Below are 71,810 nucleotides of genomic sequence, written 5' to 3' on the forward strand. Positions count from 1 at the left end.
GGTTGCTACAATACAATAGGAGAAGTTATAGATGAATCTAAAGTGTCCATATAAATAAATCTATAGACTATAGAAAAGTAAACAATGATACTTACCAATAGTACCTCTTTAGTAGTGATGCCCGACGTGGAGGCATGATTTATGTTAGTAGTCAATGAGAGTAGCACTGCTCGAGATGCAATTGCTCCTAGATGAACATTCACACAAACGGGACACGTTATAGATGACACCTCGAGTGAGAAGACCATTTAGCGATGATGTTCGGTCATGGCGGCATGATTTATGTAGCCAACCTTAACGGTAGTATGTTTAGAGACATGATTTAGATGGAGAGTGTGTCCAGCCGCGGAAGGATATCCTGATGCAAACGAGTCAGTAAAAAAACAGACTGATATATCACATGCTAGATTCCTGCCGCTCCTTGCTCCTACATATCAATGTCATTACCTTGCTGCACACCACCGCGCACTTCACGTCATCGGTTAGGGATCGAGCAGACACAACCATTGTGTTGCTCCTGCTCGCTAGAGTGATGGAGGTGTTGGAAATATGCCCTAGAGGCAATAATAAATTAGTTATTATTATATTTCTTTGTTCATGATAATTGTTTATTATCCATGCTATAATTGTATTGATTGGAAACACAATACTTGTGTGGATACATAGACAAAACACTGTCCCTAGTAAGCCTCTAGTTGACTAGCTCGCTGATCAAAGATGGTCAAGGTTTCCTGACCATAGGCAAGTGTTGTTACTTGATAACGGGATCACATCATTAGGAGAATCATGTGATGGACTAGACCCAAACTAATGAACGTAGCATGTTGATCGTGTCATTTTGTTGCTACTATTTTTCTACGTGTCAAGTATTTATTCCTATGACCATGAGATCATATAACTCACTGGCACCGGAGGAATGCCTTGTGTGTATCAAACGTCACAACGTAACTGGGTGACTATAAAGATGCTCTACAGGTATCTCCGAAGGTGTCCGTTGAGTTAGTATGGATCAAGACTGGGATTTGTCACTCGGTGTGACGGAGAGGTATCTCGGGGCCCACTCGGTAATACAACATCACACGCAAGCCTTGCAAGAAATGTGACTTAGTGTAAGTCATGGGATCTTGTATTACGGAACGATTAAACAGACTTGCACGTAAACAAGATTGAAATAGGTATGCGGATACTCACGATCGAATCTCGGGCAAGTAACATACCGAAGGACAAAGGGAATGACATACGGGATTATATGAATCCTTGGCACTGAGGTTCAAACGATAAGATCTTCGTAGAATATGTAGGATCCAATATGGGCATCCAGGTCCCTCTATTGTATATTGACCGAGGAGTCCCTCGGGTCATGCTTACATAGTTCTCGAACCCGCAGGGTCTGCACACTTAAGGTTCGGCGATGTTTTATACGTATTTGAGTTATATGGTTGGTTACCGAATGTTGTTCGGAGTCCCGGATGAGATCACGGACGTCACGAGGGTTTCCGGAATGGTCCGTAAACGAAGATTGATATATAGGATGACCTCATTTGATTACCGGAAAGTTTTCGGCATTACCAGGAATGTACCGGGAGTGACGAATGGGTTTCGGATGTTCACCGGGGGGGAAACCCACCCGGGGGAAGCCCATAGGCCTTAGGTGTGCCACACCAGCCCTTAGTGGGCTGGTGGGACAGCCCAAGAGGCCCTATGCGCAGGAATCAAAAGAAAAAGAAAAAAAGGGGAAGTGGGAAAGTGGAGAAGGACTCCTCCTTCCAATCCTAGTTGGACTAGGATTGGAAGGGGAGGACTTCCCCCCTTGCTTCGGCCGACCCCTTGGGGCTCTCTTGAGCCTCAAGGCAGGTCCCTCCCCCTCCCTCCTATATATACTGAGGTATTAGGGCTGATTTGAGACAACTTTGCCATGGCAGCCCGACCACATACCTCCACGGTTTTTCCTCTAGATCGTATTTCTGCGGAGCTCGGGCGGAGCCGTGCTGAGATAGATCACCACCAACCTCCGGAGCGCCATCACGCTGCTGGAGAACTCATCTACCTCTCCGTCTCTCTTGCTGGATCAAGAAGGCCGAGATCATCGTCGAGTTGTACGTGTGCTGAACGCGGATGTGTCGTCTGTTCGGCACTAGATCGGAACGGATCGTGAGATGGATCGCAAGACGGTTCGTGCAACGGATCGCGAGATGGTTCATGGGACGGATTGCGGGACGGATCGTGGGACGGATCGCGGGACGGTTCGTGGGACAATTCGCGGGGCGGATCGAGGGACGCGAGGACGTTCCACTACATCAACCGCGTTTCTTAACGCTTCTGCTGTGCGATCTACAAGGGTACGTAGATCGGAAATCTCCTCTCATAGATGAACATCACCATGATAGGTATTGCGTGTGTGTAGTAATTTTTTTGTTTCCCATGCGACGTTCCCCAACAGTGGCATCATGAGCTAGGTTCGTGCGTAGATGTTATCTCGAGTAGAACACAAAAGTTTGTGTGGGCGGTGATGTGCGATTTGCTGCCCGCCTTAGTATTTTCTTGATTCCTCGATATTGTTGGATCGAAGCGGCTCGGACCGACGTTACTCGTACGCTTACGAGAGACTGGTTTCATCGCTACGAGCAACCCCGTTGCTCAAAGATGACGAGTGTCAGTTTCTCCAACTTTAGTTGAATCGGATTTGACCGAGGAAGTCCTTGGAGAGAGGTTAAATAGCAATTCATACATCTCCGTTGTGGTGTTTGCGTAAGTAAGATGCGATCCTACTAGATACCCATGGCAACCATGTAAAACATGCAACAACAATTAGAGGACGTCTAACTTGTTTTTGCAGGGTATGCTTGTGATGTGATATGGCCAACGACGTGATGTGATATATTGGATGTATGAGATGATCATGTTGCAATAGTTAATATCGACTTGCACGTCGATGGTATGGCAACCGGCAGGAGCCATAGGGTTGTCTTTAAACTAACGTTTGTGCTTGCAGATGTGTTTACTATATTGCTAGGACGTAGCTTTAGTAGTAATAGCATGAGTAGCACGACAACCCCGATGGCGACACGTTGATGGAGATCATGGTGTGACGCCGGTGACAAGAAGGTCGTGTCGGTGCTTTGGTGATGGAGATCTAGAAGCACATGATAATGGCCATATCATGTCACTTATGAATTGCATGTGATGTTAATCCTTTATGCACCTTATCTTGCTTAGAACGACGGTAGAATTATGAGGTGATCTCTCACTAAAATTTCAAGACGAAATTGTGTTCTCCCCGACTGTGCACCCTTGCGATAGTTCGTCGTTTCGAGACACCACGTGATGATCGGGTGTGATAGACTCAACGTTCACATACAATGGGTGCAAAACAGTTGCACACGCGAAACACTCGGGTTAAACTTGACGAGCCTAACATGTACAGACATGGCCTTGGAACACAAGAGACCGAAAGGTCGAGCATGAATCGTATAGTTGATATGATTAGCATAGAGATGCTTACCACTGAAACTATTCTCGACTCACGTGATGATCGGACTTGAGATAGTGGATTTGGATCATGTACCACTCAAATGACTAGAGAGATGTACTTTTTGAGTGGGAGTTCTTAAGTAATATGATTAATTGAACTCATTATCATGAACATAGTCTAATGGTCTTTGCGAATTACGATGTAGCTTGCGCTATAGCTGTACAGTTTTTATGTGTTCCTAGAGAAAATTTAGTTGAAAGTTGATAGTAGCAACTTTGCGGACTGAGTCTGTAAAACTGAGGATTGTCCTCGTTGCTGCACAGAAGGCTTATGTCCTTAATGCACCACTCGGTGTGCTGCACCTCGAGCATCGTCTGTGGATGTTGTTAAACATCCGACATACACGTTTATGATGACTACGCGATAGTTCAGTGCAAAATACTTAATGGCTTAGAAGCAAGGCGCATAAGACATTTTGAAACGTCACGAAACATAAGAGATGTTCTAAAGAGATGAAATTGAGATTTCATGCTCGTGCCCTTGTTGAGAGGTATGAGACCTCCGACAAGATTCTTTGTCCACGAAGTGAAGGAGAAAAACTCAATTGTTGAGTGTGTGCTCAAATTGTCTGAGTACGACAATCGCTTGAATCAAGTGGGAGTTAATCTTCCAGATGAGATGGCGATGGTTCTCCAAAGTCACTGCCACCCAGCTGTGAGAGCTTCGTGATGAACTATAACATATCAAGGATAGATACAATGATCCTTGAGCGATTCGCGATGTTTAACACTGCAAAAGTAGAAATCAATAAGGAGCATCAATAGTTGATGGTTAGTAAAACCACTAAGTTTCAAGAAAGGCAAGGGCTAGAAGGGATACTTCGTGAAACGGCAAAACAATTGTTGCACTAATGAAGAGACCCAAGATTAAACCCAAACCCGAGACTAAGTGCTTCTGTTTTGAGGGGAACGGTCACTGAGGCGGAGCTACCCTAGATGCTTGGTAGATAAGAAGGCTGGCAAAGTCGAAAGAAGTATATTTGATATACATGATGTTGATGTGTACTTTACTAGTACTCCTAGTAGTGCGAGGGTATTGGATACCGGTTCGGTTGCTAAGTGATTAGTAACACGAAATGAAAGCTACGGAATAAACGGAGACTAGCTAAAGGCGAGGTGACGATACGTGTTGGAAGTGTTTCCAAGGTTGATATGATCAAACGTCGCACGCTCCCTCTACCATCGGGATTGTTGTTGAACCTAAATAATTGTTATTTGGTGCTTGCGTTAAGCATGAACATGATTGGATCATGTTTATTGCAATACGGTTATTCATTTAAAGAGAATAATGGTTACTCTATTTGCTTGAATAATCACCTTCAATGGTTTATTGAATCTCGATCGTAGTGTTACACATGTTCATGATATTGGTGCCAAAAGATACAAGGTAATGATGATAGTACCACTTACTTGTGGCACTGCCGCTTGAGTCATGTTGGTATAAATTGCATGAAGAGGCTCCATGCTGATGGATCTTTATACTCACTTGATTTTGAATCACTGGTAACATGCAAATCATACCACATGAGCAAGGCCTTGTTTTCATTGAGATGAAACAAGATAGTAACTTGTTGGAAGTAATACATTTTGATGTATGCAGTCCAATGGGTGCTGAGACATGTAGTGGATATCATTATGTTCTTAATTCAATAACGATTTGAGTAGATACATGAGTATTTACTTAATGAATCACAAGTCTGAAATATTGAAAAAGTTCAATTCTGTTTCAGAGTAAAGTTCGTCGTAGCAAGAGGATAAACTGTCTACGATGTGATCATAGAGATGAATATCTGAGTTGCGAGTTTTGGTACACAGTTAAGACAATGTGGAAGTTGTTTCGCAATTCATGCCACCAAGAACACCATGGTGTGATGGTGTCATAGCACCGACCTATTTGATATGGTGCATACTATGATGTCTCTTATCGAATTACCACTATCATTTATGGGTTATGCATTAAAGACAACCGCATTCACTTTAAATAGGGCACCGCGTAATTCCGTTGAGATGACACAGTATAGACTGAGGTTTAGAGAAATCTAAGTTGTCATTTCTTGAAAGTTTGGGGCTGCGACACTTATGTGAAAAAGTTTCAGTATGATAAGCTCAAACCCAAAGCAGATAACTGCATCTTCATAGGATATCCAAAACAGTTGGGTGCATCTCCTATCTCAGATCCGGAAGCAAAGTATTTATTTCTAGAAACGGGTCCTTTCTCGAGGAAAGGTTTCTCTCAAAAAAATTGAGTGGGAGGGTGATAGAACTTGATGAGGTTGTTGAACCATCACTTCAACTAGTGTGTAGCAGGGCGCAGGAAGTTCTTCGTGTGGTGCCTACACCAATTGAAGTGGAAGCCGATGATAGTGATCATTAAGCATCAGATCAAGTTACTACAGACCTTGTAGGTCGACAAGGTCGCGTATTACTACAGAGTGGTACGATAACCCTGTCTTGGAGGTCATGTTGTTGGACAACACTGAACCTACGAGTTATGGAGAAGCAATGGTGGGCCCGGATTTCGACAAATGGCTGGAGGCCATAAAATCCGAGAGAGGATCCATGTATAAAACAAAGTGTATACTTTGGAAGAACTACTTGATGGTAGTAAGACTATTAAGTAAAGATGGATCTTTAAAAGGAAGACAGACGATGATGGTGATAAGTCACTATTAAGAAAAGCTTGACTTGTCGCAAAGATGTTTTCGACAAGATCAAAGAGTTGACTATGAGGTGACTTTCTCACTCGTAGCGATGCTAAAAGTCTGTTAGAATTATGTTAGTAGTTGCTACATTATTTGTGAAATATTGCACGTAGGGAGTCAAAACATTGTTTCCTCGACAGTTTCCTTGAGGAAAGATTGTATGTGATACAATCAGAATGTGTTTGTCGATCCTAAGGATACTAACAAGTATGCAAGCTCCAGCGATCCTTTTATGGACTGGTGCAAGCATCTCGGAGTTGGAATATACACTTTGATGAGATGATCAAAGATTTTGGGTTTGTGCAAGGTTTATGAGAAATTTGTATTTCCAAAGAAGTGAGTGGGAGCACTATAGAATTTCTGATAAGCATATGTGGTTGACATATTGTGGATCAGAAGTAATGTAGAATTTCTGTAAACCATAAAAGGTTGTTTGAAAGGAGTTTTTCAAAGGAATACCTGGATTGCGCTACTTGAACGTTGAGCATCAAGATCTATGGAGATAGATCGAAACGCTTAATAGAGGTTTCAACAAGATGCATGCCTTGACAAGTTTTTGAAGGAGTTCAAAATAGATCAGCAAAGAAGGAGTTCTTGGTTGTGTTTTAAGGTGTGAATTTGAGTAAGACTGAAAACCCGACCCTGGCAGATTAAAGAGAATAGGCGAAGGTCGTCTTCTATGCCTTAGCTATAGACTCTAAAGTATGACATCCTGTGTACCGCACCTAATGTGTGCCTTGCTACAAGTTTGTTAAGAGGTACAGAGAGTGATCCAGGATTGAATCACCGAACAGCGGTCAAAACTTATCCTTAGTAACTAATGGACTAAGAAATTTTTCTCGATTATGGAGGTGGTTAAAGAGTTCGTCGTAAAGGGTTATGTCGATGCAAGCTTTGACATTAATCCGAATAACTATGAGTAGTGAAACGGATTCGTATAGTAGAGTAGATATTTGGAGTATTTTCGAATAGCACGTAGTAGAAGCATCTATAAGATGACATAAATATTTGTAAAGAACACACGGATCTGAAAGTTTCAGAACCGTTGACTGAAACCTCTCTCACGAGCAAGACGTGATCAGACCCCAGAACTATATGGGTGTTGGATTCGTTAGAATCACATGGTGATGTGAACTAGATTATTGACTCTAGTGCAAGTGGGAGACTGTTGGAAATATGCCCTAGAGGCAATGATAAATTAGTTATTATTATATTTCTTTGTTCATGATAATCGTTTATTATCCATGCTATAATTATATTGATTGGAAACACAATACTTGTGTGGATACATAGACAAAACACTGTCCCTAGTAAGCCTCTAGTTGACTAGCTCGCTGATCAAAGATGGTCAAGGTTTCCTGACCATAGGCAAGTGTTGTTACTTGATAACGGGATCACATCATTAGGAGAATCATGTGATGGACTAGACCCAAACTAATGAACGTAGCATGTTGATCGTGTCATTTTGTTGCTACTGTTTTTCTGCGTGTCAAGTATTTATTCCTATGACCATGAGATCATATAACTCACTGGCACCGGAGGAATGCCTTGTGTGTATCAAACGTCACAACGTAACTGGGTGACTATAAAGATGCTCTACATGTATCTCCGAAGGTGTTCGTTGAGTTAGTATGGATCAAGACTGGGATTTGTCACTCCGTGTGACGGAGAGGTATCTCGGGGCCCACTCGATAATACAACATCACACACAAGCCTTGCAAGCAATGTGACTTAGTGTAAGTCACGGGATCTTGTATTACGGAACGAGTAAAGAGACTTGCCGGTAAACGAGATTGAAATAGGTATGCGGATACTGACGATCGAATCTCGGGCAAGTAACATATCGAAGGACAAAGGGAATGACATACGGGATTATATGAATCCTTGGCACCGAGGTTCAAACGATAAGGTCTTCGTAGAATATGTAGGATCCAATATGGGCATCCAGGTCCCGCTATTGGATATTGACCGAGGAGTCCCTCGGGTCATGTCTACATAGTTCTCGAACCCGCAGGGTCTGCACACTTAAGGTTCGGCGATGTTTTATGCGTGTTTGAGTTATATGGTTTGTTACCGAATGTTGTTCGGAGTCCCGGATGAGATCACTCACGTCACGAGGGTTTCCGAAATGGTCTGGAAACGAAGATTGATATATAGGATGACCTCATTTGATTACCGGAAAGTTTTCGGCATTACCGGGAATGTACCGGGAGTGACGAATGGGTTCCAGATGTTCACCGGGGGGGGGGGGGGGGGCAGCCCACCCGGAGGAAGCCCATAGGCCTTAGGTGTGCCACACCAGCCCTTATTGAGCTGGTGGGACAGCCCAAGAGGCCCTATGTGCAGGAATAAAAAAAGGGGAAGTGGGAAAGTGGAGAAGGACTCCACCTTCCAATCCTAGTTGGGCTAGGATTGGAAGGGGAGGACTTCCCCCCTTGCTTCGGCCGACCCCTTGGGGCTCTCTTGAGCCTCAAGGCAGGTCCCTCCCCCTCCCTCCTATATATACTGAGGTATTAGGGCTGATTTGAGACAACTTTGCCACGGCAACCCGACCACATACCTCCACGGTTTTTCCTCTAGATCGTATTTCTGCGGAGCTTGGGCGGAGCCCTGCTGAGATAGATCATCACCAACCTCCGGAGCGCCGTCACGCTGCCGGAGAACTCATCTACCTCTCCGTCTCTCTTGCTGGATCAAGAAGGCCGAGATCATCGTCGAGCTGTACGTGTGCTGAACGCGGAGGTGCCGTCTGTTCGGCACTAGATCGGAACGGATCGTGAGATGGATCGCAGCAACGGATCGCGAGATGGTTCGTGGGACGGATCGTGGGACAGATCGCGGGACGGTTCGTGGGACGGTTCGTGGGGCGGATCGAGGGACGTGAGGACGTTTCACTACATCAACCGCGTTTCTTAACGCTTCTGCTGTGCGATCTACAAGGGTACGTAGATCGGAAATCTCCTCTCGTAGATGAACATCAACATGTTAGGTATTGCGTGTGGGTAGGAATTTTTTTGTTTCCCATGCGATGTTCCCCAACAGGAGGCCGGATCACAGTGGGAACGGGGATACAAGATCAACAGCGGGCGGATCTCGAGTGAAGGTCGCGACCATCATGCCGCCAGTGAAGACTGTGGTTAGGCGGCATCAGAGGCGGTGATGCGTGCAAAGTAATTAGGAGGTTGCGGTCGCCATGTCGTTCGTGGGGAGCGGGGGCGACGTCGCAAGCGAGAGGGAAAGGGTAGGCATGCAACTGTGCGAGCGTGGGAAGGATTAGGTTTCCGCACACAATTTTTCTGTATTTTTTCCACCGGCTCCTGTATCTACGGGAAAAAATACCGATGAGAGGTTTGGTGGGAGGGGGGATCGATGGAAGTCCTAACGAAATGATGTACGGACTCCCGAATTAGGAGTAGAGATTATGTAGCAATCTATTTTGAATCATGACTTTCTAACACATTGATTGTCATTTAATAATAAAGATTTGATTTTTAGAAAGGATCCATGTGTTGGGAAAGTTAGAATTCGAAATTGTTTGTAACATAATTCGATTTTATTGTTTGGTAACGTATTATTGGTTCATGCCATCTCTAACATGGCTAGTTAGGATAATTTAAAAAGATTACGAAAGTTTTTATTGAAAGTTGAAAAACCAATGTGAAGGGATGGTGGTGGGAGGTGAGACAAAAATAAATCGGACTAAAAAACCATGGATACTACTATTCACCAACTGAGCAATTAGGAACAGAGATTTCTTAAAAGAAAAAAACAACAACAAAAAGTCAATCTTGCAAAAAAAATAAATATCAACACAGCCGAACAGGATAAGCATCTCTCTCGCGCTCTCAGAAAGTAGTAAAGGCTGAACAGGATAACGAGAAATCAGCGCCCGGCCCGCTACGCCTTCTTTTTTTTTTCTCCCGAAGCCACCACCGTCCTCTATTAAAACCTAAAACCACCGGCCGCCAAGTCCACTTCCAATCACCACCACCGCCGCCGCTTCCACCCGCTCCTCCGCCTGAACCCTAGCCATGGCGTGGCGCGGCGCTGCGTCCCGCACCGTCCTTGCCGCGGTCCGCCGCCCGGCACCCTCCGCCGCGGTCGGCGGCCTCCGCGCCCCTCCCCCCTTCGCCGCCCCGCGCCGCCGCATCCCTTCCCCCTTCGCCCCCTCCCATTCCACCTCCCCGCTCGGGGCCGCCCGGTAAGTCAACCCCGTGCAGAATTAGGTACTCACACTGCGCTGAGATGGCGATCTGATGTCTTCATGTTGTTGTTGTGTGCGTGTGTGTGTGTGTGTGTGTGTGTGTGTGTGCAGGCCCCTGGCGGCCATGATGGGGTCGCCGCTGACGGCGGCGGTGGTGCTAGGGCGGATGACGGCGCACCCGTCGGCCAGCGCCCGGGCCTGCTGCGAGCTCTCCCAGGGTACCCTCTTTTTCCGCCGTGCTTGTCAGGATCGCTAATCTAATCTAAGTTAGTGTCGTGATCTCATTTTCAAGATTTTAATGTATCTTGGTAGATGGTGAATTCCGTATTTTGTTTCCAGTGTCAGACTTCCGCGTTAGTTTTTGTGGAGAAAATTGGATATTTGCCATTTTTAATATGTGGCTTCTCAAAATTGCCACTTTCAAGATTGGATTCGCAAAATTGCCACTCAGCTCGCTGGCCCTTTGATTATCATGCCACTTCCTTTCTTTTATTGATTTTGTTTTTCCTTTTCCATTTATAAGCACTGGAAAGGACTAAACTACCCCTGATGCTTACACCAACTATCCAAATTCCAATCGATACTAGAACGAGCGCATCGGCAGCCGAGAATACCGTGCGTATTGCATCACCAATCTCCTCGACGCCGTAGCAGATCGCCTACATATCGCGTGCCCCCATCTTCTCGGCGTCGTGTGCTGTCGATCTGGTTGACCCGCGTGCATGGATTCTGGAAATTATTATGTTGAGCCTAAACCTTGCTTTGTTCAAAAATTATAGCTATTGATCTCTCGCTGCACAACTTGTCAACGAAGCTCTGCATTATTTGACGTATGGAGTATGTGCAAACTACAATCATGATCCCTAACCTGCTCCCCTGGTAGCTGAAACGATAAAATTGAATCCGGAAGCCATGCTTTGGTCTGAAGTGTGCCAGCAGACAGAGGAACTCCTCCTGGCGGATAACAGCTCCTCGGCGGCTATATGCTGATTTCCCTGGGCCTCCTCTCGTCCTGATGGGACGCTCCCTTCCTTCTCGTCATCCCATGCAAGCGGCCGGGTGGTTTAAGCGACGATGACGACTTGGTGGGCTGCGTGAGCAGGTGCTCTTACGAACGACGAGAATCTCTTCTGTTGTACCAGAATATCAGATGCATAAATAAATACGGGTACTCAGTACATCTGTATGTATACATACCCTCAGGGGCAGTTTGGTCTTGGCCGGCGCCTAAAACTAAGAAAAGAAAAAGGGTAAACAATAAAAGAGAGAAATGGCATGGTAATCAAGGAGCCAACGACCTGAATGGCAATTTTGCAAACCCAATCTTGAAAGTGGCAATTTTAAGAAGCCACATATTAAAAATGGCAAATATCCAATTTTCTCGTTTTTGTGTGAGTTTCCTAGCAATATGTTGATTTTGATCATTTCTCTTGGGGTTGTAGATCAGAACTTGTTTTCTGCCCGGAAATGGATAGGCGTGTTTTGAGCGAGCCTAAGTTAATTGGTACTGAAACTCTGGTAGGATTATAAAATGGTCAATACTCGAAAGAGCATGGACAAAAACTCCTGCATTTTGTGTAGAATGGGATAATGTTGCAATGGTGAAAATCGAAGTTAATAAAAGGGGGTTATATGCAATGCATGCTTTTTTTCCTACTTCTGTAATTAAGTTTAGTCAAATATCATCAAAACTGATATAAGGAGATTAAAATTGGGATTTGATAGGGAATGGGGACGATGGTTGATGTTGGAGGCTGGCCAGCATGACGGGGACTTTATCTCCTAGAATGATGTAGGTCTCCTCCTCTTCCCAGTGTTGTATTTCTTTTGCGACGAGTAATTTTGACAAACTTCCACGATAATAATAGCATTGAAAAAGTAAAAAAGCAAGAGCATAGGTAACTGTTGAGTGTTGGCTTTGTATGAGCGTATTACACTGTGTCTCAATGTTCAAAATGTCTTCTCACTTTTATCCCATTTATTTATCTCTTCCCGGTTAACCCTTTGTTACTACACCCTCTCTTCCCAATGCTAAAAACATACATGCTTCACTGTTAGTTAATTTTTACAAATTTGAATAGCTACATTGTGCACTTCAATATTCAAACTTCAATTGATTGAGGATATGTATGGTTGGGCTTTGTTAGGTAATGGAAAAGATGGGTGATGCGGGAGAGGCAAGGGTAGAGCATAGCTAAGGTGCTGATTTTGAACATGCACTCTTTTGGCGATATTGTTTTTTAATCATCATCATTTGAATGAAAGCTTGATGAGGTCTTAATGTATGGGTGGTAAAACAATTAAAGTTGTGTGGTTAATTCTCATAGTCGCAGATTTTAGGAATTCAAATTTGACACGTCGAACACATATTATTGATAAACTACAGATCATACGGTACTGCCAGTCTTTACAAGAAATGAACTATGTAACCAAGGATGCTGTGTATGTGATGTGTGCGGATTATCCAGTTTGACCCTTTTTCTACCACAAATGTCTAGAATTGAATTATGTTAAGACTGAAATAATGTTTAATCTTTGAATTCCATAGCAGCAGGCAGTAGCATACATTTTCCATAATTGCTCTTTATCGGGTCTGGTACCTTTCTTGCAAATTATGCCTTGAAGTTTCCATTGCACTTGAGCAAACTATTGAAGCTTGCTGACCATGTAGTGTTGTCATTTTGCAGGTACTTGAATTTGCCATGTTGATTCACCATCCTTTTTAAAGAGGATACAAATCTTGGATTCGTCTTTTGGAAAGCTATTCTGGTGCCTCCCTTTTAACCATTCGAGTTAGAAGAATGTCTCCAACAAAATAGCTTCTCTCCAAATTACTAGCCTAGACTGAAAATAATCTTCCTGTCATATGACATGGTTTATGTCATGGATTTAGCTTCCTACTTTTGTAGCGAGATATCTTTGTGTTGCCTGCTAAGAGGATTTGGTGGCACATTTTAAATGATTTCTTAGATTTAAATGTCTCTCCTTTCCACGAGCAACAACTGTGGTTACATTGTCACTTCAGTTTCCAGTTCAGCAGCAATGCTTGAGATATGTGTGTCTGGTTTCCAATCCTTTCTGTCTTCTGAAATGCTATGTTTCTATCTCTAAAATGTCCACTTCTTTAATCTTAGTAATGTCGAAATTGCTCGTTGATGGTCTCGCGGGGGTAGGCGGGCACCAGCCCTGACGAACTGCACCCAGCCAGCCAACCTGAGGCTCAGGCTCCTATAATCAACTTATCATGTTATTTTGTTAGCAAGTTAATCACCCAAAGTAGGTAAGATTACTGCTGTAAAAAATAATAAGTCGGACTAAGTTGTTATCTACAGATTCGGTTCGGTAGTGGCTTGTTTCCCAATTGTTAACTTGCTATAAAGATTGAGTTTGTTAGTGATGTGCTCCCCAAGTGATTCAGTTTGCTGGTGCCTGTAATGAGAGTATCATATAGTAGTATCATGCACGCCAACTAGATAATTTTGATGAGGTGGTATAGAATTAAATAAAGAAAGAGAGGGTTGAGTATCATATTATGATACCATATCATATTAAATGATGTGCTATTATATGTCTTGCATGGCAATAAATGAACTACTATGATACTAACATATGATACTATGCATTAGGAATGTGGTATCATAGACTAATATCATATGCATGATACTAGTATATGATACTACCCATTACAACCAGTGTATGATACTACACCTATAATGCATAGTATCAGTAGGATATACTCCCTCCGTTCCTAAATATAAGTCTTTTAAGCGATTTCATTAAGGGACTACATACAAAGCAAAATGAATGAATCTACCCTCTAAAATATGTCTATATACATCCGTATGTAGTCCTCTACTGAAATCTCTACAAAGACTTATATTATGGAACGGAGGGAGTATTATTTATTGCCATGCATGACACATAGTAGCACAACATTTAATATGATACGGTATCATAATATGATACTGAATTTTCTCTTTTTTCATTTAATTCTATGCCACCTCATCAAAATTGCATAGTTGACATGCATGTGATACTACCATTACGACCAGCCTTATAGTACTCCCTCCATCACAAAAATATAAGATTAGTTTTTTTATAAGAAGGGAGTATTTCCCAAGTGCCAGCTGTCCGCAAAAATTCAGTTTGTTAGTGGCTTGTTTCCCAAGTGTTAGCCAGCCATAATGGTTGAGTTAGTGCTTTGTTTCCAAGTATTAGCCGGCTATAAAGATTCAGCCATACCACACTAAGAAGTGCTTTAGGTTACAAAAGTTGTGCGCTTGCATCATACGGCTACATGCCACCGCAAGCCACTTCAGTTCTTGCTGATACATTTGACATTTACACATACTCAACCTCAGGCACAGGGTAAGGCGCAGGGACTCAGCCTAGTAGAACAAACTTGCCATCCACCTTCCGAAGGACATGGACAGTCATCGTCGCCTTCCCCGCACCTTTCATCAGCTCGAAGACGCACACATAGCCCTCGCGCAGCCTGTTGTCATGAACAAACTTGCTCCAGCGCCGGCAGTTGAAGCCTCGGGTGACGCTCCCATGGTAGTATTTGAGATGCCATCTCTCTTTTCTGTTTGGCCTGAGAAGCAGCATCTCATGTGATCTCCCCTCCAGATGATCAGCTGCAAATTTGCTGGGGACGATCTGCAGGCAGAGCATCAACTTGTTCAATATTGGTTAGATACCACAGTTCAGCAGCATCATGGAATTGGACTAGTAGCGTTGCTACTGAAGGGGTCAAGGCACATCTACTCTTTAGATAGTCTTGACTGCATTTCTTGCTTATATCAGTAAGAAAATCACCATCTTCAGGTATTTCTTAGATTACATATTCAGGAACCTAGAACACAGGAAAGACATCATCTAAAAAAGGGAAACATAAAGATGGAGTACATGAAGTTTTTGCCCAGGATCCCAAATCTAACAGCGAGAAGTTATATGCTGTTTCCCCATTCAAGGCAAACATTTTGTTCTGGGTTCCTTCCATTATCAGCGATAATGTAACAAGTATCCAGCGGTTTTCAGCAAAAACAAAACAAAAGCAGAAGTTCTATATATCTGTACTTTTTCATCCTGATAGCAGAAAAAATAAACTCACCAGGAAGTTGTTCGTGCGGCGAACATGAGTCTTCTGCAGGACAGCCACATACACAGGATTGCCTAATTGAATTGATGCCAGCCCGAATATTTCCTCCCGTTCATCTTCAGTCAGGCAATTTGCAAACCTTGAGTAGTAGAAGTAGTCGGATTCAGTGTGGCCGTCATCACTTTCCTCTGGTTCCTCTACCGCCTCGTTCTTAATATAATAGTTGCTGTTGTTTGGAGGTTCGTTCTCTTTCCCTGTGGGAAATACACATTATGTTCACCAAAGCATTTTATCAAAACGATCAAGCACAACACGGTCACTCTTGATTATACATGGTTTCAGGCTTATGCGGTAGCTGACCGCATCAGTTGTACAAAAGCGGAAGTTGCGGGGACATGCTGCAAACAGTTTGGCTAAAACTAATACGAATTCATAGTATATTTGATTACCCAACTTCAAATGGACTACACAAGATTACAGTTCTGGCACCTGGCACCGCCACTGGCTGCAAACTTGTACTATTATTTTTACTTACTTGATTTCTTTGAAGTGGAGGCCTTGTGAGTAGACCGAACCAGCTGCGACAAAGGCATGCTAGCATCGTCAGAATCGCTCAAAATGCAGCGCTCTTCACCGTGTTGACACACAATGCTATCAAACTGTTTGCGCATGTTGGGACCCTTTTTATCGGCGAAGAAACACGAAACCTTCTCGCAGCCGCTGGCATCAAAGACGAGTACATCAAAGGAGCCATTGCCAGTGCATTTGAAGAGCAGGAGGTCATTCTCCTGCAGTTCGTGAGCCCTGGCAAATTCATCCCATCCTGGCATGAAGAAGAGCTCATCGGCAATCTTTTCGACACCAACGCGCCATTCCTGGCCGCTTGGTGCTTTGAGAGTGAATCCTCCATTGGCGATCTTCCCGATGACATTGTTGGCAATCTTCTCTGGTATGCTCTGAGATGAACACAGTAAACAGGCATCTCATACAGTTTGCCTCAGTGGATGATAATGCAACAAAAACTCCATTCAGATAACAGGAGAGGAAACTAACTAATGCAACAAACCAATCGATGACTGTCTGTCATCCAGAAAGGGAAAAGATGTTCTTGAAAAAAGAAGCCATAGTGGACACTACTTCATACTTACAATGCGCTGCTGAAAGTCTCCTGTCATGAGCTTGAAGAACCTGATCTTGCTCACATCCTCCATGTGCTCCCAGTAGTAGTGATCCTGCCACTCCCTGCACCTCCCACACCTCCCCTTCTCATCCACCATCACCTCACCTGCCACCACCATTGCAGACATGCATGAAGCTTTCGTCAGTTGCCAAAGCCCCAAATCCATGGATGCAATGCAAGGAAAGCAGAGTATGGACGTACGTACATGCAGGATGCAGCTGACCTGAGGAAGGAGAGGAGGAGATGAGTTCTTGGCTTCTCCGATGAGGCTGGAACTCTTCTCCTTGATGTTAACTCTGCTTCAATGAGGGTGGGAGGCTGGGAGGGGTGGTTACTAGTGAGTAAAGTTTGACAGGTGTTATCACCGAGAGAGGGTAAATAGGAAGACCTTGACACTGACATGTGGGGTCAGGGTTGGACACGTGTTGATATGGCGAGCTAAAGTTGATGCTCGGTGGAGAGAACAGTGATGCGCAAATAAGAAAAGGAAGGAACTGAAGTGGGTGAGCTGACCAAGATGTGCGAACTGTGAACAGGCAGGCGGGTTCAGACCAACATTTTAGCGACTAGAGACAATAATAAGTTGCAAAGAGGTAAGCATGAAACAATTCACACTACTTCTAAAAAAATAATCCATGTACTAATTCAGTACACAGCTCACTACTTCTAGTAGCCACATTCACCCCTAAAGCTGCAGCTGGAGAAGCGAACCCCTCCCTCCCCCTCCGCGCCGCGGGCCGCTCCGGCCGCTCCGGCCACCCACCAACCCCTCCCTCCCCCTCCGCGCCGCGGGCCGCTCCGGCCGCGGCGGCCACCCACCAGTCATCATGGCCCCGAGCTGCGCGCCAAGACCCGCCGGTCCCTCGCCCGCCCGCGCGGTAGTCAAGCAGGGGGCAGGATCCGCGGGATGGGACGAGTCCCCTCCGGCTTCTCCGGCTTCTCTGTCTCCGCGCAATCCCCCCGCGCCGCCGCGAATCCTGCTGCGAGGGGAATGCTCCTACGCGGCGCAGGAAGGCTCCCCCCTTTTCCAAGCCGGTCCCGGCGCGGCTCCCTCTTCTGCAGCCCTACAGCCGACGGACCGGCCGAGGCCGCGCTCCCCACGACCCTCCGTTAATGCTCCGCGCCCGGACCCTGCTGCCGCTGTGACGCCCCTGCCGTCCCGTCGCCTCAGGTCCATAGTAGTTGCTCCTCAGCTACCCATTTCGGGACTGGTTGGGGAATGGTCAGAGGTGGCTCGCCGGAGGGGACGCGTTGCCTCGGCACACCCGTTGGTCCCCGGGCAGAGCTGGGCGGATAAGAGGCAGCACCGCCCCTCGGGCAGAGCTGCAGCCCCGCCGGCCTTCTTAAGCCAATTCAGAGGTAGATGTTTTCGGTGCCTCAGTAGCAAACACCGCAGGGCAGAGTGCAGAGACCCCATTCACTGCATACTCTGTAGGAGAGCTGGCCACATCGCCAGGAGCTGCCCTCGCCGCCGTCTCCCTCCGGGGGCGCCGGTCTCGGCTCACAGCCGGCTAGGCCCGCCCGCTCCTGGGCGACCGCTACAAGCGCGCGTCTGCTTCCCTCCGCCCCCGACCGCTCCTCTCATGTCGTTGCCGAAGCCTACAATGCTACACCACACCGACCCCGCGAGGCGGCCCAGGGACAGCCGCTCGGTGGCCGTCCCCTCGCCGGCAGTAGACCAGGCCATCTTCTTCCTCAGAAGCCACGCCGTCACCCTCTCTGCCGCCGACGGCGTCAACGCTTCGTCCCCCATGGCGGTGGGAAGGGCCCTGGAGGCGCAGCTCGCAGTGCCCGAGCACTCGCTGCGCGTCACGGCGCATCACCCGGAGCACTACCTGGTGATCTTCTCCCAGCCTGCTCAGCAGGTCAATGCGCTGCGCCGGGCATCCATCCGGGTCGACGGAGCCGTCTTCAACGTCGCCTCCTGGCACGAGCACGACCACGCCTCGTTCGGCTCACTTCTGCTCCATGTCCGAGTCGTCATCGAGGGCGTCCCCATGCACCTCTGGTCTGTAGAAGGGGCGGAGGAGATCCTCGGGAGGAAGGTCAGAGTGGATCGCCTCGACAGCAGGACGCTCGAGCGAGGCCACACGAAGACGTTTGCGTGCTGGGTCTGGACGGACGACGTCGGCAACATCCCCACCAAACACTGCCTCGGGATCCTTCCGAGGGGAGCCGGCCGCGTCGAGGAGATGGTCGGATTCTCCCCGCCAGACAGAAGAGTAGCTCCTCCTCCGGCGACGGCCGAGTACTCCATGCTCATCCACGTCGACCGCGTGGAAGATTGGACCCCCCGTCCCCCCGTTCCTCCCACTCCGAGCGAAGCGTCTCCCATCCTCTGATTCGGACGGCGACGACGCCCCCTTCCCGGCTGTCGCGCCCGCGTCCTGGACAATGGGGACCGAGGACGGCCAAGATGGGGGAAGAAAGAAGCGACTGGCACGCGCGCCGGTGGCCAGCGTTGGCTGCCGGGGAGTGGCTCGCAGCGGCCGAGAGCAAGACGGCGACGGGGATGGTGACCCGCGGGGGGGAGAACAACGCTCCTGGAAGGACGTTCTTCTCCGCCGTAGCCGCGCTCCGGCAGTCCACGCACAACCTCCTGCTCCTCGACAGCGCAGCCGCTCTCCGGCGTCGAGACGCCGGTCACGGGACTCCTCCGGCCGCCGCCGCTGTGAGAGGAGGGCCTCGGTCGGGAGGCAGCACCATGCACCGCGGGGCAGGTCCAGGCCTCCGCCACCCCACTCTGCCAGACCATCTCAGCCGCGTGAGGCTCGCGCCGAGGCCACGGGAAAAGACCCGGTGGATGAGTTCTTTAAGTCAGCGAGCAAGCAGCCGATCCCTCCCCCCGTAGTCGACGGCACGGCGGCGGACGTTCAGGCCGCAGCGGACGCTGTCCTAGCCGAGCCGCTGGTCTTCGACGAAGGGTCCCTGCTCGAGGCAGCGGGGGAGGCGCTGCAGCTAGACAACTTCAGTCCCACGCTGTCCGACTACGGCCACTTCAACAGGGCGACTCCCTTCTCCGCGCGCACGATGGAGGTCCAGCTGGGAGCCGTGACCAGTCGCGTGAGCCAGCTTGAGCTCGTCGAAGCTAGCGGCAGCAGGGCACCTGGCCTCTTCCGCGAGTGCAGGCCTCCTCTGCTGGCTGCGCCACCCACCAGAAGATCGGTGCCGCCGCCGAGGAGTAGAGTGCAGGCTGCCCCGACCAGGCACAACACGCGCCAGGCAGCAAACACGTCCACCGTCCCGGTAGCGCAGCGTGCCTCCCTCCGTCTCGTCAAGGAGCTAGGGCTGCTAGGACCGAAGGAAAAGATGACTGAGGATGTAGCAAAGGCTCTAATCCGACGATTTGACGAGCCTCTCTCGGACAGCGACATCACCGTCATCGCCAAGCTCACCCGCCTCGACGGAGAGGCCCTTTCAGCCATGGCTCGCATGGCCGGCCCTGACGTAGTGGCCGAGAAGGCCGTAGTCTAGTTATGTTAAGAGTAATTTTCGTTTTTATCCGGTGGCGACCGACGGGCAGCCGGTTAGAGCTAGGTTTCTTTCCATTGTGTAAGGTTAGCGAGGCCGTATCCTATCGCCGTCGTAGCTTGGGGCCTATTGGTGGGCGACGGCGATCCCCGGTTATGTTGGAGGTGTATGTTATGGGCCAAAGGCCAATGAAATATAGTCACCGGAGTCCTTTTAGTTCCCCCCATGAGTGAAAAGCTACCCCCGATCATGTGTTGGAATGTTAGAGGGCTAAACCATCCAGCAAAGAGGGAATCAGTGTGCGCGATGGCAAAATCATTGCGAGCAGCCATTTTGTGCCTACAAGAAACAAAAATAGACGCATGGACACCGCAACTAGTGCAGGAGATAGGAGGAACACAACTCACAGAATGCATCGCGCTTCCGGCGATCGGCACGAGAGGGGGGGGGGCGGCAATCCTATGGAATAAAGAGCTCGCCACAATAGTTTCGCATGCGGTAGGAATCTTTGCGATCACTGCAAAGGTCACCCTGCTAGGACAGACCCAGCCTTTCTGGCTATCCTCGGTCTATGGACCAGTGGACGATGCCAGGAAGGAGGCGTTCCTCCGCAAGCTATCCTTCTCTGCTCCACCGCCTGCGGAGCCGTGGCTGATAAACGGCGATTTCAACCTATTTTACGAGGCCAGGGACAAAAATAACCTTAACCTCAACAGGAGGCTCATGGGCAGGTTCAGGCAGGCCATCGACACTGCCGGGTTGAAGGAAATTAGATGTAAAAACCGCCGCTACACGTGGAGCAACGAGCGACAAAACCCGACGCTAGTTAGCATCGACAAGTTCTTCTGTAACCTTCATTGGGAATGCAAATTCCCCTCTGCGTCACTGCACGCAGCATCCACGGCCACCTCCGACCACTGCCCGTTAGTACTCACCGACACATCAACAACCGCACGCCCTGCCGTGTTCAAATTTGAAAACTTCTGGCCAGGGTTCCCGCGGTTCCACGACACGGTTGAACGGGCCTGGAATAGACCAGTGCAGTCTACCTGCGCTTTCCAACGTCTCCTCACCAAAATGACGCGTACGACACGGGACCTAAAGATATGGAGCAAATCCTTCTTCAGCGATTCAAAATTGCAATTCTACCTGGCGGCGGAATTAGTGCTTAGGTTCGATGTAGCGCAAGAAAGTAGGCGCCTCTCAGATGCAGAGTTTGAGCTTCGAAAAGTCCTCAAGCTGCGTATGCTCGGCCTCGCTGCGGTCGAGCGTGCACGACGGCGACAGGCATCTAGACTTACATGGCTTAGGATGGGTGACGCGGGAACAAAATTCTTCCACATCAAGATGAGAGCAAGGCGGCGAAAAAACTTCATCCACACTTTAAAGGCGGGAGACGACATAGCCACGACTCACCATCACAAAGAGGAAGTCATCTATAGGCATTTTAACGAAGGGTTAGGGAAAACAGCGGCACACACCGTCACAATAGACTGGGCTTCCTTACAACTACCATCAGTTCATAGGAGAGGCTTGGACAACCCTTTCACAGAACGGGAAGTATGGGATGCAGTCAAGGCATCTCCTTCGGAGAAGGCACCGGGTGTTGGGGAACGTCGCATGGGAAACAAAAATTTTCCTACGCGCACGAAGACCTATCATGGTGATGTCCATCTACGAGAGGGGATGAGTGATCTACGTACCCTCGTAGATCGTACAGCAGAAGCGTTAGAGAACGCGGTTGATGTAGTGGAACGTCCTCACGTCCCTCGATCCGCCCCGCGAACAATCCCGCGATCAGTCCCAGATCTAGTACCGAACGGACGGCACCTCCGCGTTCAGCACACGTACAGCTCGACGATGATCTCGGCCTTCTTGATCCAGCAAGAGAGACGGAGAGGTAGAAGAGTTCTCCGGCAGCGTGACGGCGCTCCGGAGGTTGGTGATGATCTTGTTTCAGCAGGGCTCCGCCCGAGCTCCGCAGAAACGCGATCTAGAGGAAAAACTATGGAGGTATGTGGTCGGGCAGCCGTGAGAAAGTCGTCTCAAATCAGCCCTAAAACCTCCGTATATATAGGTGGGAGGGAGGGGAGGAGGCAGCCTCAAAACCTAAAGGTTTGGCCGAAATTGGAGGTGGAGGAGTCCTACTCCAATCCTACTTGGAGTAGGATTCCACCTTCCCACTTGGAAACTCTTTCCACCTTGTGTTTTTTCCTTCTCAAACCTTATGGGCCTTAGTGGGAACTTATTCCAGCCCACTAGGGGCTGGTTTATCTCTTCCCATAGCCCATGAGACCCCTTGGGGCGTGACACCCCTCCCGATGGTCCCCGGCACCCCTCCCGGCACTCCCGGTACACTACCGATGAGCCCGAAACTTTTCCGGTAATGCACGAAAACCTTCCGGTAACCAAATGAGGTCATCCTATATATCAATCTTCGTTTCCGGACCATTCCGGAAACCCTCGTGACGTCCGTGATCTCATCCGGGACTCCGAACAACATTCGGTAACCAACCATATAACTCAAATACGCATAAAACATCGTCGAACCTTAAGTGTGCAGACCCTGCGGGTTCGAGAACTATGTAGACATGACCCGAGTGACTCCTCGGTCAATATCCAATAGCGGGACCTGGATGCCCATATTGGATCCTACATATTCTACGAAGATCTTATCGTTTGAACCTCAGTGCCAAGGATTCATATAATCCCGTATGTCATTCCCTTTGTCCTTCGGTATGTTACTTGCCCGAGATTCGATCGTCAGTATCCGCATACCTATTTCAATCTCGTTTACCGGCAAGTCTCTTTACTCGTTCCGTAATACAAGATCCCGCAACTTACACTAAGTCACATTGCTTGCAAGGCTTGTGTGTGATGTTGTATTACCGAGTGGGCCCCGAGATACCTCTCCGTCACACGGAGTGACAAATCCCAGTCTCGATCTATACTAACTCAACGAACACCTTCGGAGATACCTGTAGAGCATCTTTATAGTCACCCAGTTACGTTGCGACGTTTGATACACACAAAGCATTCCTCCGGTGTCCGTGAGTTATATGATCTCATGGTCATAGGAACAAATACTTGACACGCAGAAAACAGTAGCAACAAAATGACACGATCAACATGCTACGTCTATTAGTTTGGGTCTAGTCCATCACATGATTCTCCTAATGATGTGATCCCGTTATCAAGTGACAACACTTGCCTATGGCCAGGAAACCTTGACCATCTTTGATCAACGAGCTAGTCAACTAGAGGCTTACTAGGGACAGTGTTTTGTCTATGTATCCACACAAGTATTGTGTTTCCAATCAATACAATTATAGCATGGATAATAAACGATTATCATGAACTAAGAAATATAATAATAACTAATTTATTATTGCCTCTAGGGCATATTTCCAACAGTCTCCCACTTGCACTAGAGTCAATAATCTAGTTCACATCACCATGTGATTCCAACGAATCCAACACCCATATAGTTATGGGGTCTGATCACGTCTTGCTCGTGAGAGAGGTTTTAGTCAACGGTTCTGAAACTTTCAGATTCGTGCATTCTTTACAAATCTTTATGTCATCTTATAGATGCTGCTACTACGTGCTATTCGGAAATGCTCCAAATATCTACTCTACTATACGAATCCGTTTCACTACTCATAGTTATCCGGATTAGTGTCAAAGCTTGCATTGACGTAACCCTTTACGACAAACTCTTTAACCACCTCCATAATCGAGAAAAATTCCTTAGTCCATTAGTTACTAAGGATAAATTTCGACCGCTGCTAGTGATTCAATCATGGATCACTCTCTGTACCTCTCAACATACTTTGAGTCAAGGCACACTTCAGGTGCGGTACACAGCATAGCATACTTTAGATTCTACGGCTAAGGCATAGAAGACGACCTTCGTCTATTCTCTTTATTCTGCCGTGGTCGGGTTTTGAGTCTTACTCAAATTCACACCTCACAACGCAACCAAGAACTCCTTCTTTGCTGGTCTATTTTGAACTCTTTCAAAAACTTGTCAAGGCATGCATCTTGTTGAAACTTCTATTAAGCGCTTTCGATCTATCTCCATAGATCTTTGATGCTCAACGTTCAAGTAGCGTAATCCAGGTACTCCTTTGAAAACTTCTTTCAAACAACCTTGTATGCTTTACAGAAATTCTACATTACTTCTGATCCACAATATGTCAACCACATATACCTATCAGAAATTCTATAGTGCTCCCACTCACTTCTTTGGAAATACAAGTTTCTCATAAACCTTGTACAAACCCAAAATCCTTGATCATCTCATCAAAGTGTATATTCCAACTCCGAGATGCTTGCACCAGTCCTTTGAAGGATCACTGGAGCTTGCATACTTGCTAATATCTTTTAGGATCGACAAAACCTTCTGGTTGTATCACATACAATGTTTGCTCATAGGAAACCGTCGAGGAAACAATGTTTTGACATCCTACGTGCAATATTTCATAAATAATGCATCAACAACTAACATAATTCTAACAGACCTTTAGCATCGCTACGAGTGAGAAAGTCTCATCATAGTCAACTGTTTGATCTTGTCGAAAACATCTTTGCGACAAGTCGAGATTTTCTTAATAGTGACTTATCACCATCATCGTCTGTCTTCTTTTAAAGATCCATCTTTACTCAATAGTCCTATGACCATCAAGTAGTTCCTCCAAAGTCTACACTTTGGTTTCATACATGGATCCTCTCTCGGATTTCATGGCTTCCAGCCATTTGTCGGAATCCGGGCCCACCATCGCTTTCTTCATAACTCGCAGGTTCACAGTTGCTCAACAACATGACCTCCAAGACAGGGTTACCGTACTACTCTGCAGCAGTACGCGACCTTGTCGACCTACGAGGTTTGTAGTAACTTGATTCGAAGCTCAATGATCATCATCATCAGCTTCCACTTCAATTGGTGTAGGCGCCACATGAACAACTTCCTGCGCCCTGCTACACACTGGTTGAAGTAATGGTTCAATAACCTCATCAAGTTCTACTACCCTCCCACTCAATTCTTTCGAGAGAAACCTTTCCTCGAGAAAGGATCCGTTTCTAGAAACAAACACTTTGCTTTCGGATCTGAGATAGGAGATGTACCCAACTGTTTTGGATATCCTATGAAGATGCATTTATCCGCTTTGGGTTCGAGCTTATCAGACTGAAACTTTTTCACATAAGTGTCGAAGCCCCAAACTTTCAAGAAACGACAGTTTAGATTTCTCTAAACCTCAGTCTATACTGTGTCATCTCAACGGAAATACGCGGTGCCCTATTTAAAGTGAGTGCGGTTGTCTCTAATGCATAACCCATAAACGATAGTGGTAAATCGATAAGAGACATCATAGTATGCATCGTACCAAATAGTGCGTGGCTATGATGTTCAGACACATCATCACACTATGATGTTCCAGGTGGCATGAACTGCGAAACAACTTCCACATTGTCTTAACTGCGTACCAAAACTCGTAACTCAGATATTCATTTCTATGATCATATCGTAGACAGTTTATCCTTTTGTTACGACGAACTTCACTCTGAAACAGAATTGAACTTTTCAATATTTCAGACTTGTGACTCATTAAGTAAATACTCCTGTATCTACTCAAGTCGTCAGTGAAGTAAGAACATAATGATATCCACTGCGTGCCTCAGCACTCATTGGACTGCATACATCAAATGTATCACTTCCAACAAGTTACTATCTTGTTTCATCTCAATGAAAATAAGGCCTTGCTCATGTGGTATGATTTGCATGTCACTAGTGATTCAAAATCAAGTGAGTATAAAGATCCATCAGCATGGAGCCTCTTCATGCAATTTATACTAACATGACTCAAGCGGCAGTGCCACAAGTAAGTGGTACTATCATCACTACCTCGTATCTTTTGGCACCAATATTATGAACATGTGTAACACTACGATCGAGATTCAATAAACCATTAAAGGTGATTATTCAAGCAAACAGAGTAACCATTATTCTCTTTAAATGAATAATCGTATTGCAACAAACACGATCCAATCATGTTCATGCTTAACGCAAGCACCAAATAACAATTATTTCGGTTTAACACCAATCCCGATGGTAGAGGGAGCGTGCGACGTTTGATCATATCAACCTTGGAAACACTTCCAACACGTATCGTCACCTCGCCTTTAGCTAGTCTCCGTTTACGCCGTAGCTTTCATTTCGCGTTACTAATCACTTAGCAACCGAACTGGTATCCAATACCCTCGTGCTACTAGGAGTACTAGTAAAGTACACATCAACATTATGTATATCAAATATACTTCTCTCGACTTTTGCCAGCCTTCTTATCTACCAAGTATCTAGAGTTGCTCCGCCTCAGTGACTGTTCCCCTCATTACAGAAGCACTTAGTCTCGGGTTTGGGTTTAGTCTTGGGTCCCTTCATTAGCGCAGCAACTGTTTTGCCGTTTCACGAAGTATCCCTTCTAGCCCTCGCCTTTCTTGAAACTTAGTGGTTTTACTAACCATCAACTATTGATGCTCCCTTTTGATTTCTACTTTCGCAGTGTAAAAACATCACGAATCGCTCAAGGATCATTGTATCTATCCTTGATATGTTATAGTTCATCACGAAGCTCTCATAGCTTGGTGGCAGTGACTTTGGAGAACCATCACTATCTCATCTGGAAGATTAACTCCCACCTGATTCAAGTGATTGTCGTACTCAGACAATCTGAGCACACGCTCAACGATTGAGCTTTTCTCCTTTACTTTGTGGACAAAGAATCTTGTTTGGAGGTCTCGTACCTCTTAACAAGGGCACAAGCATGAAATCACAATTTCATCTCTTCGAAACATCACTTATGTTCCGTGACGTTTTACAACGTTTTCGGCGCCTTGCTTCTAAGCCATCAAGTATCTTGCACTGAACTATCGTGTAGTCATCAGTAACGTGTATGTCGGATGTTCATAGCATCCACAGACGACGCTCGAGGTGCAGCACACCGAGTGGTGCATTAAGGACATAAGCCTTCTGCGTAGCAATGAGGACAATCCTCGGTTTTACAGACTCAGTCTGCAAAGGTTGCTACTATCAATTTTCAACTAAATTTTCTCTAGGAACATATAAAAACAGTAGAGCTATAGCGCAAGCTACATCGTAATTCGCAAAGACCATTAGACTATGTTCATGACAATTAGTTCAATTAATCATATTACTTAAGAACTCCCACTCAAAAAGTACATCTCTCTAGTCATTTGAGTGGTACATGATCCAAATCCGCTATCTCAAGTCCGATCATCACGTGAGTCGAGAATAGTTTCAGTGGTAAGCATCCCTATGCTAATCGTATCAACTATACGATTCATGCTCGACCTTTCGGTCTCATGTGTTCCGAGGCCATGTCTGCACATGCTAGGCTCGTCAAGCTTAACCCGAGTGTTCCGCGTGTGCAACTGTTTTGCACCCGTTGTATGTGAACGTTGAGTCTATCACACCCGATCATCACGTGGTGTCTCGAAACGAAGAACTGTCGCAACGGTGCACAGTCGGGGAGAACACAATTTCGTCTTGAAATTTTAGTGAGAGATCACCTCATAATGCTACCGTCGTTCTAAGCAAAATAAGGTGCATAAAAGGATTAACATCACATGCAATTCATAAGTGACATGATATGGCCATCATCACGTGCTTCTTGATCTCCATCACCAAAGCACCGGCACGATCTTCTTGTCACCGGCGCCACACCATGATCATCCATCAACGTGTTGCCATCGGGGTTGTCGTGCTACTTATGCTATTACTACTAAAGCTACATCCTAGCAAAATAGTAAACGCATCTGCAAGCACATATGTTAGTATAAAGACAACCCTATGGCTCCTGCCGGTTGCCGTACCATCGACGTGCAAGTCGATATTTCTATTACAACATGATCATCTCATACATCCAATATATCACATCACATCATTGGCCATATCACATCACAATCATACCCTGCAAAAACAAGTTAGACGTCCTCTAATTTTGTTGTTGCATGTTTTACGTGGTGACTAAGGGCATCTAGTAGGATCGCATCTTACTTACGCAAACACCACAACGGAGATATATGAATTGCTATTTAACCTCATCCAAGGACCTCCTCGGTCAAATCCGATTCAACTAAAGTTGGAGAAACCGTCACTTGCCAGTCATCTTTGAGCAAAGGGGGTTACTCGTAACGATGAAACCAGTCTCTCGTAAGCGTACGAGTAATGTCGGTCCAAGCCGCTTCAATCCAACCATACCGCGGAATCAAGAAAAGACTAAGGAGGGCAGCAAAACGCACATCACCGCCCACAAAAACTTTTGTGTTCTACTCGAGAAGACATCTACGCATTGTGTAAGGTTAGCGAGGCCGTATCCTATCGCCGTCGTAGCTTGGGGCCTATTGGTGGGCGACGGCGATCCCCGGTTATGTTGGAGGTGTATGTTATGGGCCAAAGGCCAATGAAATATAGTCACCGGAGTCCTTTTAGTTCCCCCCATGAGTGAAAAGCTACCCCCGATCATGTGTTGGAATGTTAGAGGGCTAAACCATCCAGCAAAGAGGGAATCAGTGTGCGCGATGGCAAAATCATTGCGAGCAGCCATTTTGTGCCTACAAGAAACAAAAATAGACGCATGGACACCGCAACTAGTGCAGGAGATAGGAGGAACACAACTCACAGAATGCATCGCGCTTCCGGCGATCGGCACGAGAGGGGGGGGGCGGCAATCCTATGGAATAAAGAGCTCGCCACAATAGTTTCGCATGCGGTAGGAATCTTTGCGATCACTGCAAAGGTCACCCTGCTAGGACAGACCCAGCCTTTCTGGCTATCCTCGGTCTATGGACCAGTGGACGATGCCAGGAAGGAGGCGTTCCTCCGCAAGCTATCCTTCTCTGCTCCACCGCCTGCGGAGCCGTGGCTGATAAACGGCGATTTCAACCTATTTTACGAGGCCAGGGACAAAAATAACCTTAACCTCAACAGGAGGCTCATGGGCAGGTTCAGGCAGGCCATCGACACTGCCGGGTTGAAGGAAATTAGATGTAAAAACCGCCGCTACACGTGGAGCAACGAGCGACAAAACCCGACGCTAGTTAGCATCGACAAGTTCTTCTGTAACCTTCATTGGGAATGCAAATTCCCCTCTGCGTCACTGCACGCAGCATCCACGGCCACCTCCGACCACTGCCCGTTAGTACTCACCGACACATCAACAACCGCACGCCCTGCCGTGTTCAAATTTGAAAACTTCTGGCCAGGGTTCCCGCGGTTCCACGACACGGTTGAACGGGCCTGGAATAGACCAGTGCAGTCTACCTGCGCTTTCCAACGTCTCCTCACCAAAATGACGCGTACGACACGGGACCTAAAGATATGGAGCAAATCCTTCTTCAGCGATTCAAAATTGCAATTCTACCTGGCGGCGGAATTAGTGCTTAGGTTCGATGTAGCGCAAGAAAGTAGGCGCCTCTCAGATGCAGAGTTTGAGCTTCAAAAAGTCCTCAAGCTGCGTATGCTCGGCCTCGCTGCGGTCGAGCGTGCACGACGGCGACAGGCATCTAGACTTACATGGCTTAGGATGGGTGACGCGGGAACAAAATTCTTCCACATCAAGATGAGAGCAAGGCGGCGAAAAAACTTCATCCACACTTTAAAGGCGGGAGACGACATAGCCACGACTCACCATCACAAAGAGGAAGTCATCTATAGGCATTTTAACGAAGGGTTAGGGAAAACAGCGGCACACACCGTCACAATAGACTGGGCTTCCTTACAACTACCATCAGTTCATAGGAGAGGCTTGGACAACCCTTTCACAGAACGGGAAGTATGGGATGCAGTCAAGGCATCTCCTTCGGAGAAGGCACCGGGTGTTGGGGAACGTCGCATGGGAAACAAAAATTTTCCTACGCGCACGAAGACCTATCATGGTGATGTCCATCTACGAGAGGGGATGAGTGATCTACGTACCCTCGTAGATCGTACAGCAGAAGCGTTAGAGAACGCGGTTGATGTAGTGGAACGTCCTCACGTCCCTCGATCCGCCCCGCGAACAATCCCGCGATCAGTCCCACGATCTAGTACCGAACGGACGGCACCTCCGCGTTCAGCACACGTACAGCTCGACGATGATCTCGGCCTTCTTGATCCAGCAAGAGAGACGGAGAGGTAGAAGAGTTCTCCGGCAGCGTGACGGCGCTCCGGAGGTTGGTGATGATCTTGTTTCAGCAGGGCTCCGCCCGAGCTCCGCGGAAACGCGATCTAGAGGAAAAACTATGGAGGTATGTGGTCGGGCAGCCGTGAGAAAGTCGTCTCAAATCAGCCCTAAAACCTCCGTATATAAAGGTGGGAGGGAGGGGAGGAGGCAGCCTCAAAACCTAAAGGTTTGGCCGAAATTGGAGGTGGAGGAGTCCTACTCCAATCCTACTTGGAGTAGGATTCCACCTTCCCACTTGGAAACTCTTTCCACCTTGTGTTTTTTCCTTCTCAAACCTTATGGGCCTTAGTGGGAACTTATTCCAGCCCACTAGGGGCTGGTTTATCTCTTCCCATAGCCCATGAGACCCCTTGGGGCGTGACACCCCTCCCGATGGTCCCCGGCACCCCTCCCGGCACTCCCGGTACACTACCGATGAGCCCGAAACTTTTCCGGTAATGCACGAAAACCTTCCGGTAACCAAATGAGGTCATCCTATATATCAATCTTCGTTTCCGGACCATTCCGGAAACCCTCGTGACGTCCGTGATCTCATCCGGGACTCCGAACAACATTCGGTAACCAACCATATAACTCAAATACGCATAAAACATCGTCGAACCTTAAGTGTGCAGACCCTGCGGGTTCGAGAACTATGTAGACATGACCCGAGTGACTCCTCGGTCAATATCCAATAGCGGGACCTGGATGCCCATATTGGATCCTACATATTCTACGAAGATCTTATCGTTTGAACCTCAGTGCCAAGGATTCATATAATCCCGTATGTCATTCCCTTTGTCCTTCGGTATGTTACTTGCCCGAGATTCGATCGTCAGTATCCGCATACCTATTTCAATCTCGTTTACCGGCAAGTCTCTTTACTCGTTCCGTAATACAAGATCCCGCAACTTACACTAAGTCACATTGCTTGCAAGGCTTGTGTGTGATGTTGTATTACCGAGTGGGCCCCGAGATACCTCTCCGTCACACGGAGTGACAAATCCCAGTCTCGATCTATACTAACTCAACGAACACCTTCGGAGATACCTGTAGAGCATCTTTATAGTCACCCAGTTACGTTGCGACGTTTGATACACACAAAGCATTCCTCCGGTGTCCGTGAGTTATATGATCTCATGGTCATAGGAACAAATACTTGACACGCAGAAAACAGTAGCAACAAAATGACACGATCAACATGCTACGTCTATTAGTTTGGGTCTAGTCCATCACATGATTCTCCTAATGATGTGATCCCGTTATCAAGTGACAACACTTGCCTATGGCCAGGAAACCTTGACCATCTTTGATCAACGAGCTAGTCAACTAGAGGCTTACTAGGGACAGTGTTTTGTCTATGTATCCACACAAGTATTGTGTTTCCAATCAATACAATTATAGCATGGATAATAAACGATTATCATGAACTAAGAAATATAATAATAACTAATTTATTATTGCCTCTAGGGCATATTTCCAACACCGGGGCCGGATGGTTTCACGGGGACCTTCTTCAAAACGAGCTGGGCTCTAATTAAGGAAGACGTGATGGAAGCTTTTCACAGCTTCTACCACCTCACTAGAGGAGACTTCTCCAAACTAAACTCTGTCACGATAGTACTAGTGCCAAAGAAGGAAGGAGCCTCCGAGGTACAGGACTACAGACCAATAAGCCTAATCCATTCGATCTCCAAGCTTATAGCTAAGGTTCTCTCAAGAAGGCTAGCCACGGTCATCGACAGCTTAATCTCGCCAGCACAATCAGCTTTCTTATGTGCCAAGTCAACGCAAGACAACTTCCTCTACGTACAAAATGCCGTTAGATCCCTACACCGAAAGAAGACCCCTGCGCTGCTGCTGAAGCTAGATATTGCAAGAGCCTTCGACAACGTCTCCTGGGAATACCTATTAGAACTTCTGCAGCATCTAGGGTTCCCAGCAAGATGGCGAGATTGGATAGCTCTACTCCTTAGCTCTGCATCGTCTAGGGTAACTCTAAATGGCGCCGCGGGCAGACCCATCTGGCACAAAAGGGGTCTGCGACAGGGAGACCCGCTATCCCCACTCCTTTTCATCCTAGCCATCGACACCATGCACAGGCTCCTGTGCAGGGCCTTTGAGCTGAACAAGTTCCAGCCACTGCCGAATAGAGACATCTCGCTAAGGCTCAGTCTTTATGCGGATGACGCCGTCATCTTCGCAAATCCCATTCAGGAAGAAATTGAAGAGATTATGGGCATCCTGGTAGACTTCGGGAGTGCCACGGGTCTGCACATCAACCCTGCCAAGTCTACTGTCTCGGCAATATGCTGCGAAGGTATAAATCTCGACGCTGTGCTCACAGCCTTCGGAGGGGAGAGGGTAGGCTTCCCAATAAGATACCTAGGACTACCTCTCACCCTTAGCAGGATTCGCTTGGTACACATCCAATTCATCCTAGATAGGATTAGAGCTAAGCTAGCCGGATGGAAAGGAAAGCTAATGAACATCGCAGGAAGGCGTGTCCTGGTTCGAAGCGTACTCACCGCGCTGCCAACTTTCGCCCTATCCGTCCTGAGAACGCCCAAAAAATTCCTAGACGAGATAGACAAGGTTAGGCGCCGCTTCCTATGGGCACATGAAGAAGATCTCAGTGGAGGAAAATGCAAGGTTAGTTGGCCAATAGTCTGCTCCCCCGTGGAGAGCGGTGGCCTAGGGGTATTGGATCTGCATCGCTTCTCGAGAGCGCTCCGGCTGCGATGGCTATGGCTGTCATGGACAAGCCCGCAAAGGCCATGGAACGGCATGCAGCTGCCATGCAATGACGACGATCGAGCTCTTTTTACTGCCTCCACGTCAGTCACCCTGGGGGATGGAAAAACGGCCTCCTTCTGGAACTGTCACTGGACGGGTGAGGGGGCGCTAAATACGATATACCCATCGCTCTTCAGGCACTCACGGAGAAAAATAGGAATGTGAAAGAGGCGCTACAAGGCAACGCTTGGATAGCCGACCTTGCGCACGGAGACACGACGCACCTTTGGGTTGACGTCCTACGTCTGCATAGATGGATCCAGGAAGCGGACATCCAGCTGATAGAGCAAGCAAGAGACCAAATCAAATGGAGACACGAGGCCTCAGGGACTTACTCTGCCAACTCAGCATACAAAGCCCAATTCCTAGGAAGAACAACGTCGGAAATCAGCAATTTTACATGGAAGACTTGGGCACTGCAAAGGGTCAAGATATTCATATGGCTGCTGACAAAAAATAGGCTCTGGTGCAACGACAGATTGCAAAGAAGGGGCTGGCAAAACAGCTACTTCTGTCAGCTATGCCTCAGAAATTTGGAATCAGCGGATCATCTTTTCTGGAAATGCAACGTCACAACGACAGTATGGGGGGTGACGGCATCTCGCACCGGATGCGCCTCACTAAGCCCAATAATTTGGGCCCATAACAAAACAGCCAGAGAGATCATCACCACAATGATAAGCAAGGCAAGACCAGAGTACAAAAAAGGAGCCAGGACAATGATCGTCCTCGTTCTGTCAGAAATCTGAAAAGAAAGAAATGAGTGCACTTTCAGAAACAAAACAGCAAGAGCAGCGAGCATATCCACCTCCATCTCTACAACTCTCCAATCTTGGAGGCAAGCAGGAGCAGTTTTCCTAGAGCACCCGTTTGGGGAAATTACGTGAGGAGTACGGCGTCTGCGCCAGGCTTTCTTGTTTTTCACAATTTTTTCCCGCGATTTCTTCCTGTTATGTCCTTTTGATCTTTTTATCAACCCCACCCTTTTGTATTCCCGCCATGCTTCCTGCTATCTAAATATATGCCAGCCAGCAGCTGGATCTTTCAAAAAAAAAGTAGCCACATTGCTTCAATGAACCCCTAATAGCATCTACAACCGAGCGTCTCAAACCGGTATTAAATATCCAGATGGGCCACCCAGTCACTGACCGATTAAAAAAAATTGATCTATTCGAGTGTTTCAAATCGGTCTCAAATGTCTTGCCGACATCCTTCATGTTCAATCCAAATGTAGTACGAAATGGGGAGCCTCAGCGTGATCGAGCGAGTCCGCCACGTCGGATTGACGGCCAATACCCACATGAAATTGTACGAAAACCCAATGGCCCGACGGACGTTCGTCCGGTGGGGGGTGTGAACACCGCGTGACGCCGCTCCGGCTCGCTGCCCGAGGCTAAAGTCCGGCTTTTAAGTCGGGCGTCATCCCCAGCCCTAGCCATCTCTTTTTCCTTCCTCTTCGTGTTGCGAGCTCGAGCAGATTTTTATCCTTGTCTCCCTCTTCCCTGGCTGTCCGGTTCCGCCATGGCCCGACAGAATAATACGACGTACGCTATGCTAATGCCAAAGCGCCGGTTCCAGATTCAAGAGGAGATTCGGGCGAGGCGCGTTGCATGGATAGCAACATGGTTGCCTTCAAACTCACCGAAACCGGGAAGGAGGATGTGGAGGAGGAAGAGGAGGGGGCATAGTAGCCGAAGCCCATGGAAGGGGCGGACTAAGAGGAGGAGGAGATGCTGACGTTAGTTGCGGGCTTCTCTATGAATGGCATTGTGGCGGAGTTCGAGGTTGCCCAAGTGCCGGAGATGACAGAACAGACTGCCATCCTCGAGCCCATCCAAGGTGAGACGTACGTGGAGTCCAACCAACGCTTCATCCGGCAAAAACATGCAGAGACCGACAAGCGAGGTGAAGTAGAGATGGAGGCGGAGGTCGTCATGGAGCTGGAGTTGCGTCAGCCGCCCATGTACTGGAGCTTGAAATGGAGATAGTGAACATCTCCGATAACAACAAATAAAATAGCGTAGATTTAGTTGATTTATGTACTATGTAGATGTTTACTTTGCATGATTTATATGGTTTTATATAAAGATTAAAGTATGTGTATTCGGATGCAGAGACAGAAATTTGAGGATTGTTGGATCACTGCCCGTAAACGACGCATCCAAGAACATTTGAGGAGTCGAATGTGATGTATCATAGATGTTCTGAGTTTCGTAAACGTATTGGAATTTTGTCGACAATGGAGTTCCTGTCCTGTCCTATCGACACAATAAAGAGGCAAATAAATATAAAGAAAATAGCAAGGAGAGAAAGCGTTCGTCTAATCCCGAGCTCAAATGCTCCTCTATACACAGTGAAATAAAAAATTTGACTCCTTTTTTAAATAAACATTACTTAGTTTCCTTCACACGTGCAATTTCATGATAAAATCGCATTCGTGGAGTGAGGAGTCCAAAACGCTTTCAAATGTTCTTTTTGGAGTAGTGTTTTTTTCAAGAGCATTAGGTTCATGGAAATTGCACATATGGCATTTTACTCATTTTTTATTTTCCTATTCGTTATGGAAAGTATTGGAACTCTATAATATTTGTTGTTGTGCAATTGTATTGATCTGACCATCATATTGGGTAACTATAGGAGGAATACAAGACAAGTTATACATGGTTAAACCTATTATATCTTTACCTCCTTATTTTTATCTTAACATAATATACTTCTAACATTCTTCCTTGGTCGTAACTGGAATGAAGCGGACAATTATGATTGTATTTGACGTCTTGCATTTCTGTCGTCTTCTCTAGTGTGCCATCATCATTGCATTTCTATTGGCTGATAGACCAACACTTAGGACGGTGACCGTGTCATGTACGACAACATATGTGACATCACTATAGTGACGAATCTATATGGCCATACGGTCCTGGCAAAATCGACGTGTGCTCGATGGGTTTTCTCCAGTCCTGGCAAAACTGGTGAACTCATGGTCGGCGACACCCTCGGACATTTACAAGGTGCATCGTTCACGGCTACAACTCCGTCATATATAACATATCATTTTTTGCGCCTCCAGTTTTATGTCGCTTCATCTTCCACAATGACTACAACATCGACCACGGCTACTACATGATTGACTACCTCAACATCGACTACATGGCTATGCCTACAACTGCTCATTGGCAACAACTCTAGTCAACAACATCACACCGTCCTAGTGTCCACAACACTCTTGATGTGACTATGGAAGGGAATAGAGGAGAGGCATGGAAGGCATTAGAAGGGGACGTAGTCACCGCCCTAGGTGTTGACCCTAGGTGTTGACCTATCAACCATTAGAGCAGCGATGATGGCATAGCGGAAAGGTGGACAAAAGAGCAAGGCTACAAATTTAGTTGCAATCCTCGGCTTCATTCCGGCTACGAGTGAGAGAGGGGGGGGGGGGTGTTAAAAGTCTAAACATGATGATGATAAATTAGTTAAAATACATAATATCTTGCCTCGTACTCTAAACCTTTTCTATGTTCTACTCTAAATATGCCAGATGAATACAACAATAAATATTGTAGAGTTCCATATTTTCCACATTCACAATGGTGCATTTGAGCTCGGGAGTAAAAACTCACAAACTCCATGCCAGACATGGAATTTTTGCTGGTGGTGCACATGCGCTCGTCTTAACGATAAAATCTGAAATAATATTTAAACCTAAAAAGACATTGAATGCTTTATTTACAACACATGTGTGAATGTTTCACTTTCATGCAAAAAATTATGAAGAAAAAACATTCGATGTGGCTAGAAAAACTTATATAACGGATGCTCTGAAAAAGCTCAATTTTGATTCATTTTGCCGTGATTTTTTTTTTACCGATAATCATAAATGTGATCTCGGCGGAAATTTACACATAGAGAGAACACGCCAGAATGTTTGTCTAAAAATTCATTTTTCTGTTTTTTGAGATTTACCGTTTACTAGATGTATTTTCACATGAGAGACAGAACATAATGACACTTATAAATGGTGGTGTCAAAGCGATTGCTGGCATACCTATCTTTTTTAAGCGCTCTTCCTCATTGACACCGCTAAACAACCGCATACTATGATGTTAGCATATGTTTTTTCTTTTGGACAATGTTGGCTTCCCTACGTGCATGTACTATGATGTTAGCATATGTTTTTTCTTTTGGACAATGTTGACATAATTTAATTGTGTGTCAATATTTTTTCTTTACAGAAAAATTCTTTTTATTAAGGGAAACGTTTGGGGCCGGTGTGCTGAACGCTTCGGTCGGTCGACCGCACGTCATAGCATTAAGGCTAAACCTATCGTGGCTGGCCGCTTCAACGATTTTTTTTTGCTATAACGATGTAGATTTTTGCTACATCAATCCATTGAAAAAGTTGCATCCATGTTCGCGAGAGTTGCAACCCGAGTTCTTGCTGCAACCGGTGTTGATTGTTGCTACAATCATTCAATAAAAAAGCTGCATCCACGTTCGTCAGAGTTGCAACTTGAGTTTGTCGGTTTTTTTCTACAATTAGTCTCGATTTTTTGCTACAATCTGCATTTCATTTTGCTACAACCATACCGGGTTATTGTTACAACCGGTGTTCATTTTTTTGCTATAACGACGTCCGCTTTTTGCTACAACTCATGTTTTATTTTGCTACCACGCACCATAAGCGTCGTTATTTTATTACAACCACAATGATATTTTGCTACAATCACGTTTTTGCTACATCTGTGCCCAAAATTTGCTACAACCGCAGCTGTTTTTGCTACCATCGACGATTTTTTGCTGTAACGATTTGTTTGAGTGAGGCGTCCAGACTTAACAATGAAGAATCGCTACATTAACCGGCCCAATCCTTACAATCGGTCCGCCGGTGCAGATAGTTGCCCATTCATTAATCAATGGGATGATTACATTCAGATTCGACAATGCTAACTATCCCCATAGAGGAATTCCGAAGCCAGCACGCCGTGCGCTGTTGCGAGCGACCCATACAAGTAAGGGTGTGGCTCGTCATATTCGCACGCCTATTAATCTTAGTTAGGCTAATGTTCTTTTTTGACCTAGAACTTTTCTGATCTCATTAACCTGATATGTGTATACTTATTCGAACATGACTTCATACATTATCTACACACTCTACGAATGCAAGTTCAATTATAACATGTACAGGACATCAAACGCACATGTCGTTATTGTTGAGAAGAAAGATTGAAAAATGTGCAGCGACCAAGTTTACAAAGATCTGCAACCCACTTTTAAGAGCATCTACAGTCGGACCTTGTTAATCCGGCCCTTCAAACATTCGTGGACGCGTCCGGTTAGTGATCGGACGTGTCTCCTATTTGTTCGTTCGTGCAGATACGCTTTTTATTTTCTTTCTCATATGTTCGATCATTTGTACGTGATTGATGGAGAGGAACAGAGAGAAAGAAAAAGAACAGATGAAGTAAAAAAAATAGTCTCGAGTGGGGTCTGGTTGGGTCACTTTTTTCGCAAGCCTGGGCGCTTCCGCGAGCCCTCATATTCTCCCCATATTTGAAAAGAATATGATGGTTCGCGGACAATCCGGACATATAAGAACAATACGAGGAGTCTGGTTGGGTCATTTTTTTCCTTCTTTCTCCATCGGGCGCGTCCGTGGACATATGAAGGATCATTTGAGGGGTCCGGCTCTAGCATCTCTAGCAGATCCCTTAAAACGTGAAACTGCAAACGAGGTTTTCAGTTCGCGGAAAACGCATTTTAAGGGTCGGTTCGAGGTGCGGCCGAACAAACTCCTTCAACTTAAATTGTAAATCAAATTTTCGCTTATATTTTTTTCCCACATCTTCTTCTTTCTCTTGTTTGATTCCATGATCAACTAAATTCGCTCCTAAAAACAGTTGAAGAACGCACGAAGGGGCCAAATACAGAACCACCGACATCCAGGACGACTCGCATGGAACGACCGTCGCGGTAGCTGGCTAGCATCGACCGTCGAATCCATCCAGGAGTTAGCTAGCTAGCTCCTATGTCGTCGAATCCATCCACGAGCTAGCTAGCTCCTCTGTTGCCGAATCCATCCTAGCTAGCTCCGGCTCCCAATCCATCCAAGAGCTAGCTAGCTAGTTCGAGCTATAGCTTCGATTGCCAATCCATGTACGAGCGACGGCCGGGGACGGATGCGACGGCGGACGGGGACGGGCGAGGCGACGTTCGGGGCGGCGCACAACTGACATCGAGGACGAACGCGAAAGTTTTCGTGACAGTTAGGCTTCCGCCAACTGCTTTCTCTCGATACACGACACCGTAGAAGCGAACGCGAAAACTGTGTTTTTGCATATCGAAAGGAGCTTTTTACCGCGCCCCGTAAAAATATTTACGGGTTGATTCGTGTGCGGGGTCTGATCGAACAATTTTTTTCATGCGGACACGCATTTGACAGTTATTTTAGAGATAAAGACATTATAAGGGGTGTGGTAGAGATGCTCTAAGCCAAATGAATGTAACTCAGGTAGTTATATACTTTGTAATGAAATTAATTCATTATGCTTTAAGTCATAGACTTTGATATTATTGGTCTTGTTTTTCATTTATTTTAGTCTTTCTAGCAATGCGCGTTTAATAAAAGAAGATGTTTCCATCGACACAAAGACATGTGCGATAATTTTATTAATCTTAAGTTGATATACTGGTTTAGTTTTTAAAAAGCGGCGCTCGTACAAACAGGGTGTACTTGAGCAAGTACAATAGAGCCGAGTCAGCTGGCTATAAAGAATAAAGTAGTATATTTTTGCTTAGTTGGAGGAGAGAGAAGGTAAGTGGACTCTTAGTTAAGCCAGCTCTAGCATGTGCTCCTAGGCACTGAATGAAAGGTGGATCATATAATAAATAAATAGTACACTCTTCTAATCAACTATTGTACATGTTACCTATAAGATGGGCTATAGGTGACATGACATGAACTTACAGCCGGCTGCCGGCTGTACTATTGTACTTGCTCTTACGTACCTTTGTACTACTCCCTCCGTTTCTAAATATAAGTCTTTTAAAAGATTTCACTAGGAGTCTACATACGAAGCAAAATGAGTGAATCTATACTTTAAAGTATGTCTATATACATTTGTATGTAGTCTACTAGTAGAATCTCTACAAAGACTTATATTTAGGGAGGGAATAGATGTAAGTGCATGAACATATGTTCCGTGTTAAAGAATAGAAGCACTGGCTCCTAGCTCAAGCGAAAGAGCAGAAAGGAACAATAATTTGGAAAACCCGGGAACGATCTGAGCAAAAGGTCCAACAAATCATGCGTTAATTAATTCCACCATCAGCAGTGACAGATCACAGATGGACCCAACATCGATCGTTCCGTTCCCCACCTAGCTCCGCCTGATGAAGGAGACGACGGCGTCCATCTCCCTCTCGGCCTTGTCGCCCCAGCCGGACTCCTCCAGGAAGTAAACGTGCCCCTCGCCGCCGGTCTCGTACAGCACCGCCTCCTCCCCTGTCCACGCGCTCCCCCTCAGCGCCTCCACGTACCGCCGGCCCCTGTCCCGCATCGTGTCCAGCTCCGCCACGGTGACCAGTGCTCGCCGGCAACCGAGCGCCGCCCACTCCACCGCCGGCATCGCCAGCGGGTTGATGAACGGGTGGTCGGTACCGTACCTCCCCGCGCAGATGAAGCCCCACGACCTCTCCACCCTCTGCAGGAACCTCGGGTCCGCGCCCTCCGACGGCACCAGATCCTTGCCGCGGAAGTACGGGTGCAGGAGCACCAGCCCTTCGATCCGCGGCAGCCCGTCCTCTCCGCCGCCGGCCCTTGTCGCCACGTTGTGCGCGATGTTGGCGCCGGCGCTGTCGCCCGCGACGAAGAGGCGCGCGGCGTCGCCGTGCTCGGCCAGCCACGGCTCCCGCCCGGCGGCGGGCGCGCAGCTCGCCAGGGCCCAGCGGAGCGCGGCCCACGCGTCGTCGTAGGCGGCCGGGAGCGGGTGCTCGGGCGCGAGGCGGTAGTCGACGGACACGGCGACGGCGCCGGCCGATGCCACGAGGGCGTTGAGGAAGCGGTGGTGCGTGACGGAGAAGGCCGAGTGGACGGCGAAGGCGCCCCCGTGGAAGTAGACGAGGACGGGGAGCTTCTTGGACCGCGGGACGTCATTTGGGAGGTAGAGCCGCGCGGCCAGGCCGGCGTCGGCATCGATGACGACGTCCTTGCAGGTGACGCCGGTGGCGGCGTCCGTGCCGGCGTCGACTCTCGACGTGCCCATGAGACGGTGGACGCGGCCGCTCTTGTAGCGGACGAGGAACGGCGAGAAGTCGAAGTCGACCTCGGTGTCCGGATCCATGGCCGCAGTCGCGCGCCGGCCGAGTTTCCGACGAGGGGAAGCGATGTGTGTGCACGGCTGCAGTTTTGCAGCACGCCTAGTAATAAAATCGTATCAGTGGTGGGCATCAGGACCATTTGGTGCATTGAATTAACAATTCCATCCAATTTGGAAGCGAGGTGGAAACAGGAGGCATGGTACTCTAACTCGGTTAGAGGTTAGAGTTAGATTCTAACTCTAGATTAACCCTGAACTAACTCTAACTAAAGAGGTGTTTGGACGAAAGGATGAGGGCCTGTTTGGTTTCCAGCCACACTTTGCCAAGCCAAAATTTGGCAGTCACAGTTTAGTTGGCATATGTTTGGTTTTTGCCACATTTTGGCTTGCCACACTTTATTGTCGCTATGGCCGATTTGGCATAGAGTCAATTTTTGCCAACTTTTGCCAAAGTTTGACGTTCGTTTTTTCAGCCACAATTTATGGCTTGTCATACTTTAATGGCTTGCCACACTTTGGCTTGACAAAATTAGTCTCCAACCAAACAGACCCTTAGATTGTCAATAAATGCACCTTTTCCAATCATTTGACTCCTTTATCTAGGATTTTGTGTGGTGGAGGCAGAGAGAAAAATAACTTTTTCCGGGCCCCACCTAACTCTAACCCAAAAAAACACCTCTTGGGTGGGTTAGATTTTTGGGCAGCGCTAGACATCAGACTACTGATGATTTGCTAGCTATCAGACTAGTTGGTAGCCGTCAGATGTGATCAGTGGTGAATGAGACATGACTGCATGCAGCCCATCTGGCGTGGTAGTTTCCTAAACAGAAACCAATGACCGTACATTACTCACAATTGCATGCAGCCGTAAATTACTCACAATTGCTGATTTTTAAGAAAGTAATAATTATAGATTTCAGTGAAATAAATTAGTTAAAATAGCAAAATTATTTCCAAACATCGCATCAATGATATTTTCTTTCTACTATTTGCTGATGTTGCTTCCGACGCATCTGAAGCTTGCTTCGATCTAAAGCACCGGCTATGAAATTAGCGTCCAATGTAGTCAGGTGCTTTTTTATTTTATGTTGCTTCCATATATAGTTTCGCTCCAGGTCCTGTTATCATATCCTTTCATTTCATATATATATACTTTGTTTCCATCATAAGACAAACATGCCCACCATTGCATACCATGCTTCATAATTTGTGCTATGAAGCACGTCCGCTTGTATTCCGAAGCACAATTTTATGATGGTTGAAACCATGTCATGTAATATTGATGCATTTATCTGTTGGTGAGCCATTGGAAACATTGCTTGATAATTGTTGAAGCATGAACTAGGTAGTACCGATGCATTGTTGTGATTTTGTAAAAGAAGGAAGCAATTACGTATATACTTAAAAACATATTATACATAAGCTGGAAGCATGCCATGTATTACCACGAAGCATGTATGTCTTACTAAAACCATAGGAACCCCGTGCCTAGGCACTAGGAAACTTAATGCACAGAACACCGAAGCATTGCATCCATGGCAATAAAATACGACATCCCCACTCTTTGGTACACAACAAGACATGTCAAGGAACAGGTGGTGTCAATGGTACGAAGCATCCTAGGCAGTGGTGACTCTGACAAGGTAACACGCAAACAAATGTCTCCATGTCGCCATGGAATGAAGATGTCGATCTCCTTGTGGTAGCGGCCGGCAGCACAGCAGGACCCGATCGGTCGCAAGAATTGGGACGACTCGTAGCCAAGGTGCCCCAACGTAGATGGGGGAGTTGCCGATGCTATGGAAAGTGACGTCGTGTATGAGATCCATATGGTGAGATGATCGATCTGACATGGCCGCTCACCATGCAAGAGATCGACCATCAATTCAAACGCCTCGGCAGATCTCAGCCATGCACATCGTGGTGAATTAGCCGACGCTTCTCGTCGACGGCTTGCAGATGTACTCTCCAAGGAGATGCTCCTCATCCCCGCTCACCATCGACATCCTGACCAACGTAGTCTGCGGGAGCCGTGACGAACATGAAGTTTCGCGATGGCGGAGGCCGGAGCGGACATGCTGGTCACTAGCGAAGGAAGCTCTGGCGGCGAGGGGTCTGGCGAGCTCGGGGATGGAGCAGTTCTCGGGACAGACGAGCCAAGGAAGAGGATTCATGTGGGTCAGCGTAGGTGAGATTTATCCGGGATATAGAAACTGACGAGAGATTATAGGGGGTCGTGGCAAAAAAATGACCTAATTGAAATAAAGAAGAAGGATTTGGAAAGCAACCAAGCCGTGCGGTTAAAAGAATCGACGTCGGTTGAACAGTCTGACAAATGCCTCGTAGAGTGGGTTAGATGCATCTAACCTATCTAAAAAATCTAAAAAAATGACCTAATGGTAGGAAGTGTTTCCCTAGATTTTTTAGATAGGTTAGATAAATCTAACCCACTCTAACCCACCCTATTTGGATTTTTAAGGGTTAGATGAGTTCAATCTAACTAACTCTAACTCTAACCTTAGGATCCAAACGGGTCTATGATCGGGCTATCCGCGCAATCGTATGGGCGCTCAAATTCGCCGCACGCTGAACAATTGAAATCGATGCTACTCAGCGTATGGGCGCCCAAATTCGGAGTAAAAAGAATCAGTTATTTCTCTCCAGCCTAGGCATTTCCACACGAATTAAGATAAACAATTCGGATTAACGTAAACAATCATTTCCCTTTCCAACCCTCAACCTGCCGTAAGTACAATGACCTGTGCGATGACGTCAACGTTTTAGAACGTGTTATCTTTTTGTTTGAAAAAACTCCGTCAAAATATTCATCAACAGCAAATAAGAACATCGGCTATAATAATACACTAGCAAAAGGCCCGTGCGTTGTAACGAAAGAAAAAATATCACACGCTTTTAATTTTTATAATCATTTTGATTTATTAAAATAATAAGCTAACTAACTAATGTAGTAAGTCTTATCCTATTTTGTTGGAAAATCAACCCGTCCATTGTTAATTCCACCATGATGAGAAATTGAGCGGGACAAGCAAAGCAAAACAAAGAGGCTACCTGAATTGATCAATGGACTGTTATCTTATTTCACTCATGGGGTAGAGAATGTGGGATCAGATGACAAATTGAAGGTGGTGTTCCATTTTCTCTCTCTCTACAATAATGCAATCTTACATTAAATACATTCATTCATCAGCAAACAAATTCCCACAAAATAAAATTTCTTGCCGGTGATTGGCACACGGTTGGAGGCATGGGGAGGGGATCTCATCAGATGATGAGTTCCTGTTGGAGGAGGGGATACATTGAGGGGAGCAAGGGTTAGGCGCCTCTATCTGGCCATAAGGAGTCGCCGTTGCCGCGTCATAATCTCGGAGTTCCCCGTGTGAGCCATGGAGGCCCGCCTCCATTTGCAAGTACTTCGCTCCGTCGTGCCTTATCCGCGCGCCACCGCCGTTCTGCATCGAGCAGACGCATCATCCCAAGTCGCTGTAGCTATCACGTTGATTTGATCCAGAAGCTGTGCTCGAGCGCCGAAACGGGGCAGCAAGCAGGCAGAGGTACGACCGTGGATGCGGGTGGGTTGAGATCGACAGTAGTGGTGGTTGAGGTCGACCGCGATGGCGAGTGGTGTGGCAGCGGTCTGGGCACAGGCCAGGGTGGACCAGGGTCGACGCGATGCGCTCGAGCGCGGCAACGTGGCAGTGAGCGGGGAGAGGTACAACCCGGAGGCGGATGGGTTGAGATCGGCAACGGTGACGGTTGAGGTCGGACGCGGCGGCGAGTGGTGTGGCGGCGGCCTGGGCACAGGCCAGGGTGGACCAGGGTCGACGCGATGCGCTCGAGCGCGGCAACGTGGCAGTGAGCGGGGAGAGGTACAACCCGGAGGCGGATGGGTTGAGATCGGCAACGGTGACGGTTGAGGTCGGACGCGGCGGCGAGTGGTGTGGCGGCGGCCTGGGCACAGGCCAGGGTGGCCGAGGATCGACGGGAGGAGGCGATGCGTACGAGTATAATTTTTTACAGCGAATCGCTTTTTCCTTTTGCGTTGCAGATAAATGATAGAGCGCGGGTTGAATAACCAAAATTACAGGGGCTTTTTTTATAAAAATATCGTGGTGGGTTTTTCGACGAAAGTAATAACCACTTTATTATTAGGTATATATATTGGAACAAGCTACACATGTGATGTCATCATTGCCTCACCACCGGAGCGGAGCACAATTGGTTGTAGTATACAATTAGAAAATCATTGATTACGCCTAACAGGACCAACACACAAAAACATTAACTACAGTCTATGAAAGCAAGCGTAGTTTAAAACGATTCGACCTATAGACAAACAAACATTGACGAACCAAGAATGGATCAAATGGGTCCATCAAAGACAAAAGCCGATCAAATCGCATGAGACCCGCCAAAGTCAAACCTTTACATGACCGTTGGTGTTACAAACATCATTGAGACACACAATAGGTGAAAAGAATCTTATTCCATTCTCAGAAGCCGTCGCCGACTCACTTTTTCGAGCAAGACATAAATTTTACCAAAACTCAAGAAATACCTAAAAACAAAACCTTCCACGGCCAGGAATTGTGATCCACCATGCATCCAACAACATTATATTTCAAGTTTTGTTCAATACTACATATGTAATTGTGAAGAACAAATTTATGTTGCTGCTCTACTTTACATCATTTGTTGGAGTTGTATGCTTTTGATGATGTAGGTCTTAGGGCATCTCCAACAGCGACCTTTAAACCGTCCGTAACTGTTTGAACCGTGCGGTCCAGACATGTTTTGTCATTCAACACGATTTTACATTGGTATGTTCGACGATCCACACACATTTTTTCTTGTAATCCGGAGACAAACTAGGGGTGGGGCTTTGCCCTCGTCCGGATTGTTGTCGCACCCGCGTCTGACTAACCTCGCACACCAAAAACCTCTTTCCCGCACCCACGCGCCTTCCCGCCCGAAGCCAACTGCCCGCATTCTTGACGGCCCAAAGCAGGCACGACTGCTCACTAGAGCCAACAACGAAGCGGCACGTCGACCAATGATACGTCTCAAACGTATCTATAATTTTTAATTGTTCCATGCTTATATATTATTATTCTAGGATACTTTTTGGGTATTTATTTATCAATTTATATTATTTTTCAGCACTAACATATTGACCCATTGTCCAGTGCCAGCTGTTGTTTTCTACATGTTTTTCACTACCAAACGAAGTCCAATTGACCTGAATTTTTTTGAATATTTTTTGTGAACCAAAAGAAGATCGATGGGTATTGTATGACGAATTCATGGTATTGTATGGCTCCTCATAGTTGTTCTTGTACATCAGATAAAATGGATTTGTTTCTTGGCTGGTGGCTTACTTGTGCATTGTTTGTTGGCTAGAAGGAGGTATTGAACGTCAGGTGTAGAGTATTGATTTCAGTCAATCGCTACTCCATGTTCATGTTGTTCCCAACCACCGTGGACTTTGCAATGCAATGAATTCTTGAGGAATCGAGAGAAGACGAATGAAACTTTTGCATGCGATTTTTTTACCTATTCCCCTTTGACATTCTACATGTGCGACGTGTTGAACTGTTGTTGATTTGATTTGATTTGTTGATGTGCTGCAGATGCCTGGCAGCAACGACTTGGCGCTGTTAATTGTTTGGTCTTGGTGACATTGGGAATGATGATGAAGATGAGTTTCAAGGCGCGAAGGACTAGGAGAGAAGCAGAGCCGGGATTTGGAAGCACGAGACTTGGATAAAATGGCAAGTCGATGAATTGGGCGTGCAGCTTGGGCCTTGTTTGTACGCTGGATGCTCATGGAAGTTGACTTGGGTTGGGTGCTGCCTGGTGGCTAGCTATATAGTTTCGTTGTTTCCTTGTGGCGTGGCCGAACTATATTGAGCTGAGGAGCTGCTGTTAGAATTGATGTCGATTACTATGCTTGTTCACCCTCTGGAATTTGATTTGCAATACAATTCTTGAGCCCCTCGTTCTATAATATTATACTGATAAAGACTTCATTCTTGATCGAGTCCTTGTTATTCTCTCAAACTGAATGTGCCTAATGTGCATTTCAGAATCAACGTGCATATACTTACTGTGTGTTCGGACTCCCTCCGCTTGACGCCGGATCGGAGTGGCATCCAATTACAGTTTGTGGAGCTGCTAAAAGTGCGCTCCGTTCCAGGGAGGGTTGCCGAACAGGCACTTAGTGTGTGCTTGTATGCAGCACTGGAAGTGTTAGTACCCAGCAAATGCAATCCAGGATTATCAGCTATAGGCACGTTTGGATCTAAAATGAATGAATGATGCATAAACGTTGAACTGGCCAGGCTGCATAGTTACTGCATATTCATGTAGCATTTCTTTTGCTTTTTATTAGCATCTCATCTGAAAGCAACTACGAGATGAGAAAGCAGCATCATGAAACTACAAGATGACACTTTAGTGGCAATCAGAATGTTTGTCCGAACCTTCCAAAACAAATGAACCGCATGTATAATTTGACCAGAGAGTAGAAGCAAGCTGATATCTCTCTCATTTGTAGACTCTAGACGCTTGGTTTGAACGTTTTATATTTTGCAACCTTGCGTTGCCTTGGCTGCAAAACCATACAGAAGTCGTGTGTTACAGGTTTATTGGCGAGCTCGTCGGCGTTGGACCGCGAGTGCCTATGTCTATCCATCTAGTATCCATGAATGATACTCGCTCCTTTTGAACCGTGACGGAGGGTGTATATAAAAAATTAGATGAGTAATTTGGTTTTATTTAACACTCCCAAGCCATCCACTATAATTACAAGTCACGAGGCGCTCAGCTCACATAGATAAGATTAATGTTGTAGCTGTGGTTTGATGTCGTAAGTAGACAATAAATAGTATTGTTGATGGAGATGGAGATGGAGGAGGACGGCGGCTGCATGCCTTCTTTGGTGTAAACGAATGAATCTGCGCCTAGCCTTGAGACGCCCGGCCATGCATGAGCTAGCAAGGAAGGGTCCTGTTTGCGCCACCTCATCGATCCATGGCACGGTCTATCCTCTAGGTATGGACCATAGACTCAGCTGCACCCCTTCTCTACAGCTTGTTCTCTCTAACATGCTGTCATCTCTATCTATATATATTGGAGATAGTCATCTGTCCGCATACGGGATGCGCGTGTGACTTGGACTTGAGCGCCGGTGTCGGCCGATGCTTTCACTGTAAATGATGAGGAGGGGTTCTAGCTTGTTCAATACCGAAAGAAAAAGACGACAGTGAGCAGATGAAAGCTTATCTTAATGGCGGCCGGGGCCAGGGCAGCAAGATCTACCAGGTTGGTATACCACCCTCTTGTCTTATTGATGGTTGAGCAGATGAAGGAGCGGATGGATCCAACCCACTGAAAGATGTGTGTTGTGCCGTTGATTCCCGCATGCAGGTGACGCTGGCTCCTCTCGCAACCGCAGTTGAAGAGGATGGCGACGAGGGCGGAAGGGAGCAAATGCAAACGCAAACACAAAGCGTAGCTGGTGCTCACCCTCGTGTCAGTCGGCCGGCGCCGGCGGCCCCAAGGACAAAGAGGCAGCCAGCCGGCGGAAAAAGAAAGAAAGAGACGACTGTAATCTAATCTAAACTAATACGAACCGACGGTGAGGACCTAGCCTGGGTGTGGGAAACTAGGCGCCCGTCGAGCGTACACGAGGAGAAGAAAAGATAGCGGCTTGCCTCCGGAGACCCTCACTACCATGCACTTCCCTGATCAGCCGCCGCCACCAGGGTATGAACAGCGACGACATTGCCGCTTCATCGTCGAAACACCTTCTTTTGTTTAGCCGAAATCTCTTTGGGGGTCCGGACTTCCGGTCGAGGAAGTTGTAAGTGTGCTAGTGTAATAGTACCATTTCAGTCCGTAGTTTGTTGATTTGATTGTGGCTTTTTTGTTAACACGGTGAAAAAAATATAATCTTTAGTTAGTGTTTGTACGGCTGGGAAGAATATACATATTTATATGTTATGTTATGTGTACGAATAAATTCCCGCAAACAATATATGAAAGGCACATCACACATGCATCACAACTTTATTGGAAACTCGCACGTGCATTCATGAGTGTACGTACCGCTGGGAATACATGACACGTCTGGGTGTGTACTACAACCGTGATACACGTACTATATGTGTATGTTATATGGTTATATACTCCATGTTCTGCCGATGGCTCATCATGGGCAGAAGACGATCTGGAGCCGGCTGCCAGCGGCGGTGCAGGCGTGCTCGTTGAACTCCACGTAGGGGAACGCGTCGTGGCATCCCTCCTCCCGGCACCGTAGCGCGTCGCCGGAGCTGCACGTGAGGTCCAGCGGCAGGTTGAACCCCTTGTCCGTAGTGATGCCGTAGTGGTAGAAGCCCTCGGAGCTGGCCACCTGGGCCCTGGTCACCGGCGCCGGGGGGTCGGTGGTAGCGCACCGCAGCCCGCTACCGCAGTCGGCCGTCCGGCACAGCCCACTGCCTGCCGCGTCGAAGGAACAGCCCGTGCGCCCCCATATGGACGCGGGGCTGTCGAACGCCGACTCGTCGACGCTCCAGTTGGCTCCCGGGTGGAGCTCGGTGCCGAGGCCTGCCGGGGCGACCGCCGGCCACACCGTGAAGGAGCACCGGTTGGTGATGGTGAGCGGCGTTGACGTCGCGCTGGCCCCCGCCGCGAGGCCTGCGGCTACCAAGACGAGGACGACCGGAGAGGCGCGAGCCATTTTTGTGGAACTGTGGGTGCGTGTCGTGTGTGCTGGGAGAGAGGTTATTGCTTACTTCCATTTATATAGGTTTGATGAAGATGCCGATGATCTGACCGAGCTAGGCTAGCTAGCTACTTTGGAGAACTCTCATTCAATTCACAGATGCATGGCTACTGTACCTACCGTGTGTAGTGCAGTGGTGTCACCAGACTGCAGAGATTGCATACGCATGCACCCATCTGATATAGCCCGGCCAAAGAATGAAGACGCACGTCGGAAAAAGAACGTGTGACCTGAGAGAACGGTGGAGTAAATCAAGGACGGCGAAGCACCGTCATGGTGGAGCGCATCTAGAATTCTAGATGAGACTTTATTAGACTCTCAAAAATAAAAAAAGATGAGACTTGGTTAAAGTATTTCTAGCAAATCATCAACAAAAATAAATAAAAACTGCTCGTATAGAGTGAGATGAATAAAAAAAGTGCTTAAAAAACAAATGTGCAATAAAAATTATCCCGACTCAGAATGGTGGTTACTGTGCGTGGCATCTCCCGTGTTTGAAGCCAAATTTAACACCATTTGTCAAAGAAGAAAAATAGAAAACTAAACTAATGTCATAGAGTAAATTGCACATAAGTATCACAATTGGGACGTTGGAAGCAAATTGATGCTAAGATTGATGATTTTTATGAGTCACTATCAACTTTGGGCGATACGTTGCAGAATGGGCTAAACCGCGTATAATTACGTTTAACGGTGTATATGAGCGACAGGGCCCGCCTATCAGGTGTCGATGTGGCATTTTTTTGTAGGCTTTGCTTCGTACGTAATCATATAAATACCCTTTAGTTCACAGGCAAAAAGATTTTGTGAAAGAGTTTTTTTGTTCGTAATTTTTAAACACCGAAACAGACTCTTTTAATTTTTTTTCCATCAAATCAAACAATTAAATAAAAGACTGACAGGGCCCGCCTGTCAGGTGCCGACGTGGCATTTTTTGTAGGAAACGTTTTGCTTTGTACGTAATCATATAAATGCCTTTTATTTCGCAGGAAAAAGGATTTTGTGAAAGAATTTCTTCCGTAATTTTTAAACACCGAAATGGACTCTTTTGAAATTGTCCATCAAATTGGAAAATTAAATAAAAGAAGTATAAACTGGCGCCCATGGGAATGGGACCCACAACCTCCAGTTCGGAGGAGCGGCGCCCTAGCCAACGGGCCACGGAGTTGCTCACGGTATGCAAGATGTGTCCCCTCTTTTACTTGATAAATTATGGGTCGGTGATTGGGCCCAGCGAAGCCTACTTTGTTTTTTCGTTTCACATTTTACTCGGGCTCGTTTGTCGCCTAGGGTTTTTTTATAAACGGTGAGTATGTTTTTATATAATGAAATTTTGGTAATACATGATGAACATATTTCAAATGCAAATTGACATTTTTTGTTACATATGTTGAACACTTTTAAGATATGATGAACATTTTAAATAATGTGCAATGAACTTTATAATTTATGGTGAACATTTTTTTAATATATGATGAATTGTTTTTTTAATAGCTGATTACACAATGGTATCTACAATAATAAATAAGTTTCTTAAGATATGATGATCATTTTTACAAATTATTGTGTAAAATCATTTTGCATTTCAAGAAATACCTCGATTTTTAAAGAAAAGTTGAACAGTTTTCATGTATTTATATAATTTTTTACGATTACATAAATATTTTTAATACATGTTAGCAACTTTTTAAGTAACTGTCCGTTTAAGACAATATAATCAATATATGAGTCACTCGAAATAAAAAAAATGTTTTTTGGACATATACTTTTTTAGTTTTACTATTTGAATAAGTATTATGTACTCCCTCCGTTCTATAATATAAGTCTTTTTAGATATTTCACTAGAGGACTACATACGGATGTATATAGACATACTTTAGAGCGTAGATTCACTCATTTTGCTCCGTATGTAGTTCCTTAGTGAAATCGCTTAAAAGACTTATATTTAGGAACGGAGGGAGTATTTTAATAGGTATATGTATTTTTTTACTAGTAATTCAACGCGCAACCCGCTGGGCCTAACCAGCGGGCCGTCATGGTTGTATTAGTATAAAAAAGATCTCGCCGGTTATTTGAGGCAAGTTTCTCTGTGGCGAGGTGGTTGGTGCGCCGCTCCTCTGAATGGGAGGTCCTGCGTTCTATCCCCGCCAACGCTCGTTTTTGTTTTTTTTATTTGATTATCCAATTCGGTGGAAACTTTGAAAAAGTCCGATTCGGTGTTGAAAAATTACCAACAAAAAAATTCCTGTGAAGTAAAGGGTATTTATATGATTACGTATCAAGCAAGGAGGTTTTCTGTAAAAAATTGTCACGTCGGCAACTGACAGACGGGGCCCCGTCGGACAGATACACCATCAATAAGTATGAACACCGGATTTAGCTCATTCTGCAACGTATCGCCCCAAAGTTGCTATTGATCCGTAAAAAATATCAATCTTGATATCAATCTACTTTCAATGCCCCATTTGTGGTATTTATGTACAATTTATTCAATGTCATGTCATACGTTAAGCTTAAACGATGTCTTTCTTACATAAAGGTCCTACTTCCTCCCTCCTAGTGCATTAGGTATCTTACGAAAATCAAATAATTCTAAAACGTTAAGGCATATTATAGTAGTATTTGTTGTATGCATATTAATTAGACCTCATCTATTAATACCTTCTTATACTAGTAAGCATGCACGTGCACCGCACGTCTTTTTCAATATATATTGTAATTAAACATAACATAATGCAAGATTTTTTTATACCAAGTCAACCACATCAATTCTCATCCAATTATAGAATAATTGTCTTGAAAATTTGATGGGAAGTTCATAATTTACTATTCAGAATGTACTTAAAACCAATTCATTTAAATCATCGTCAGCACTCTATACAAGGACGCACCCACACACGCAAGTGCAATGGTGAGTACTCCCCCCGTTTCTAAATATAAGTCTTTTTAGAGATTGCACTAGTGGACTACATACGGATGTATATAGACATATTTTAGAATATAGATTCATTCATTTTGTTCCGTATGTAGACCACTAGTCAAATATCTTAAAAGACTTATATTTAGGAACGGAGGGAGTATATAAGAAGGTGTGTAGAAAGGATTGTTGCCTCCATTTGTATTTTGCAGCTTACACATGCTGATGAAAAGACTATAGTCGGTATTCTTTTGAACAACTGATAAACTGAAAGCTTACATTCAAATCACGTTAAGCATTTGATCCATCATTAAGCATTATCACTAAGCATGCGCTTCTTCAAAATAAGTAATAACGCTATAATATAATTTCAGTAAACACACTTGTCTCTTGAATGACTTATAAGGAGTAAAAAAGTTTCGAAACCTTTTTCCTCAATAGAAACTTGCTTGACTTCCGTCACAATATTACTTCAAATACTCTGTATGAACTGAGATGACCTTCCGTATTTTTTTTCCTTTTCGAAGAACATTTGTGTAGAACGGTAGAGATATCATATTCATCATTAACAACTGAAAATTTAATGTTTGGCTAATAACAATTTTGTAGCGTGATAGACAATCACAAAGGCATTGCATGAGCATGTAAGAAATACATTTGTAAGAGCAGAACATTTAGAGGTGCCAGTGCGTTGTTACAAAAAAACAAACTCATGTACAAAGACATTGATAAAAAAATGCCATTGTAATTCAGAAGCGTGTGCTTACGGATACATCACGACAAGTATGACCTTAAAACATGTTATCTACTGCTGTAATATGGCCTTAAATCAGAAAATGCAAGGACCAATGTCAACTCTCGTACTTGAACTCTAGTGGGCAGGAGATATCACTGTCCTCGTAACCATCGGACCACATATTGGTGGCGCTAGTTCCGATGAAAATCGCACTGACTTTGATCACAGCGGACGATGACGACGTCTCCGACGTCATTCCCCTATTGAGGCATCGTCGTTGCAAGTTGCGTCAACATGGTCGAGATGTTCTGAAGGAAACCGCAAATCTGGGTCTACTGGATCATAGGACGACGACGTCTTCGGTGTCCTTTTCCCTCCTAGGGGCATCATTTTGGAGTAGGAGCTGGATGGAGGGGACAAGAGGAGAAGCGGTGTTACATCTACTGCAAGGCTGACAATGGATCAGGCGGCATGGTGCTGCGGAGTTTCAACGACGGGCGGGTGTGGATGGATACATGCAGGATGGTGGAGTTGTCTGGCGTCATGGTGGCGTCGACGCCAGGCCTGGCAAGGTTGGTGCGTCGGTACCTGCTGTGGGGATTAATCGGCCGAAGACAGCGGCGGTGTCCTTTGAGAGTGTGCCAGAGCGATGTGACCTAGTCCCGGTATTGAGTCTGGGCTAGGACATCCGGCTTTAGATGCTATGCTTTGGTGCGATGTCTGTTTGGTAATAGGCTCGGATAGTCGGCACCCCTTCATCAAGAGGATAAGAGTAGCGACAAACTATTGTAAAGATGGTGGCTTGAGACTTACTAATGTATTACTTTGTAAGGTTATTACAAAAATTAATAAAATAAATGCATGCATCGTCCAGATGCAGAGACCGGGATATATCCTCCTTTCCTCCAAAAAAACAAATATATTATGGTCCATCGAGACGAGGGGCGGACCCAAGTTCAACTGAGTGGGGGCCTAGGCCCCCACTTAAATTTTCGAATTCCCTTTGTATTTGTGCACATTTTGAAACAAAACACTTCAAAATGAGGAACTTTATAGAAGGTATGCCCCCAGTCAAATATAACGTCCCCAGTCAAAATTTTGTCTGGGTCCGCCCCTGATCGAGACTAAGTGTAAACCGTATGTGCATATGCAGACAAACGACATGATATACCAGAGATGAAGATGGAAGCTGTGGCACAACAAAAATGCTAAACTTACAGGAGCATGATTATGGATTGGATCTCGGGATGAGATGTCCTCTTGTGCACAACAAAAATCCTAAATTTAGAGGAGTAGGCAAAGAGGAGGTAAGGGGACCATATTAAAATCATCTTTTTTTTTCATAACGAGCCAATAACCTCATTGAGCAAATCTTGTCTGTAAGAAGTATGAGTATTCAGTAGATGCATCATTACTCATGGCACAAAATAAAATAATGTCCCGGAATCGAATTGCACTTCACATGAATGCAGACATTACACAACTGTTTTAGTTATACATTTATTCGCCGAATGACACACACGCACCATCAAGTGTGACATTATATATGGGCACACACTCAAATGATCATAATAAGTAAGGAAGACTACAAGGTGTAGTCCTCTCTACTTACTGATCCATGTGTAAATAATTTTGGACTGGACAGAGGATGATCTCGTAGTTGGTTCGGGCGGGACATGTGAAGGTACTGGTTTGGTCGTCCTTGGCATAGCTATAGGCGTCATGGCACTTGCCCTTGAAGAACCTTGAGTAGTTGGTCGGCGGGCAGTTGTGTTTGAACTAGCCTAGGGCTAGGTCCATAGTGGTGCAAACTGTGCGGTCCGTAGAGGGTTCAAAATTTTAAGGGATCCAAAAAAATTTAGGTAGGGCTTGTATTAAAAAATAACTCCTATGGAGAACTCGGCCAGTGGGCCGTGGAGCGAGCGAGCCAGCCAGCGAGGCAAGGGAGCTGCTCCCGTGCGACGCTGCAGCCTGCAGCTTTCTTTTTTCTGGATCAATCGATCCATCGCTGATTGCTTCTCCCGTTGATCCCGCAAGGACCTGTTGCCGCTGCCGCTTTTTTCCAGATCGATCGACGATCGCTGCAGCCTGCAGGCATGTCTCCTCCTCGTCTCCTTGTCTCCTCCTCGTCTGCTTGTCAGCTCGTTGCCTCGTTGCTTGTCGCTCATCACCTCCTCCGCGCATCGCCTCGCAGGACGACTCGTCTCCTCATCGCTCGTTGTTTTTGGATAACTCTTATCGTCCTCAATCCAACAAGGATGAGTTTGCTTAATTCAGAGCTCATTTGTAGAAGTTATGACAGTTCTAGTCTTTCGTGTTTTCTTCCAGCAGTTGTACCGCTGCCCCGAGCGGTTGTACCGCCCACACCCTGGGCGGTTGAACCGGCCCAGCACCGGGCTTCAACCAGACTCGGTTCTGATGAGCTCCGGTTTTTGGGCGGTGGTGGACGGGTTGTATCGCTATATTATAATAGCTCGATACTACCGGTGGTCCACGCGGTTATATTGCTTGGGAATGAGCCATGTCCAGTGATCGAGTTGAGTGGAACCGCCGGCCTCGTCTCTGTTGTGGTCCGATGGTTGGGCGGTTGTACCGCCCGCGTCACTGGTTATACTGCCCGTGTGTAATTCTGCACATCCTGTTGTGCTCAATGTGCGTAAGGAGTTAGTTACATGATCATGTGTTGTGGAACGAGTAAAGAGACTTGCCGGTAACAAGATTGAACAAGGTATGGGGATACCGACGATCGAATCTTGGGCAATTTATATATTGATAGACAAAGGGAATTGCATACGGGATTGATTGAATCCCCGGCATCGTGGTTCATCCGATGAGATCATCGTGGAACATGTGGGAGCCAACATATTACCGGCAAGTGAAAAAAACAAATATATTATGGTCCATCGAGACGAGGGGCGGACCCAAGTTCAACTGAGTGGGGGCCTAGGCCCCCACTTAAATTTTCGAATTCCCTTTGTATTTGTGCACATTTTGAAACAAAACACTTCAAAATGAGGAACTTTATAGAAGGTATGCCCCCAGTCAAATATAACGTCCCCAGTCAAAATTTTGTCTGGGTCCGCCCCTGATCGAGACTAAGTGTAAACCGTATGTGCATATGCAGACAAACGACATGATATACCAGAGATGAAGATGGAAGCTGTGGCACAACAAAAATGCTAAACTTATAGGAGCATGATTATGGATTGGATCTCGGGATGAGATGTCCTCTTGTGCACAACAAAAATCCTAAATTTAGAGGAGTAGGCAAAGAGGAGGTAAGGGGGACCATATTAAAATCATCTTTTTTTTTCATAACGAGCCAATAACATCATTGAGCAAATCTTGTCTGTAAGAAGTATGAGTATTCAGTAGATGCATCATTGCTCATGGCACAAGATAAAATAATGTCCCGGAATCGAATTGCACTTCACATGAATGCAGACATTACACAACTGTTTTAGTTATACATTTATTCGCCGAATGACACACACGCACCATCAAGTGTGACATTATATATGGGCACACACTCAAATGATCATAATAAGTAAGGAAGACTACAAGGTGTAGTCCTCTCTACTTACTGATCCATGTGTAAATAATTTTGGACTGGACAGAGGATGATCTCGTAGTTGGTTCGGGCGGGACATGTGAAGGTACTGGTTTGGTCGTCCTTGGCATAGCTATAGGCGTCATGGCACTTGCCCTTGAAGAACCTTGAGTAGTTGGTCGGCGGGCAGTTGTGTTTGAACTAGCCTAGGGCTAGGTCCATAGTGGTGCAAACTGTGCGGTCCGTAGAGGGTTCAAAAATTTTAAGGGATCCAAAAAAAAAATTAGGTAGGCCTTGTATTAAAAAATAATTCCTATGGAGAACTCGGCCAGTGGGCCGTGGAGCGAGCGAGCCAACCAGCGAGGCAAGGGAGCTGCTCCCGTGCGACGCTGCAGCCTACAGCTTTCTTTTTTCTGGATCAATCGATCCATCGCTGATTGCTCCTCCCGTTGATCCCGCAAGGACCTGTTGCCGCTGCCGCTTTTTTTCCAGATCGATCGACGATCGCTGCAGCCTGCAGGCAGGTCTCCTCCTCGTCGCCTTGTCTCCTCCTCGTCTGCTTGTCAGCTCGTTGCCTCGTTGCTCGTCGCTCATCACCTTGTCTGCTCATCGCCTCGCAGGATGACTCGTCGCTTCGTCGTTGCTCGTTGCTTTTGGATAGCTCTTGTCGTCCTCAATCCAACAAGTTTGAGTTTGCTTAATTCGAAGCTCATTTGTAGAAGTTATGACAGTTCTAGTCTTTCGTGTTTTCTTCCAGCAGTTGTATCGCTGCCCCGAGCGGTTGTACTGCCCACACCCTGGGCGGTTGAACCGGCCCAGCACCGGGCTTCAACCAGACTCGGTTCTCATGAGCTTCGGTTTTTGGGCAGTGGTGGACCGGTTGTATCGCTATATTATAATAGCTCGATACTACCGGTGGTCCACACGGTTATATTGCTTGGGAATGAGCCGTGTCGAGTGATCGAGTTGAGTGGAACTGCCGGCCTCGTTTCTCTTGTGGTTCGGTGGTTGGGCGGTTGTACCGCCCGCGTCACCGGTTATACTGTCCCTGTGTAATTCTGCACATAAGTGGCAGATTTGTGCAGACCTATTTAAGGGGGGTCTTCTTTCCCAATGGTTCCTCAACTGTTGAGCTCGTATTGCCCCCATTGTTGACCTTCTTAGATCTTTCCAACTCTCAATTCCTTCAATGATTCTTTCTCCTTTTTGAGGGATAAGAGAGAGGAGATCTAGATCCATATTTCCACCAATCACTTTCTCCTCTATGTGAGGGGAACCCCCTGGATCTAGATCTTGGAGTTCGTCGTGTTCTTCTTCGTTCTTCCTCTCTTTTTCTTCCATAACATTAGTTGTTGTGGAGGGATTTGGGAGTGAAGGACTTGGGCACTCCGTGTGCCCTTGTCATTGCATTTGGTGCATAGATTTGAGTTATCCATGGTGATACGTGGAAGTGAAAAGTTTGAGAAGCTTATTACCCTTGGGTAGTTGGTATCCTAGGAATTGTTCTTCATGGATGCTTTGGCGTCCTAGAAGCTTGGTGGTGCCTTGGAGCTCAATCATTGTTGTGTAAAGCTCTGGGCAAGCGTCGGAGTCTCCAATTAGGTTGTGGAGATTGCCCCAAGCATTTGAGGTTACCTCGAAGCCATATTCCATTGTGATGAAGCTTCGTGGTGTTGTTGGGAGCCTCCAATTAAGTTGTGGAGATTGCCCCAACCTATCTTGTACGGGTTCGGTGACCGCCCTCAAGGGTCCCTTAATGGAATCACGATATCTTGCATTGTGCGAGGGCGTGAGGAGATTATGGTGGTCTTAGTGGCATCTTGGGGAGCATTATGCCTCCACACCGCTCCAAACAAAGATTAGCATCCGCAAGGGTGTGAACTTTGGGATACATCGTCGTCTCCGTGTGCCTCGGTTATCTCTTACCCGAGCCTTTTACTTATGCACTTTACTTTATGATAGCCATATTGTTTCTTGTTATATATCTTGCTACGAGTTACTCCCTCCGTTCCTAAATATAAGTCTTTTAAGTGGTTTCACTAGAAGATTACATACAGACGTATATAGACATATTTTAGAATGTAGATTAATCCATTTTGATCCGTATGTAGTCTTCTAGTCAAATTTAAAAAAAAAGACTTATATTTAGGAACAGAGGGAGTAGTTGTTTATTTTTCTTAGCATAAGTTGTTGGTGCACATAGGGTGAGCCTAGTTGTTTAGGTTTTGTGCTTGACAAATTAAGTGTTACTTTTATTTCACATTTGTTCAAGCCTAAACCATAATTATTTTAAATCGCCTATTTACCATCCTCTAGGCGACATCCACGTTCTTTCATAAGGTTACCTTAAACATGATCACATCTACCACACCAATGCCATAACACTACAATGGCGACGAACTGCACGATGATGATGAAGTTGTTCACCACAAGGCATAGTGCCGCCTTGCCAACTTCAATGTTGTCACCTTCAATCTTGCATGTGTGCTTTTGCACATACTTGACCTAAGCATCTTCTGTCGCGTGCCTAGTCTTAAACCCTAGGCAAGATGACTATTTCGCTAGATACCATCACTATTGTTGCCATGCTAGCTGTCTTGTTTCTTTGCTATGTCTCGCTGCCTACCACCTGATTAATAAGCCTCCCAACATTGCCATGAAAAGCCTCTAACCTTTTCCATATCCTAGCAAACCACTCTTTGGCTATGTTACCGCTTTCTCAGCCTTCTTATTACGTTGCTAGTTGCAGGTGAAGTTGCTTTCCATGTGAAAACATGGGTTCCTTGTTATATCACCATATAATTCTATTTAATTTAATGCGCCTATATACTTGGTAAAAGGTGGAAGGCTTGGCTTTCTAGCCTGGTGTTTTGTTCCACCTTTGTCGTCTTAGTTTCGGCTAACGGTGTTAAGTTCCATATTGAGCGCTCCTAACATGCTTGGGGTTGTTATGGGGACCCCCTAGATTTTTGTTTTGGGATAAAACTCTTCTGGCAAGGCCCAAAAGTGGTATTACATTTGCCTAATAACTAATAAAAAGCATAGGGACCCGCCAACACCCGCGGATAATTAATCAACCCCCGAGACAGTGCTCCGCATGAGTGTTGGTCCAAACTGACTGATGTTTGGCGCCCCCTGGTCACCCCTGGTCTCAGCCAACCCGATGTCTTGCTCATTCGGTGTGCCCTGAGAACGAGATACACGACTCTTATCGGGATTGTCGGCAGGTCGGGCGGCCTTGCTGAATTTGTTTTACCTCTCTCGAAAGTCTTGTGCAAGGGATTCCAAGGATACTTTGGGCTATCTCGAGGTTGAGGTTTTCCACCAGGAATCAGAGGAGATCACGGGTTTTCCGTGGTCGAGGTTTCCGATGCATTGTGTGGTAGTTTGTGATGGACTAGTTGGAGCACCCCTGCAGGGTTAAATGTTTCGGAAAGCCATACCCGCGGTTATGTCACAAACTTGGAAACTTTGTTTAACATCTGGTTCTATATAACTTGAAGTAAATTGAACTAAAATATGCCAATTGTGTGCGTAACCGTGACTAACTCTTCTCGTGAGTTCTGCATCCGGAAGAGGACACGGTGGGGTTACGTCTGACGTAAGTAAGTGTTCAGGATCATTCGTTTGATCATTATTAGTTCATGATCGTTATTCGTAGATCACCCCCTCTATTTCTTATACTCGTAATTTAGCCACTCAAACAAATGCTTAGTTGCTTGCTGCAGCCTCACCACTTAACCATACCTCACTAATACGTCCCAAACGTATCTATAATTTCTGCTTGTTCCATGATCTTTTGGGTGACATTGTTATATGTCTTGCTACACTTTCATATCTTTTTACACATATTTGGACTAACCTACTAACTCAGTGCACCCAGTGCCAGTTTTTGTCTGATGATGTCTTTTTTGCACGGACTTTTACCCAAATTTCCAGAGTCCCAAAAATCCCAAGAAAAATATATAAAAATCAGCGTGACGGAAGCTTCCAGAGGACGGAAGATGGGCCACAGGGGAGCCAACGGCTGCCCAGGCGGCCTCCCCGCGCGGCCTGGCCCCTGGTCGCACCCACAGGTCGCTTGGGTGCGCCCCACCTCCCCTGACGCCCTCCTTTGGCCTATATTTACCCCTCCGATCGGAAACCCTTCCAGCATATCGAGAATTGCCAAATTCTCCATCGTTCCACCGCCGCAACGCTTCCGAGACCGGGAGTGTCAGGAGACCTCATCCCGGCACGCTGCCGGAGGGAGGATTGACCTCCGGGAGCTTTTCCACCGACATGGACGCTCCCCGGATGTGCTGTGAGTAGTCCTCCTTGGACCATCAGTCCATGACCATTAGCTATGTGATGTCTTCTCTCCAATCTTGTGCTTCAATGATTAGCCCTTGTGAGCTGCCCTACATGATCAAGGCTTCTACGTAATTTTCCTGCTCTTGCTATGCTTGGTTTGCTGGGATCCGATGGATTATGAGATTTTGTTCAGATTATGATGAGTTATATATTTGATTATCCTTTTATACTATGTTCTTTAGTGATTCATGCATGTTCTTCATTGCTTTTTATTGCTTTGGCCGAGTAGTAGATTGTAACTCCAAGAGGGAGCGTTATGCATGATTGTGGCTTCATGCACCCTCATGTCTAGCTTGAGTGACAGAAACATGAGACTAGGGGATGTGTTGTTGCCACTAGGGAGAAAACAACGGTGCTTGTGACCGCGGTTGCAAGTATTGTTTACCTTACGCAAAGTTCGTTAATGCAGTTGTCCGTTGCTTTGAGTTTACACTTTGGGTGGGGCTCGCAACTTAATACCAGCGAGATGTTCTGGATAGATATCTCAAGGTGCATGATTAGTAAGTAGATGTTGATGAATAAACGGTCTACTTGTCTTGGCATACTACCCATTACTATTGAGCCTCTAACTTTCAAGTAGCATAATTAGCATTGCGGTGCATTTATAATTCTGTCAATTGCCCAGCTGTAATTCGTTTACCCATGCATAGTTGTCTATCGTATTTTGGGAGACATCACTAGTGAACATCATGTGACTCAGGTCCATATCACCACCATTGTTTACACCTCCACCATTTACTGCTTTTATTTACTTTTCTGTTGCAATCACTATCACTATTCCCGCTTGTGTTTTGATCCTTTGCAAACTACAAGGCCGGAGATATTGACAACCTTTATGTACTCGTTGGGAGCAAAGTTATTTGTTGTGTGTGCAGGTCCACGTCTTCTACTAGCGCCAGAGCAGTGGACACCTACTTTTTGATCCTCGGAGTCCTCCTGGTTCGATAAACCTTACAGTCCACGTATAATGGAAATTTGCTGCTGACTACATCTCCACCTTCCACTTGGGGTAACCAACGAGGGGCGAGAAGTATATTCATCAACTCTCATCAAGAAAATTTCTGGCGCCGTTGCCGGGGACTCCAGTGTTCAAGATAGGGGAGTTGCACACTATCCTTTACCTTTGCTTTTAGTCTTGTTAGTTTGCTTTCTAGTTTTTGCTTAGAGTTTTATACCAAAAACCACAAAAAATAGTTGCTTTGTTCTTGCTTGTTGCTGCTGCTATGGGTTCCACTGAAAACACAAAGTTGTGTGACTTCACTAGTCATAACAAGAATGACTATCTGCACTCCTATTGTTGCTCCCGCCACTGGGGCTACCTCCTATGAGATTAAAGTTGCTTTACTGAACCTTGCTATGAAAGATCAATTCTCCGGTGCTGGAGATGCTGCTGCTTTGCACTTGAATAATTTTGTTGAGCTTTGTGATATACAAAAATAAAGAAGTAGATGGTGATATTGTTAAACGTAAGTTTTTTTCCTTTCTCCTTGAGAGGAGGAGCTAAAGTGTGGCTTCAATCTTCGCCTAGGAATAACATAGATTCTTGGGATAAATGCAAATATGCTTTTATTGGGAAGTATTACCCGCCTGCTAAGATTATCTAGTAAAGAAGTAACATTATGAATTTTAGGCAGCTGGATAATGAACACGTTGCCCAATCTTGGGAGCGCATGAAATCTCTTGTTAAGAATTGCCCTACACATGGTTTGACTACTTGGATGGTCATCCAAACTTTCTATGCAGGATAGAACTTTACCTCGCGGAATCTGCTAGACTCGGTCGCGGGAGGAACCTTTATGTCAACTACACTTGGTGCTGCCATGAAACTATTGGATGAGATGATGACAAATTATTCTCAATGGACACCGGGAGAGATCCAACAGGTAGGAAGGTAAACTCTGTTGAGGAGATCTCCTCCCTTAATGATAAGGTTGACATGATCATGACTTTACTTACTAAGCAAGCTCCTATTGATCCTCATGGTGTTCCTTTAAATTCTTTGGTTGCTCAAGAAAGAGAGCAAGTTGATGTTAATTTTATTTCTTGGAACAACTTTAATAATAATGCTTATAGGAGTAATTTTGGTAGCAATCCTAGACCGTTTCCATCCAAAAACTATGGGAACAACAACACTTATCCTAGCACCAAAAACTCCACTTCAGAATTAGAGAGCATGCTTAAAGACTTTATCACTTCTCAAAAAGCCTTCAACAAGAGTGTAGAAGAGAAATTAGAAAAATTAGATAGTCTCTCTTTGAAGGTAGACAACATAGCTCATGATGTAGAGATGCTTAAAATTAGAACTTCCCCCGTTGAGGAAAGGAACAACACACCCATGAATGCTATCCAAGTCCAAATTAATGAGAACATAAGAATTCTAGCCAAATTTAAGGATAGATGGGCTAGAGAAAAAGAAGAGGAAGATAGGATTAAGAGCCTTCCTACATGCACTACCCTTGCTACCATACAAGTTGTCGAGGATCTCAAAACTTTTAGCACCCATCACACCCCTAGTCCCAATGGACCTATTAATGGTGATGCTAATACCTCAACTATAGGACAAGAAGGTCCTTCGAACTTAGAGACTACCAAAAGAATGAGCTTAGATGACATCACTACCACTTTAATTAATGGTAGTAATCTTTATTTTCACAATTGTAGTCTTTCCGAAGTGATCACTTTTTTGCAAAGAGTGGCTAAAAAAACCCACACTTCGTATGACGGAGAGGTATCTCCGGGCCCACTCGGTAATACATCATCCTATTGTGCTCAATGTGACTAAGGAGTTAGTTACAGGATCATGTGTTGTGGAAGGAGTAAAGAGACTTGCAGGTAACAAGATTGAACAAGGTATGGGGATACCGACGATCGAATCTCGGGCAATTTATATACTGATAGACAAAGGGAATTGCATACGGGATTGATTGAATCCCCGACATCGTGGTTCATCCGATGAGATCATCGTGGAACATGTGGGAGCCAACATGGATATCCAGATCCCGTTGTTTTTTATTGACTCGAGAGGTGTCTCGATCATGTCTGCATGGTTCCCGAACCCATAGGGTCTACACACTTAAGGTTCGATGACGCTAGAGTTATAATAAGAATAATATGTTGTTACCGAAAGTTGTTTCGAGTACCTCATGAGATCCCGGATGTCACGAGGAGCTCCGGAATGGTCCGTAGGTAAAGATTCATATATAGGAAGTGGGGATTTGATCACCGGAAATGTTTCGAGGATCATCGGTATTGTACCCGGACCACCGGGAGGGGCCACCAGCCCGGAAGGGCCACGTGGGCCGAAAGTGGAAGGGAACCAACCCCTCGATGGGTTGGTGCTCCGCCCACCAAGGCCTAAGGCGCCTAGGGCTGGCAACCCTAGGGCGTGGAGGTGGCCCACCTCCAACTTGGGAGGCAAGCCACCTCCCACCTGGCCGGCGCCCCTCTTTGGGTTGCCGACCCTCCCATCTAGGATGGCCGCAGCCCCTCCTAGGGTTTCCTACGGTGGCCGGCCAGCCCTCCCCTCCTCCTTTATATACCCAAGGGTTTTGGGGCTGCAACACACAAGTTTTCCATCCACCTCGGCGCAGCCCTGCCCTTTCTATTCCTCCTCCTCCGCAGTGCTTGGCGAAGCCCTACCGGAGAACCACATAGCTCCACCGCCAAAGAGTCGTCGTGCTGCCGTAGCTCTCCATCAATGTACCCTCTCCCCTTGCTGGTTCAAGGTAGAGGAGACGTCACCGGGCTGCACGTGTGTTGAACACGGAGGCGCTCTTGTTCGGCGCTTTGGATCCCATCTACCGCGATATGAATCGATGCGGGTACTACTCCATCACCTGCGTTCATAGTAATGCTTCCGCTTAGCGTTCTTCAAAGGTATGAAGATGCTCTATCCCTTGCTCGTTGCTAGCATCTCGTAGATTGATCTTGGTGTTTCATAGGAAAACTATTGAATTTCTCCTTCGAGCCCCAACAGTGGCATCATGAGCTAGGTCTATGCATAGATTCTATGCACGAGTAGAACACAAAGTTGTGGGCGATGATTTTGTTAATTGCTTGCCTTTACTAGTCCAATATTTTTTCGGTGATATTGTGGGATGAAGCGGCCCAGACCGACTTTACACGTACGCTTACGTGAGACTGGTTCCATCATGTGACATGCACTTGTTGCATAAGGTGGCTAGCGGGTGTGTGTCTCTCCCACTTTAGTCGAATTGGATTCGATGAAAAGGGTCCTTATGAAGGGTAAATAGCATTGGCATATCAATGTTGTGGCTGTCATGTAGGTAAGAAACGTTCTTGCTAGAAAAATCAGCCACGTAAAACTTGAAACAACAATTAGAGGGCGTCTAACTTGTTTCTGCAGGGTATGCTATGTGATGTGATATGGCCTAAAGGGTGTGATGAAATATATGTGATGTATGAGATTGATAATGTTCTTGTAATAGGAATCACGACAACCAGCAGGAGCCATAGGAGTTGTCTTAAATTTTTGTATGACCTGCGTGTCAATCTTAATATCGCCATATGATTACTTTACTTTATTGCTAACCGTTAGCCATAGTAGTAGAAGTAATAGTTGGCGAGACAGCTTCATGGAGACACGATGATGGAGATCATGGTGTCGTGCCAGTGACAATAATGATCATGCCGCACCCCGAAGATGGAGATCAAAGGCGCAAGATGATAATGGCCATATCATGTCACTATATGATTGCATGTGATGTTTATCATGTTTCTGTATCTTATTTGCTTAGGACGACAGTAGTAAATAAGATGATCCCTTCACTAAAATTTCAAGAAAAGTGTTCCCCCTAAGTGTGCACCGTTGTGAAGGATCGTTGTCTCGAAGCACCACGTGATGATCGGGTGTGATAGCTTCTAACATTCCCATACAACAGGTGTAAGCCAGATTTACACACGCCTAGCATGTACAAACATGGCCTCGGAACACGAGAACCCGAAAGGTCGAACATGAGTCGTATGGAGATACGATCCACATGGAGATGTTCACCATTGATGACTAGTCCGTCTCATGTGATGATCGGACACGGCCTAGTCGACATGGATCATGTATCACTTAGATGACTGGAGGGATGTCAATCTAAGTGTGAGTTCATTATATAATTTGATTAGATGAACTTAATTATCATGAACTTAGTCTAAAAATGTCTTTACAATATTGTAGATCCAATGGCCAACGCTCATGTAAACCTCAATTTCAACGCGTTCCTAGAGAAAACCAAGCTGAAAGACGACGATAGCAACTATGCGGACTAGGCTCGTAGTTTAAAGCTCATCCTCATTGCTTCCAAGAAGGCATATGTACTTGATGCACCGCTAGGTGACCCTCCCGTTCCTGCGGCAGCCCAGGACGTTCTAAACGATTGGTAGTCGCGAAGTGATGACTACTCTCTGGTTTAGTGCGGCATGCTTTATAGTTTAGAACCGGGGCTCCAAAAGCGTTTTGAGCAACATGGAGCATATGAGGTGTTCGAGGAGCTGAAACTGGTTTTCCAAGCTCATGCCCAGGTCGAGAGATATGAGGTCTCCGACAAGTTCTTAAGCTGTAAGATGGAGGAAAATAGTTCTGTCAGTGAGCACATACTCAGAATGTCTGGGTTGCACAACCGTCTGTCTCAGCTGGAAGTGAATCTTCCGGATGACGCAGTTATTGACAATATCCTCCAGTCGCTTCCACCTAGCTACAAGAGCTTCATGATGAATTATAACATGCAAGGGGTGGAAAAGACCATTTCCGAGTTATATTCAATGCTGAGATCAACGGAGGTGGAAATCAAGAAGGAACATCAAGTGTTGATGGTGAATAAGACCACCAGTTTCAAGAAAGGCAAGGGTAAAAAGAACTTCAAGAAGGACGACAAAGAAGTTGCCGCACTAGGTAAAATAGTTGCCGGGAAGAAGCGCAAGAATGGACCCAATCCTGAGACTGAGTGCTATTACTGCAAGGGAACCGGTCACTGGAAGCAAAACTGCCCCAAGTACTTAGCGGATAAGAAGGCCGCCAATGTCAAAGGTATATATGGTATACATGTTATTGATGTGTACCTTACCAACGCTCGTAGTAGCTCCTCCGTATTTGATACTAATGTTGTTGCTCACATTTCAACTCAAAACAGGAACTGCGGAATAAGCGGAGATTAGCAAAGGACGAGGTGACGATGCGCGTCGGGAATGGTTCCAAGGTTGATGTGATCGCCGTCGGCACGCTACCTCTACATCTACCTTCGGGATTAGTTTTAAACCTCAATAATTGTTATTTAGTACCAGCTTTGAGCATGAACATTGTATCTGGATCTCGTTTAATGCGAGATGGCTACTCATTTAAATCTGAGTATAATGGTTGTTCTATTTATATGAGTGATATGTTTTATGGTCATGCCCCACTGGTCAATGGTTTATTCTTCATGAATCTCAAACGTGATGTTACACATATTCATAGTGTGAGTACCAAAATATGTAAGGTTGATAATGATAGTCCCACATACTAGTGGCACTGCCACCTTGGTCATATTGGTGTCAAACGCATGATGAAACTCCATACAAATGGACTTTTGGAGTCTCTTGATTTTGAATCATTTGACACATGTAAACCGTGAATCATGGGAAAGATGACCAAGACTCCGTTCTCCGGAACAATGAAGCGAGCAACCAACTTGTTGGAAATAATACATACCGATGTATGCGGTCTAATGAGCGTTGAGGCTCGCGGTGGCTATCGTTATGTTCTCACACTCACTTATGACTTGAGCAGATATGGGTATGTCTACTTAATGAAACACAAGTCTGGAACCTTTGAAAGGTTCCGAGAATTTCAGAGTGAGGTGGAGAATCAACGTGACAAGAAAATAAAGTTCTTGCAATCTGAACGTGGAGGAGAATATTTGAGTCACGAGTTTGGCACGCACTTAAGAAAATGGGGAATTGTTTCACAACTCACGCCGCCTGGTACACCTCAGCATAATGGTGTTTCCGAACGTCATAATCGCACTATATTGGATATGGTGTGATCTATGATGTCTCTTACTGATTTACCACTATCATTTTGGGGATATGCATTGGAAACTGCAGCATTCACTTTCAACAGGGCACCGTCTAAATCCATTGAGACGGCACCATATAAATTATGGTTTGGAAAGAAACCTAAGTTGTCATTTCTAAAAGTTTGGGGTTGTGATGCTTATGTGAAGAAACTTCAACCTGAGAAGCTCGAACCCAAAGCGGAAAAATGTGTCTTCATAGGATACCCTAAGGAAACTATTGGGTATACCTTCTATCTCAGATCCAAAGGCAAGATCTTTGTTGCCAAGGATGGATCCTTTTTGGAGAAAGAGTTTCTCTTGAAAGAAGTGAGTGGGAGGAAAGTAGAACTTGTTGAGGTAATTGTACCACCTCTCGAACTGGAGAGCAGCGCAGCACGGGAAAATGTTTCTAGGGTGCTTGCGACGGGTAGGGAGGAAGTTAGTGATGATGATCATGAAACTTGGGATAAAGTTGCTACTGAACTTTGTAGGTCCACGAGGACACGTTCCGCACCAGAGTGGTACGGCAACCCTGTCATGGAAATCATGTTGTTGGACAACAGTGAACCTTCAAACTATTAAGAAGCAATGGCGGTCCCGGATTCCAACAAATGGCTTGAAGCCATGAAATCCGAGATAGGATTCATGTATGAGAACAAAGTATGGACTTTGGTGGACTTGCCCGATGATCGCCGAGCCATAGAAAATAAATGGATCTTTAAGAAGAAGACTGGCGCGTATGGTAATGTGGCCATCTATAAGGCTCGACTTGTCGCTAAGGGTTACCGACAAGTTCATGGAATTGACTACGATGAGACTTTCTCACCTGTAGCGATGTTGAAGTCCGTCCGAATCATGTTAGCAGTTCCCGCATTTTATGATTATGAGAAATGGCAAATGGACGTCAAAACGACATTCCTTAACCGCTTTCTTAAGGAAGAATTGTATATGATACAACCAGAACGTTTTGTCGATCCTAATAATGCTGACAAGGTATGCAAGCTCGAGCGCTCCATCTATGGGCTGGTGCAAGCATCTCGGAGTTGGAACATTCGCTTTGATGAGGTGAACAAAGTGTTTGGGTTTGTACAGACTTATGGAGAAGCTTGTATTTGCAATAAAGTGAGTGGGAGCTCTATAGCATTTCTCATATTATATGTGGATGACATATTGTTGATGGGAAATGATATAGAACTTTTGGAAAGCATAAAGGTCTATTTTAATAAGTGTTTTTCAATGAAGGACCTTGGAGAAGTTGCTTACATATTAGGCATCAAGATCTATAGAGATAGATCGAGACGCCTGATTGGTCTTTCACAAAGCACATACCTTGACAAGATATTGAAGAAGTTCTATATGGATAAGGCCAAGAAGGGGTTCTTGTCTGTATTATAAGGTGTGAGGTTGAGCACAGCTCAACGCCCGACCACGATAGAAGATAGAGAAAAGATGAGTAACATCCCTTATGCTTCAGCCATAGGCTCTATTATGGATGCCATGCTGTGTACCAGACCTGATGTGAACCTTGCCATAAGTTTGGTAGGGAGGTATCAAAGTGATCCAAGAGTGGATCACTGGATAGTGGTCAAGAATATCCTTAAGTACCTAAAAAGGACTAAAGCTATGTTTCTCGTTTATGGAGGTGCCGAAGAGCTCGTCGTAAAGGGTTACATGGATGCTAGCTTCGACACAGATCCGGATGACTCCAAGTCACAAACCGGATACGTGTATATTTTGAATGGTGGGGCAGTCAGCTGGTGCAGTTGCAAGCAAAGCATTGTGGCGGCATTTACATGTGAAGCGAAGTACATAGCTTCTTGAGAAGCAGCACAGGAAGGAGTCGAGATGAAGGAGTTCATCACCGACCTAGGAATGATTCCTAGTGCGTCGGGCCCGATGACTCTCTTCTGTGACAACACTGGTGCTATTGCCATTGCCAAGGAGCCCAGGTTTCACAAGAAGACCAAGCACATCAAGCGCCGCTTCAACTCCATTCGTGGATACATCCAGGATGGAGATATAGATATTTGTAAAGTACATACAGATATGAATGTTGCAGATTCATTGACTAAACCTCTTCCACGAGCGAAACTTGATCAACACCAAAACTCTATGGGTGTTCGATTCATCACAATGTAACTAGATTATTGACTCTAGTGCAAGTGGGAGACTGTTGGAAATATGCCCTAGAGGCAATAATAAAGTGGTTATTATTATATTTCCTTGTTCGTGATAATTGTCTATTATTCATGCTATAATTGTATTAACGGAAACCGTAATACATGTGTGAATACATAGACCACAACATGTCCCTAGTGAGCCTCTAGTTGACTAGCTTGTTGATCAATATATGGTCAAGGTTTCCTGATCATGGACATTGGATGTCATTGATAACGGGATCACATCATTAGGAGAATGATGTGATGGACAAGACCCAATCCTAAGCATAGCACAAGATCGTGTAGTTCGTCTACTAAAGCTTTTCTAATGTAAAGTATCATTTCCTTAGACCATGAGATTGTGCAACTCCCGGACGCCGTACGAATGCTTTGGGTGTATCAAACATCACAACGTAACTTGGTGATTATAAGGGTGCACTACAGGTATGTCCGAAAGAGTCTGTTGGGTTGGCATGAATCGAGACTGGGATTTGTCACTCCGTATGACGGAGAGGTATCTATGGGCCCACTCGGTAATACATCATCCTATTGAGATCAGTGTGACTAAGGAGTTAGTCACGGGATCATGTGTTATAGAACGAGTAAAGATACTTGCCGGTAACGAGATTGAACAAGGTATGGGGATATCGACGATCGAATCTCGGGAAAGTTATATACTGATGGACAAAGGGAATTACATACGAGATTGATTGAATCCCCGACATC

The 71,810-nt window shown here is 45.8% G+C and overlaps 4 protein-coding genes and 1 long non-coding RNA gene across 9 annotated transcripts; 2 read left to right on the forward strand and 3 right to left on the reverse strand.

Annotated features, from left to right (window-relative positions):
• The first annotated feature begins 10,099 nt into the window (after window positions 1–10,099).
• Window positions 10,100–13,509, forward strand: LOC123395861. 5 transcript variants are annotated; one of them, XM_045090896.1, is made up of 4 exons: window positions 10,117–10,434; window positions 10,549–10,655; window positions 12,163–12,229; window positions 12,585–12,641. In XM_045090896.1, exons 1-3 carry the CDS (start codon window positions 10,265–10,267, stop codon window positions 12,180–12,182), a joined length of 297 nt encoding a protein of 98 aa, XP_044946831.1. In that variant the 5' UTR covers window positions 10,117–10,264; the 3' UTR covers window positions 12,183–12,229; window positions 12,585–12,641. The 5 variants fall into 5 exon arrangements, with proteins under 5 accessions (XP_044946828.1, XP_044946831.1, XP_044946830.1 ...); XM_045090895.1 differs by lacking the exon at window positions 12,163–12,229 and adding an exon at window positions 13,125–13,509 and having other exon boundaries at window positions 10,119–10,434; window positions 12,585–12,636; XM_045090894.1 differs by lacking the exon at window positions 12,585–12,641 and adding an exon at window positions 13,125–13,509 and having other exon boundaries at window positions 10,128–10,434.
• Window positions 13,510–14,651: 1,142 nt separating this feature from the next.
• LOC123395863 (B3 domain-containing protein Os12g0592300-like) lies at window positions 14,652–17,224 on the reverse strand. The gene is made up of 4 exons (XM_045090898.1): window positions 16,687–17,224; window positions 16,074–16,494; window positions 15,551–15,792; window positions 14,652–15,096 (listed from the first exon to the last, which is right to left on the reverse strand). Exons 1-4 carry the CDS (start codon window positions 16,882–16,884, stop codon window positions 14,821–14,823), a joined length of 1,137 nt encoding a protein of 378 aa, XP_044946833.1. The 5' UTR covers window positions 16,885–17,224; the 3' UTR covers window positions 14,652–14,820.
• LOC123395864 lies at window positions 14,902–15,507 on the forward strand. Its single transcript, XR_006609843.1, has 2 exons — window positions 14,902–14,994; window positions 15,067–15,507. It is a non-coding gene; the product is annotated as an uncharacterized LOC123395864 (long non-coding RNA).
• A 23,161-nt stretch (window positions 17,225–40,385) lies between the features above and the next one.
• LOC123395536 (tuliposide A-converting enzyme 1, chloroplastic-like) lies at window positions 40,386–41,945 on the reverse strand. The gene has a single exon (XM_045090547.1). It carries the CDS (start codon window positions 41,545–41,547, stop codon window positions 40,585–40,587), a length of 963 nt encoding a protein of 320 aa, XP_044946482.1. The 5' UTR covers window positions 41,548–41,945; the 3' UTR covers window positions 40,386–40,584.
• Window positions 41,946–49,581: 7,636 nt separating this feature from the next.
• LOC123396051 (thaumatin-like protein) lies at window positions 49,582–50,331 on the reverse strand. Its single transcript, XM_045091083.1, has one exon. It carries the CDS (start codon window positions 50,279–50,281, stop codon window positions 49,754–49,756), a length of 528 nt encoding a protein of 175 aa, XP_044947018.1. The 5' UTR covers window positions 50,282–50,331; the 3' UTR covers window positions 49,582–49,753.
• Window positions 50,332–71,810: the final 21,479 nt, after the last annotated feature.

Source organism: Hordeum vulgare, chromosome 5H (genome assembly GCF_904849725.1).
Source record: "Hordeum vulgare subsp. vulgare chromosome 5H, MorexV3_pseudomolecules_assembly, whole genome shotgun sequence".
In the NCBI taxonomy this organism is placed as follows: Eukaryota; Viridiplantae; Streptophyta; class Magnoliopsida; order Poales; family Poaceae; genus Hordeum; species Hordeum vulgare.

Bases quoted from the DNA above. Each gene is read 5' to 3' on its own strand.
- LOC123395861 (XM_045090893.1), top strand. From the start codon at position 10,265: ATGGCGTGGCGCGGCGCTGCGTCCCGCACCGTCCTTGCCGCGGTCCGC. The intron at 10,435-10,548 runs GTAAGTCAACCC...GTGTGTGTGCAG, and splicing joins TCCCCGCTCGGGGCCGCCCG to GCCCCTGGCGGCCATGATGG.
- LOC123395863 (XM_045090898.1), bottom strand. From the start codon at position 16,884: ATGGATTTGGGGCTTTGGCAACTGACGAAAGCTTCATGCATGTCTGCA. The intron at 15,793-16,073 runs GTAAGTAAAAAT...TATTTCCCACAG, and splicing joins CTCCACTTCAAAGAAATCAA to GGAAAGAGAACGAACCTCCA. The intron at 15,097-15,550 runs GTGAGTTTATTT...CTCTGCCTGCAG, and splicing joins GCCGCACGAACAACTTCCTG to ATCGTCCCCAGCAAATTTGC.
- LOC123395536 (XM_045090547.1), bottom strand. From the start codon at position 41,547: ATGGATCCGGACACCGAGGTCGACTTCGACTTCTCGCCGTTCCTCGTC.
- LOC123396051 (XM_045091083.1), bottom strand. From the start codon at position 50,281: ATGGCTCGCGCCTCTCCGGTCGTCCTCGTCTTGGTAGCCGCAGGCCTC.